General features: G+C 47.1%; 1 protein-coding gene and 1 long non-coding RNA gene across 2 annotated transcripts; one reads left to right on the top strand and one right to left on the bottom strand.

Annotated features, from left to right (window-relative positions):
• The first annotated feature begins 15,264 nt into the window (after positions 1-15,264).
• CAPN9 (calpain 9) lies at positions 15,265-70,130 on the top strand. The gene is made up of 20 exons (XM_058543058.1): positions 15,265-15,477; positions 23,098-23,167; positions 26,147-26,265; positions 28,546-28,679; positions 34,091-34,259; positions 35,144-35,227; positions 37,489-37,574; positions 39,695-39,772; positions 50,004-50,164; positions 51,195-51,352; positions 51,567-51,775; positions 55,407-55,443; positions 56,550-56,630; positions 58,577-58,634; positions 60,179-60,243; positions 60,944-61,012; positions 61,371-61,449; positions 63,436-63,552; positions 66,072-66,130; positions 69,112-70,130. Exons 1-20 carry the CDS (start codon positions 15,265-15,267, stop codon positions 69,136-69,138), a joined length of 2,073 nt encoding a protein of 690 aa, XP_058399041.1. The 3' UTR covers positions 69,139-70,130.
• On the bottom strand, positions 51,890-56,708 carry LOC131407043 (uncharacterized). Its single transcript, XR_009220439.1, has 3 exons — positions 56,242-56,708; positions 55,551-55,727; positions 51,890-52,385 (listed from the first exon to the last, which is right to left on the bottom strand). It is a non-coding gene; the product is annotated as an uncharacterized LOC131407043 (long non-coding RNA).
• Positions 70,131-71,301: the final 1,171 nt, after the last annotated feature.

Genomic DNA, 71,301 nt, shown 5'->3' with positions numbered 1-71,301 from the left:
ATAATTTTTCATTGAGATAACATTTTAAATTTGGAGTCTAAGAATGTCAAGAAGGACCCTGATGAACACAGATGCAAAAATCTTTGACAAAATATTAGCAAACCAAATTCAGCAATACATGAAAAGGATCATATACCATGATCAAGTGGGATTTATTCCAGGGATGCAAGGATGGTTCAACATCTGCAAATCAATCAATGTGATATACCACATTAACAAAATGAAGACAAAAATCATATGATTATCTCAATAGATTCAGAAAAAGCATTTGACAAAGTCCAACATCAATTTATGATAAAAACTCTCAACAAAGTGGGTATACAGGGAACGTACCTCAACATAATAAAAGCCATATATGACAAGCCCACAGCTAACATCATACTCAACAGTGAAAAGCTGAAAGCTTTTCCTCTAAGATCAGAAACAAGACAAGGATGCCCACTCTCGCTACTTTTACTCAACGTAATATTGGAAGTCTTAACCAGAGCAATTAGGCAAGAAAAAAATATAAAAGACATCCAAATCAGAAAAGAAGAAGTAAAACTGTCACTATTTGCAGATGACATGATATTATATACAGAAACCCTAAAGACTCCACCAAAAAACTGTTAAAACTAATAAGCAAATTAAGGAAAGTTTCAGGATAAAAAAATCAATATACAAAAATCTGCTGCATTTCTATACACTAATAACAAACTATCAGAAAGAGAAATTAATAAAACAATTCCATTTATAATTGCATCAAAAAGAATAAAAATACCTAGGAACAAATTCAACCAAGGAGATGAAAGACCCTTACACTGAAAACCATAAGACACTGAAGAAAGCAATTGAAGAAGACACACATAATTAGAAAGATATCTTGTGCTCATGAATTGGAAGAATTAATATTGTTAAAATGTCCATACTACTCAAAGCAATCTACAGATTCAGCGCAATCTCTATCAAAATTCCAATGGCATTTTCCACAGAAATAGAATAAACAATCCTAAAATTTATATGGAACCACAAAAGTCCCTGAATAGCCAAATCAATCTTGAGAAAGAACAAAGTTGGAGACATCATGCTTCCTGGTTTCAAACTATGTTACAAAGCTATAGTAATGAAAACAGCATGGCACTGGCAAGAAAACAGACACGAAGATCAATGGAACAGAATAGAGAGCCCAGAAATAAACCCACACATATGTGGTCAATTAATTTACAACCAAGGAGCCAAGAATATGCAGTGGGGAATGGACAGTCTCTTCAATAATTTGTGTTGGGAAAATTGGATAGCTACATGCAAAAGAATGAAACTCCTATCTTACATGATACACAAAAATGAACTCCAAATGGATTAAAGACTTGAACATAAGAACCGAGACCATAAAACTCCTAGAAGAAAACATAGGTGGTAAGCTCCTTGACATCGATCTTGGAGCTGATTTTTTTAAACTTGCCACCAAACGCAAAGGCAACAAAAGCAAAAATAAACAAGTGTGCCTATTCCAAACTAAAAAGCTTCTGTACAGCAAAGGAAACCATCAACAAAATGAAAAGGCACATACCAAATGGAAGAAAATATTTGCAAAGTACATATCTGTACTTTGGGGATAATATCCAAAATGTATTAAGAACTCATACATAACTCAATAACACAAAAACAAACAATCTGATTAAAAAATGGGCAGAGGATCTGAATAGACATTTTTCCAAAGAACACATACAGATGGCCAACAGATACGTGAAAAGATGCTCAACATCACAACAATCAGGGAAATGCAAATCAAAACCACAATGAGATATCACCTCACACCTGTTAGAATGGCTATTATCAAAAAAGACAAGAAATAACAAGTGTTGGTAGGGATGTGGATAAAAGGGAACCCTTGTGCACTGCTGGTGGGAATGTATATTGGTGCAGCCACTATGGAAAACAGTATGGAGGTTCCTCAAAAAATTAAAAATAGAACTACCATATGATCCAGCAATTCTCCTTCTGGGTATTTATCCAAAGGAAACAAAAACATTAATTCAAAAAGGTATCTGCACCCCTATGTTCACAGCAGCATTATTCACACTAGCCAAGACATGGAAACAACCTAAGTGTCCATCTACAGATGAATGGATAAAGAAAATGTGGTGTATATATATTTTTCTCCCCAGTAGAATATTATTCAGCCATTAAAAAGAAGGAAATCTTGCTATTTACAACAACATGCATGGACTCTGAGGGCACTATGCTAAGTGAAGTAAGTCAGAAAGAGAAAAACAAATACCGCATGATCTCACATATAGGTGGAATCTTAAAAAACAAAAACTGAGCTCATAGATACAGAGAGCATATTGGTGGCTGGCATAGGTGGGGTGAAATAGGTGAAGGGTGTCACAAGGTATATACTAATAAAAAAAAGAATGTCAATAAGGAAATTGGAGAATAAATATGACTTCACTATATAAAGCTTTGCTTCCTATATTTCAAGAACCTTAGTTAATGTGTTCTATTACATTCAACTCTCCTGGCCAACCAGAATTCCTCAATATGATTTGGTAGTATTTTTTGAAATGAGTTATTTATTTAGTAAGTACTTCTTATTGATAAGTACAGAGTGCGCAGATTCCAAGGTGTGTTAGTCTTTAAATTTTTTTACAGCTTTTTGAAGTATAATTATGTAAGAAAAAACTCCATAGATTTAAAGTGTACAATTTCATAAGTCTTGAGATGTGTACACACCCCTAAACCATCACAGTAATTAAGGTAATGTACATGTATCTATCACCCCCAAAATATTTTTCTTGCTTTTTTTGTAATCTGTCATTAGCTTGCTGTATAACTTTTGTTCATCCCTCCCGATTCACTCCTCACTCAGGGAGAAGGTCTTCTATACAATGAAAGAATCGCTTGACTTTGCTGATCTGTACAGGTAGGAGCCCATAATAGAAGTAGATCTACATACAGATTTAAAAATAGTCAGAATAGAAAGCTCCAAGGATTTCCTGGAGGAGATAGGCTCTACGCTGAAAGCTTACAGGACCTTGCCAATCTGTGCTGGCAAAGCCTGGGCAGCGTGAGTGGGAATGAGTTGTAAGAGTGGTGGACCAAAGGGATAAGATAAAGGTCTTGATTGGACTGAATTCCTTGACATGAACGTCCTCACTAAGGATTTGGGATTTAAAGTATTGCCTTGACCACCTGCAAGTGGTGTTGATGTTCTGGACCCTACATTGGGTCCAAATGGTCAAAATGCTGGTGTGTCCTTGGTACACTGTTGAGGAAGGCAGGAAAGAGTCAGGAGGCATCAGGAAATGGGAATGTTGGCATGGATCTATGATATGCAATCTGCTCAGCCATCCAGAATCACACTTGAAGGACAGGAGTTCACTGCCTTCGTCAAAGCATTCAAAAACGCATTGTTACGGGAGGTGCCAGCGTCCTTGAGCTCTGTGGGGGCTGTCCTTCATTGCAGGAGATGATGGTAGGGGACGGTGATGGGTGGAGGAGCAGACAGCTCAACCATCAGAGACAAGGTATGTGCAATTCACACAGTGAGCCACAGGGACAGAATGGTAATTAGAGAATGTGACCCACAGCAATACGTGGTGATGGATAATGATCAGGTGTGCCTAGAAATGAAACTGTTGGGCAGGCTTCAAGGAAAAAAATCCAGATATAGTGGTTGCTACAGTGAGGAGTCGTGGTCTCTTCCCTAGGCACCAGCTCTAATCAGGTGTTGGACTCTGAGCCCCTAGACTGTGGGAGAGACTGAAGCCCTTTGGGGAATGTCCTGCATTATAGTCTGAGGTGTGTGCCATGCTTCTTCTCCCCAACTTTCCCCAATTTCCCCAAAGCAGCAGATATTTACCAGTGTGACTTTACTCTAGAAAAAGGAAAAAAAATGCATTTTCTGGGGGCTTTTATATACTGGTTCTGAACATATGCTGATTCCCAAAGATCAGAATTGCTGTGTGGCCCACTGGTTGGAGTGGGGACTTTTGGAGGTCTGGGGGTAGAAGAATCCTTGGTCCACATTTTAGTTTGTTCACTGGGACCACGGACCCATCCTGTGCTTATTTTCCCGGTTCCAGAATGTATAATGGGAATAGATATATTTAGCAACTGTGGGAATTCCCATTTTGGTTTCCTGAACTTAAGAGTGAAGGTTTTTAGGGGAAAAGGGACCAGATATAAGTCCTTGGACCTGCCCCCTCTCTCAGAGTAAACCATGGGCAATACCATATCCACGGGTGAGACTGGAGAGGTTGGTATCTTGTCAAGGGGCTGGCCCCGTGGCCTAGTGGTTTAAGTTTGGTGTGCGCTCTGCTTCGGCAGCTCAGGTTCAGTTCCCAAGCAAGACCTACATGACTCGGTGGTGGCCACGCTGTTGTCGCAATCCACATGCAAAACAGAGGAAGATTGGCACAGGTGTTAGCTCAGGGCGAATCTTCCTCAAGCAGAAAGAGCAAGGTTGGCAACAGATGTTAGCTCAGGGTGAATCTTCCTCAACAAAAATAAACAAACAAAAAAAAGTAATCTCATCAAACCCTGGAGCGATGCAGGGTTGGGAATTCCTCCCATTGCTCACTTTACTAGCCTCCTTGGCTACTGTAAAAGCCAGATGGGTCATGGAGACTGACAGGTGTTCACAAATTTAATCACGCAGATGGCAATTGCAGGTTTGACTCTGTACGCGGTTTCTCTACTAGACAAATCCATCAGTTACCTGACCACACAGAGCATCAAGTCCACTGCTGGGGGAGGCCAGTGACTTCATCAGTGTTCCCTGTAATTAAAAATAATAATTGCTGGTGCCAGCCCGGTGGTGCAAGCAGTTAAGTGCACCTGCTCCACTGCGGCGGCCCGGGATTCGCCAGTTTGGATCCTGGGTGCCCACGGATGCACTGCTTGTCGAGCCATGCTGTGGAGGCGTCCCATATAAAGTAGAGGAAGATGGGCACAGATGTTAGCTCAGGGCCAATCTTCCTCAGCAAAAAAAAAAAAAAGAGGAGGATTGGTATCAGATGTTAGTTCAGGGCTGATCTTCCTCACAAAAATAATAATAATAATAATAATTGCCCAATCATATGATAATATCATTGATAATAAGATACATGTGAGGAGAAAGTATCTTCTCTTTTCTGATTATCATTTTGTGTGACTGAATCTCAAAAATTACAAAAATGTTAGAACTACTCCAACCACATTGGAGATAAGTGGTTTTTAACTCAAGGGAAAACTAGCTCATTTGGGAATCTGGTAAAAAATGTGGACTCCTTTCCTGGAAAAGTGAGCAGGGACCATGTACAATACTATCAGTATTGCTAGTTAGCCATCCTGATCCAGCTTAACCAGTAGGGTTGCAAGTGACAACCAGAGAATCTTACCTGCAGGGTTCTCACAGAACAGACTTCCTTAAAGTCTGCTCACGGGGAAGAAACAAATCCCGGTGTATGGGACTTTTGGACATTAGTGCCTTGAGGGCAGGCATGCAGACCAGACTGCCTCCAGTGGCTCCTGAGTCTGTCCTTCCTCCTACATAATGGAAGATGCTCCAAGGTATTTCCCACTCTGCATCATTCATGCCCAGAGCCAAGTGACTTGTCAGCAAAGTCCTCTGCCAAAGGGCTTCCTGGAGCCTCAGGTCCCCCTTACTCCAATCTCCCTAGATGTATGAGCCCCAAACAAAATAAGGGTCTTGCTTGATTTTATAGTAAATCTAAGGTCCTCCTCAAAGCTCAGCTGGTCTCTCATTCCAGGACCCTGGGACAGGTTGAGTAATCGTGAAGCCTTCTGGATTTGGGAAGATCCAGGACAGTGAGTGTTCTGCCTGGATGTTCTGAGAATATTCCTTCTGGTGTATCAGAGTGTACTTGACATGGTCCTGCTTGGACTTGGGATGGAATGATCCTTCAGACTCAGAGCAAACCCCCCACAGTATCTCTAGATAGGAAGAAGGGAGTCTCCCAGACCCTTCCCAATCCACGTTTCCTTTGGGTGATCCAGGGGAGAAGCAGGGCTGGACTAACAGCACGGACAGTAGACCTAATGCAGGAATTGGAGTCAGGGCAGCTGATACCCTCACAAAGCCATCAGGATGGAGTCCAGGGTTGTGAGAGCCTCTCCAGCTCTTGCATGCTGCCTTCTCATCAAAGCAAGGAGATCCCAGTGATGCCAGCAACTGCCCCTGCCCTCTGGGGTCTATCTTTGGAATGCTTGTACAACCCTAGGCAGGGGCAGAGCCCTTCCAAAACCTAACCGAACTTAAATTTTTCATCAGTCCTGGAAACTGGCAGGTCGGGCCAAATGTAATTTGATTTAGAAAATGACATGGGGGCCGGCCCCGTGGCTTATCGGTTGAGTGTGCATGCTCCGCTACTGGCGGCCCGGGTTCGGATCCAGGCACACACCGACACACTGCTTCTCTGGCCATGCTGAGGCCACGTCCCACGTACAGCAACTAGAAGGATGTGCAACTATGACATACAGCTATCTACTGGTGCTTTGGGGGAAAAAAAGGAAGAAGATTGGCAATAGATGTTAGCTCAGAGCCGGTCTTCCTCAGGAAAAATAAAAAGAGGAGGATTAGCACGGATGTTAGCTCAGGGCTGATCTTCCTCACAAAAAAAAAAAAAGAAAGAAAGAAAATGACGTGGATCAAGGATATTTTTAGGCACTAAATCCTAAGCCAGTGTATTTTTACACCCAGTCATCCTCAGTTCCTAGCTGTCTCAGGACTACCCCGCCACCACCACTACCTTAATTCCATGACATTTATTGTTTCTTTGGAAGTGCGTCAGTTAGCTTTTGCTACATAACAAACCACCTCCAACTTAAAGGCTCTCAACAACAACAGGTTTCTCTTGCTAGTCTGTGGTTGGCATTTTACGTCAGGCTCAGATGGGCTGTCCTGTTCCAGGTGGGCTGCATTGTTCTGCCTGAGGTCACACAGATGTCTGGGCCTGGGCCGGTTGGCTCCTGACAGCTGAGATGGCCAGAGCCTCTCTCCCTGTGGTCCCTTACCCAGCAGAACACTAGTCAGGGCTTGTGGACCCGGTGCCAGAAGGGTTCTCAGGGCAAGAGCAGAAGTTCTGAGGTGTCCAGAGGCCTGAGCCGGGCACTCACACTATCCCTTCCTCAGCACTGTCCTGATCCAAATAACTCTCAGGCCAGGCCAGACTCAGGGGGGGAAATAGACTCCCCTCTTACTGGAGCAGCTGCAAAGAATTTGATGGCAATCACTTTAGAAGGACAGAACTCAACCAAGGGCTCAGAACTGAGTTTCGAAATAGAGATTTTTAAGTCCACGGTGAGGTAACAGTCTGAAGGTAAGTACACTGAATTAGCTGAGAGAAAAAGAATTTTCTCTAAATTCCCCAAATTGGTATTTTATGTGTCGAGAGCCAAACCTAGCATAATAAGGTCATTGAGTGCCCTCTATAAATCCAAAAGTCAGAGAGAAGGAATGTATGGTGTAAGAAAAGTCCCTACCAGGCCTGGAGACAAAATGGCAAATGCTTGTGGTGATGGGGTGGGGGCGGGGGGAGCTGGGAGAAGCTGAAAACGATGATCAAACTCCCATGTCTGAGGTCATTGCCCCCACTCCGCCCCACACACTCACTCCTCTTGGTCGAACCCGTCGAGGGAGAGCAGCAGGAAAAATCCCGGATGTTTGCAGGAGACACTGATAACAGACTGCCTCATGCTCCAGGTGCTGTTGGCATCTGTGGGGGAGACAGCTTCCCAGGGCAGCCCGTGTCAGGGCAGCGGACCTAGACAGGACACGGCAGCAGGCTGTTCAGGTGGAGGGGGCCCTGTGAGCCCATCCAGGTTCCACAATCCCCAACCCCCACGTATCATGTGGAAATCAACCAAGAGCTCCCACAGGCCCCAGGAGGGGACAGAGCAGCATGCAAGCCAGGATTCCTAGTCACAAACAACAGTTGCTAGTTTAAGCAGAAAAACCATTTATTAAAGGATATTAGGGAGCTGACAGTTCTGAGGGGAGCCAGAGATCCAGGCTCAGAAAGAACAAAGCCAGAAATAATACTTGATCCCATCATGAGGCTGCTTTAGAGAAATATCATTGTCACTGCCACCAGCAAAGACCTTGTTCCTCAGCCAGCATGCTAGAGCTCACATGGGACGCCCATGGGTAGACAGCAGACACTTGCCACGCAGACCACAAGGACCCGGACACCGCCACCACCGCTTCGCACACACGACACACAAGACGAGTTCCTTCTCTCCTGCTTCTCCATGTCACTCACTCTGAATCAGTCTTGCACGAGCGCATCTGAGGAGCAGAGCCTGAGTCATGTAGCCGGGCAGCCAGGAAGACCCGGGAATAAGTTCTGCTTCCATCCCTGGGAAATGGGACTATAAAACGGGAAACTCTCTAGTTGGAAGAGGGTTCAGATGATGCCGGGTGGCCCAAACATGACAATTTCCACTGTCAAGGAGGGTGGGGGCTGAAACTTAAGAGATGCCTTTTCTCCCAGGGCATTGTCCTGAGCAGGCAGGAGATGGCCCAGCGGAGGCTGCAGAGCTGAGAGCCCAGCAGGGGCCGGGCAGGCAACTGAGTGTCAGAGAGACCAGGGGGGAGCATGTTGGACCCATGCTGAGCCCCAGGGGAGTGACAATGCATTGTCCATGATAAGCAATTGAAACACAAATTACACTAGCTGGGACCCTTCGGCAGCGAAAACCATGAGGAAAGAGGTTAATTCCCAGAGACCCCAGAGGGCCTGAGGCCCCCGGCCCGATGCCCTGAACAAGTAAGATTCCTCTAGTCCACGTGCCACTATTGGAAAGAGGAAGGGAAAGGAAGACCACTTGAGTGGGGAGAAATGGACCTTATAGGGTATTTGAACTTTGAAGTGACGGTTAGTTTATCGAAAGAGAGAGAGAGAGAGACTATTTTAAAATGAAAGACTGTGTCATACAGCAAAATTTAAATTAAATTTTTAGTATCGGATGGGAATGGGGGCTCCAGAGCAAGAGGAGATAAAATATATAGTTTTAAAACAGTAAAGGTAGGGGCCAGCCCAGTGGCGTAGTGGTTAAGTGTGCGTGTTCCGCTTCGGCGGCCCGAGGGTTCGCAGGTTTGGATCCCGGGCATGCACCGATGCACCGCTTGTCAAGCCATGCTGTGGCGATGTCCTATATAAAGTAGAGGAGGATGGGCACAGATGTTAGCCCAGGGCCAATCTTCCTCAGCAAAAAGAGGAGGATTGGTATTGGATGTTAGCTCAGAGCTGGTCTTCCTTACAAAAAAAAAAAAAAAACAGTAAAGTTAGAATGTTTGTGCCCTAAACCATGGGGAGTAAATTCCCATTCTTCCACACCCAGGTTCAAGTAGTCCTAGAAAACTCAGTCATCTTGGAATGAGATCAAACTGCAGAGAGCAAAGTGCCAGAGGGGCAGCAGAGGGAAGCCGGGATATATTATCTTTCTTCAACACTGCATTTTTAAGCAGTGAAACTCCTTCTCAGGGATGCAAGGGCAATTTCAACACTGTCACCGTAGGCCAAAAGGGCAGTGGCCTAGAGTTTATTTGGGGAGATTAGGCCTTGGGGGAAACTATATTCCACAGTCGAGACAGGAAAAAAGCCTGCGGCTGAAGGAAGCTGCGGGCAGCTTGAGCAGTCCTGGGAAACCAAAAGGAAACCTCCAGGTAGTCTGTGAGTCTGTGTGTCTCCAAGCTGGAATCTCTCTAGGGTCAGACAACTGAGGCCAAAGACTGGGCAGAGGGCAGGGGGAGATTTGGGCTGGGTGCCTGGACATGACCTCTCACCCCGAGATGCGATGCCTACGCACGGCTCATTTCCACAGAGGAGGAGCTGGGCACCCCGCAGGGAGGAGGAGTGGACAGCGGGATAGTGGAATGAGGGTCCCCCAGGGGAGGACAGGTCCCAGGGGAAGGAAGTGAGATCTCACCTGGTACCCAGGTACCCACAAGAACTTGGGAGGTGGGAGATGGAGCACCAGCTCTCCCCTTCCAGGAAATGGAGTGGCACTCAGGACACCACTCCTGAACCTCCTCTGCAAGGACATAGAATTCCTGGGGGTGAAACACAGGGAGAGGAAGGCAGAGCCCACCCAGAACAAAGACAGCATTGCTCGGCTTTGAGTTTCAAGCTAGACTGTTAAACGTCCACGGTGAGATTTGGGAAGGCTGGACTTTCGAGTGAGAGCACAGAATCTCCTCAGAACCCTCAAAATGGGACTTTTAAATGTCAAGATCAAAGCTCGGAGGAGTAAGTGGAGAATAAATCATAAAGCGAATTAGCAAGAGGACAGCAGTTTATAACACAACGGTCATCACCATCTTAGAGAGAAGGCCCTCTGGGGCCAGAGAGAGGTACCCAGTCCCCCAAAGGCCGGGAGACTTGGGGACCTCTGGTCTGGTCCGCACATCAAGGAAGGCTTGCAGCTGCTGCAGAGACGGGCATGCCGACCAGAGGCCCTTCTCCCCAAGCCCACGTGCTACTGGGGAGAAAGGGGAAGGGGCAGAGACACTGAAGACAGTGTTTACCCCAAGAGGACTCAGCTTTGGCCTTAGGAGTGACCAAGACAGTAATATTCAAAACTGACCGAAAACTTACTGCACTGGACTGAACACCCTGTAAAGGGATAGGATAAGCGTGTGCTCTGGGCAGTTTGAGGGCTCAGGGGCCACAGGGAAGAAGGTACCAGAAGAGAAGGAATTCCATATCTGCACATGTGAGACGTAGTGTGCGAATTTTGAGGACCCCATCCCCACCACTTACTGCAGAGGCTGACATTTCTCACCTCTAAGTGTGGAGAGCCCCTTCCCACACACCATGAGTGACATTTACTGGCACACAGAGGTCAGGTATGAGGGAGGTGGCTAGGAGAGCCAGGAGAGCCATGCTGAGGGAATGCACCATCCCAGGATCCAGAGGGACACAGAACCTCAGAGAGGAGGACAGGGCATCCCTCCAGCCAGGGCCTCCTCTTCTGCGTCTCTGTCCCACTGTCTGACCACACACTTGACATCTCCCTTTCATGGGCATCTCAAACTTAAAAAGACAGTCAATCACATAAGCTTATAGGTTTACAAGGAAGAAAGTATAAAAAGGCATATAGAGATGTCTCCCCAGCACCCCGTTCCCCCGTCTCCTCCGCCCACCCCCAGAAGTCGGAACCCTCTTACTGTGTCTTGTGGAGTTTCCAAGATTCTTATGTAGCTATAAATACAATTCTTTCTTCCCCTTTCTCCACAAACGGTAGCATACTCTGCACAGCATACTACACCTTGACCTTTCAATCAAACTGCATACCCCAGAGAACCCTCGTGTCTGTGTCTAGAGTTTCCTAGTCCTGTTCTGTGTCTGCATGCTATTCCATTTCGTGATTAGCTGTGCCATAATTTTTTGATCATTCTCCCTAATAGCAGGCACTGAGTGCTTTTCATCTTTTTTCCAAAGTAAACAATGCTGCAATGACATGAATAAACTTGTACATCTTCCACTTTTCAGGGGTGCAGGTTTATCTGCAGGCTAAGTTGCTAGAAGGAAATGACTGGGTCAGAGAGTCTGCACTTTTGTAATTTTGATAGATATTAATAAACTGCTCTCCAAAATGTTGATATCAGTTTACCCTCCCACCAGCAATTAGGAGGGCATTTTCATCTCAACATATCCAGTGTTGAACTTTTCTACCAGATCTGCCCCTCACCCGTTCATTTGCTCAGGTCTGAGCAGAAAGCCCCATCCTATCACCCCGACAGGAAGCCCTGGCACTAAGTCCCTTAAGAGCATCTGTCTCCTCTTGCCTTCTTGCCTACCACTCCGGCCCCTCTCACCTGGACACCTGCGCATGCCTCCTGACTCACCTCCCGTCTGGTATCCCCCTCCACTCCTCAATCCTTTCTCCACACAGCAGGCGGTGAGCGCAAACATCACCCATCGCTGCGCATTGAGCAGGCGCATTATCCGCCCTGTGCAGGCGCGGAAACCGGAACCATTCGTGCGTGAGGATTAAGCCTGTTTTGCGTACCTGTCAAAACCTGGTGATGAGTCTGCACTGCCGTAATGTCCGAGCCCACTTGAGTCCTGGGACAAAGTTAGCACACCAGGTGAAGCTTCAGAGCATTTATTCTTGAGATCCACCCAGGCAAGATTCACGCATCTCCCTGCCCAGCCAGGCAAGCACTCCCGGGCTTACCCAGGCCGCTTCCCTAGAGAAAGAGAAACAGTGTCTTCCGTGTGGGTCCAAGGATGCAGAGGAGAGAGAGAGAGAGAAAGGACTGGAAGGCTCCAGAGGCCAGGGTAAGCATCAATTAATTCAGAATTCACTTTAGCGGATTGTTTAGCTTAAAGGGAGGAAATTACAGCTAAAATGATGAATGGTCCCTGTGGGACTCACAAGGCTCAAAGTCACCCATGCGTCTAGGCTGGTGACAAGAAATGCGCACTGTTCCTCTGAGCAAACCCGCGGACCTCGCCCTCTGAGGTGAGGAGTGTCTCCCAGCGTGTGGGTGGGCTGCGTGGAGGAGGTGTGGAGGGCCTGCTGGGCGTCCAAACGGTGTGGCTGAAGTTCCTCTAACCATTTTCCATCCTGAGAAGAAGCGAAGGTTTGGAAAATTAAACTGAGAGGCTCAAGAACGATATCTGCTTTCCCGAGACGTTGGTTCAGTGTTCATCCAGCAAATGTGCGTCCGGCTCCTACTCTGGCGTGGCTGAGCTGGGGGCGGGGTTACAGGCGCTAGCATCAGCCCTGAGTGCGGGGCAAGAAGGTCTGCAGGAAAGGTCAGCACAGAGCGCCCTGGGCGCCTGCGCTGGGGTCATGGCACTTCCCAAGGAACTGGACTTGGGGCGTGCCGCGGCGGGGGCGCGGGGTCGTGAAGGCTGACAGGTGGTGCCACCTGAGCGGAGCATCCTTCCCGCAGACCTTTGCAGGGGCAGGCAGGCACACTCAGGCAGGGCCCAGCAGCAGTCCTGGTCTCCTGCACTGGGACGAGGGTCCCAGAGAGCAGGGTGCAGGATGAACTCCAGTAGGCTGGGGGATCGCTACACAGTGGTAGTGTATTTCCCACTCGGAAACATTTTTGCTTTAGTCACAAATGACAATGCAGCTCTCTGATTACCTAGTAACTAAAATAGGCCTTAAATAAAAAGACTGGTTCTGGGGCCGGCCCGGTGGTGCAAGCAGTTAAGTGTGCGCGCTCTGCTGCGGCGGCCGGGGTTCGCCAGTTCGGTTCCCGGGCGCTCACCGTACGCGCCGCTTGGCAAGCCATGCTTTGGCGGCGTCCCATATAAAGTGGAGGAAGACGGGCATGGATGTTAGCCCAGGGCCAGTCTTCCTCAGCAAAAAAGAGGAGGATTGGCAGATGTTAGCTCAGGGCCGATCTTCCTCACCCTCCCCCCCCCCCAAAAAAAGACTGGTTCTTCCGGTCCAAAGGAGAGACCACGGTATAAGGACAGGACCCCTGCCTGGAGAGGTGTTTGTAATGGGCACGGAATAAGGACAGCACTTCCTGGAGCTTGGAGAGAGTTCAGCATTAAGTAAACCCTTTACACTCTCGACAGTGTAGAATTTCACTTCAAGGTCCTTTCCCCAGTTGCTCTGGCGTTTGAAGGGGAAATTCTCAGAAATCTGGGCTGGTGAGCATTTCCCTGACCGACGTGTCACCAGAGATGGATGACCCTCATGTTGTCGCACCTGTCTCCGTAGCTGTCTGAGGGGGCGGTGGGACACAGGACACTGGCAGCTCCACCTTTTCTAGCAGAGAATCATTCCAGAATCCTGTATTGTGTGGACAGACACAACAAGAGAGCCTTTATAAGTGGCAGCAAATGAGCCTCAGAAGGAGGCCATGTGATCCGGTGTCTGTGGGATGGAGGGCAGGGGACAGACAGGACAGGGATGGGAGGAATCAGAGGTCCTGACTGCACGTGCCAGACTCTACAAGCTGCTTGTTCCCAGAACCCCGTGGCAGCCTCGGAGGCCTTGCTGTCCTGACTCACACTGCAGAAACAGGCTCAGAGGAGCCCTGCCCAGGTCACCCCTGGCAAAACTGGGGATTCAACCAGGTGTCTCCAACTCTGATGTCTGCACATTCCCTGTAAAACAATATGCAGGATCCACTCAACAGAAAGTGTGGAATTAAGTGACCATTCCTGGGAATTGGGAGGTCGTGTAAAAACTCATGTTACAGGCTTTTAACTGCACCCATTAACTCAAGACCCCTTGACTCCAAAAGCCAACCTTGACTAGTTAGAGAATCGCACAGAAATCATTGTAAAGTGCTTAGAAAACCAGGGGCTTCACCAAGTGGCTAATACTTTTGTTAAACTGAGTACTTTTTGTTAAACCACCAAGTGGCTTCTACCTTCTAAACTTCACTTCTTCTCAAATGTGGGACCTTCTTTGCAGAGTTTGACAGGCAAGAAATTTTATTAATATGATGTCTGTTTTTGCAAATGTTTCCCAAGACCAGCTGCCAGGAATGTTGGAGAAGAGAGGCATGTGTGCCCTGGAGAAGAAGCGAATGTTCTCTTTGAGTTCACCTATACCAGGGATCAGAGTCACCAAACTCTAGCCGGACAAAATCCGGCCCCTGCCTGCTTTTGTAAGTATTATTAGCACACAGCCACACTCATTTGTTTACGTAGCATCCATGGCTGCTTTTGCATTACAACCAAAAAGTTGAATAGTTGCAGCACAGGCCATATGGCCCACAAAGCCAAAAATATTTACTATCTGGCTCTTTACAGAAAAAGTTGCTGACCCCTGTTCTAAATCAAAATGAGATAGCCTCTGAGAGAACTGTGTAAATAAGCTCTGTTCATGTAATACGTACTATATGATCCACTAAGCTCCCTTCCAACTACAAAACTCTGCAATTCTCTGATTTAAGATCACACAGTGCACTCTCCCCACAGTAAAACAAGCACAGCCTGCCACCTCCTGGACCAATTCGATATCTTGTTCTCTTTCCCCATAAAGCAATCCTCTCTCTCCCACCGGGCCTCCCCAGTGCATTAAGCAGAGGGTGCTGCCTCTGCCCGGAGTTGGCCCAGCCTCATGGCTCCCTCTGGGTCTGCAGGAGCTCCTGGGAGGGCCGAGGGCTCTCTCTACAATTTGCCATCAGGGCGTGCCCCATTTCAGTCTAAAAGGGAGGTTCCCAGACAAACAGGCAGAGACCAAGGGCCGCTCAGCCCAGGAGCCACTGAGCTGGTTCCTTCTTGAGTGGCAAACACATTTCGCTTTTTCCCACCCATCGCCAACCTGAGCCTGCTGGCCGGCCAGGGAACAGCCATGCCTTACCTCCATCGGGCCCCAGGGCCCCAGGAGCACCCAACTCCCAAGGATGCCCGCATCACTCATTCCTCAGGCCAGAGCTTCGAGCAGCTGAGGCAGGAGAGCTTGCAGAAGGGCATCCTGTTTGAGGATGCAGACTTCCCAGCCAACAGCTCCTCTCTCTTCTACAGCGAGAGGCCCCAGATCCCCTTCATATGGAAACGACCAGGGGTGAGTGCTGCGAGGAGGGGTGGGGGTGGCAGGCAGAGGTGAGGTTCAGCAGTGGGAAGAGACTAGCAAGGAAAGGGGGGTGGGGGAATGGGGTAAGCACAAAGCCAACTTGGGCACAGCCACTGAGTCTACTGCTGAGAAGCTGTGTAGTTTGAAGACAGGAAATGACGCAGGGGACACGTAGCAGCAGGCCTGGGGTGCTGGTGGGGGGCTGCCTAGGGAGTCTGCCTGCACTCTGCCCCCAGTTCTCTGACTCCCACCAAGGCCTTGTCAGTAGACAGTGAGCAAGAGTCAAAGCTTTATCCAGGACAAGCCTCAGGCCACACGTTCCACCGGACACCAAGGGCAAACATGCAGAGATGGGTGGGAGGCAGTCTCCCACCCCCCGGGGGGCTAACACTAAGATGCTGCATGGAAAGTGCTGGTGGCTTCTGACCCAGATCCCAAGGGCTCAGTGTGGGTGGACGCTCCCTCAGCAAGCACTCAGCATTGGTGTGATGGGTAGAATGCACGTGAAGCAGGAGTTCTCTCCCTAAACCTTGCATCTCCTTTCCTGGAGGGGAGCTAGTGTCTGCACCGCCCCACCCCAGCAGTCTGGAGGTGATGGTCCCCAGGGACACCAGCTGGTGCCTGGGACAAGGAGTCAATATTTGCCATGCTGGGCTAATCAGGGCTCCACCTCTGACCGTCCGCTGGCTCTCACTCCCTCTGGGTGGGAACTGGCCTGGGAGCGGCTCCTGTGGGGACAGGTTGCTGTAGGCAAGGAGGAGAGTGCGGAGGGCTGGACCTAAAGGTGGGACTCTGAGTGCTGGTCCCACCCTGCCACTCATTTGTCCCATGACTGTGGCCACGTCACTTAACTTCCCTGAGCCTCAGTCTCCTCAGCTGTAAAGTGGGAACAGTAGTGACCAATGTAGATCCGATGTCTAGCACACAGAAAATTTCAGTAAATGACAGCTATTCTTGGTATTGCTATTACTGGTATCATTATCATCATCATCATCATCATTATTAGCTCTGAATCTCATCTTACTTATGAGCAGCACAGAGGTCACCATATCTTCTTCCTCTCTATCTCCTACATTAAAATAATGCTGATGTTTTAAATACATAACTTGTCTATTTTAAAAAAACAAACACACACACACGAAAACTTCTGGGCTCTTCAGGGCCAGGCCCAGAGTACACATAAGCTGTTATTTCTGCAGTGGAAAGCTCTTTATTGCTATTTCCTGTCAGAGGCCGTGTGTGCGTGTGTGTGCATGTGTGCATGTGCATGAATGCATGTGTGTGTGTGTGCACGCTTGCCTACATGCCATCCTGCCCTGGGTCATGTGTCAGCTGCTTCTGGGTCTCTAGTATTTGCCTAAGTCTGACAAGGTTATCACCAAATGGCTAAGCCTTTCTTCTGAGTAATTCCCATAGCTTCCTTCCCTCCTCACTAGTCTCCCTGCCTCCAGTCTTAGCCCATCACATCCCCCGTCTGCCTCCAGGGGTCATGCTATCCCCTGCTCAGCACCCTCGTGGGCTCAGCATTGCCTAGGAGTGAAGAGGGCTCCCCAGCAGCCTCAACCTATGTGCAGCCTCGCCCTGTGCCCCCTGCTGCCCCCACACCCCGTGCCTCGCTCATGGTCAGATGCTCCCACAGCATCCCCGTCCCCTCCCGCCTGCACGTTCCGTCAGTCTGGGAGGCCCTTCTCTGCTTGGGAAACTTGGACTCATGCTCAGTGGCCTCCCCTGTGAAGCCTTCTTTATTCCACGAGCACACTCGGTGATCTTTATTTCAGCATTTATGCCCTTGTAATACAGTGATCTGTGTAGCTGCCCCTTTCCTCCTTAGAGGCGGAGTCTCCTGGAAGGCAAGCGCTTGTTTACCCCGTACCCTGCTGTGCCCTCAGCCTCATACACCATCTGGCACGTTCAAAACCATGATAACAGCAACAGTCACTATAGCCCGGGCAACATTTGCTGTTGACTGGGATTATCTCACTTAATCCCAAACAACTCTAAGAGATGGGCATTATTATCAGCCCCGTTCTACCGGAGGAGAAAGTGGAGCCTGGAGGTTGACGTCACACGGCTAATACACGGCGGTGCCAGGGTTCTCCCCAGGCCGCTGCCTGCAGAGCACTGGCCACTGCGCTCACCAATAGACTGCTTCCTCATGGAGTGGGGAGCACCCCTCGTGGCTCTGAAAGCCAAGTATGGTTGTTAGCAGAGCCAGGCTATTCTGTGAGCCCACCTTGGCCAGCCCTCTGCCACCCTCTGCCTCTGTTCCTCAGGCAGGAAATGGCACCTCCACCCACCTGAGAGTATGCATGTACAGCTGGCTGACCTTCTCTCTGGGCCCCAGACACAGAGTAGCCTGCAGGACATTTATCAGTTTATCAGGGGTGCTCTTAGGATCTACATTGTGGAAGGGGAGGGAGCAGAACTGGGCAGAAGGGGCCACTGGGTTGAGGTGTGGCCCCATGAAGGCCTCAGCCAAGTGCAGGGGTGCTCTGGCCCTGGATGGTCCCTCAGAGTCGTCCCACGTTGGGGGTGACAGGCCCACCTGTGTCTGTACCCCTCATTGGTCAGCCACTGGATGCAGATACCCACTAGAAGCATGAGCTTGGAAGAGGGAGCTTTGTCACACTCCCAGCAGTGGGAACAAGCCTTCCTCCCTGATGGGGGATCTAAGCAGCGCACCGTGGACCCTTGGTTTTCTCTTCCACGAAACAGGGGTGATAATGCTGCCTCCCTCACAGGGCTGTTTCGAGGATCCACGGTGTTGACACGTATTGAGCACGTAGGAAAGAGCCTGGCCTGTAAATAACAAGTGTTGGTCACTGTGATTTCTACCGGTATTGTTGTAACCAAACATCATCATCTCTGCATTCCCAGAAGGCGCCCCACCCTCGAAGTCTACACTGCCATCCCCTGGCTTAAAGTGTAATTCTGCAGCCTACAACTCACCTTCTTTTTGCCGAAGTTGGAATTTTTCCAAGATAAAAGCTGGAGGCGCACAGGCCAGGGTGGAGAACATCTTTGTTCCCACTCCTGGAGGTCTCCCTCCTGGAACAAGGGCCACCAGGACCCCCGGGGATTCCAGGGTCGCAGATCTCAGCTCTGGGAGATGGTCATCTTCACTCTTGATCCCCTCTCAATGTTGCTCCAAATGATGGGTGAGGCCTCCATCCATGGACCAGGGTCTCTGATATACTCAGGCCACTCTACTCTCTGCCAAGGGCTGAACAATCATTTCTTTATCTTAACTCGGCTCTACTGTGTTGCTGTCCTTCCTGTGGTTTCATTTTTAGAATCTGTCCTGCCTTTTGCTTTGTCTGCAGCTGAGATTGTCCCCTCCATTGTCATTCCCAGAAACACACCTCTGTCTGTTTCCTGTTCAAGGGAGCTGGGGGCTTTGTGTTATATTTTACAGACTTCTGTGAAACCAGGAGCAAGGGGCTGGGGTGTGGATTGAGATTCCTCCTGCAGGACGGAAGTCCAAGGTCCCTGGTTTGTGGGCGGGTGGGGGGCAGCAGGGAAATGGTGAGAGTTGCTGGCATCCCTCCGGAAGCCCTCTGTGGCTCGGGCACTGTTTGCATTTCTGCTCAGACTTAGGTGGTGCATGTTCTGGCATCAAGTGCCGAGCTGCCCGCGGAACGTGGGGCAGGGCGCCCTGCCAGCACCACCTTCTTGTCAAACACAGCTGTGCTTGGGGGCGGGGGAGTGGAGCTCAAGAGCAGCTGGAATCAGAAAAGTGGACAGCAGAGTGGTGGGCAGCCAGCCTTGCCCTCCAGGGAGCCCAGGGCAAGGAGTGCACTGAGGGGGATGACCTGGGGGCCTGGGGTGGGGGTGGGGTGACAGGCTCAACTTGGAGAGAAGGTGAAATCACCCCCAGTGGGCGTGGTCTGCAGCAGGCCTCATGGAAAGGGTTGTGTATCTGAGTGAGGAGGCGCGGGTCTTGGGTGGGGGTCTCCGAGCCTAATGAGAGACAGCCACAGCACAGTCCAGCCAAGGGCCTGCCCTCCTGGGCCTGCAACCTGACTCCCTCAGCTCACAAGTACTTCTTTTTGCCCTCTTTTTTCTCCACAACTCCCTGTCTGCCTGCACCCATCTGCTTTCTTCCATGCAGTTTCCTCCCCTACTTCTCAGCCTAAATCCAGGACACCTCCTCCCTGAAGATGCCCGTACCCTTCTAGCCCCAGCTGATGGCCCCCTGGCAGCCCATGTACACCGTGGCACGTGGCCATGATCTCCCTGCACAATGGGCTCGCAGCTCCCTGTGTGGCTCCACCTGCCCTGCAGAGGCCATCAGCTGTTCTGGAACACCCCTGTGTCCCCACGTGCCTCCACATCCCTGGGCACACAGCAGGGATTGGCACACAGCTGTCAATCATAGGGCCCAGCCTCTCCAACCTTGTTAGAAATGTGGCTTTTCCCTTCTTAAATTAATTACTTAAATCACTTAATTAATTAAAAGCCTGTGTGTTTGGCTGACCCCCTGATGATGTATAACGTGAACAGAACAGGCCGTGGAAGCAAACATCCCAGGATGCTCAGCCCTCAGTCCTCCAGGAAAAGCACCGGTGGTGCCAAGGCCCTCCTCCCTCTGGGGCTCCCTGGGTCCCCAAGCTGCATTCTGGGTTCACTTCAGGTTTGTTCCTGTCACAGGACTATGGTTTCAGATAACCCTCAACCTCAAGCCGCCAAACAGCATTTCACATAAACAAACATACCTCTGGGCCCCGTACACGTAGGCAGGACTCAGGCACAAATATAGTGCACCCAGAGTACACACACAACCGTACACATATGGGACATACACACGGGCACATGTATCCCACATGCCTGCACAAGTCACACACAGTAGGACCCACATCTGTCAGCACGTGCTGCTACATGGCACGGGTGTTTACCCCTCGCCCACAGCACAGCCGCCCTTCAGCGCACACATACACAGAACCCCCTGTGACTGGCACACGTATGCACCGACTCACAGAATCGCTGGACAGATAGAAGTATCAGTCACACATCTGAGGGTCTCACCAGCTTGTACCTGATGGCTAATTTATGTTCACTTGGTGAGAATTTCTGAGTTTTCTCCCTTTGTATTTTTCTCCATCAATCCACAGTTTGATGGAATTTGATGAAATACTCCTGGACAAAAACAACCAATTGCAAGACAGGCGCTGGGAGGCCGTGGCAGCTGCAGGCGCAGCTGGTGCAGTTGGGGGGCCAGGCCTGCAGAAGGCGGGGGAGGGGAGGAAGCCGGGGTGGGAAGGAGGGGCCTCCATGCCCACAGCCCATCCAGGAGGCCTGGCATCTGGCACAGCCTGCTGGGCAGGGATTTGCCAGCCTTCAGAGTCCGTTGTACGTCCGCTTTAGGAATGAGTAACAATGGCAATGGGAGCATTGCTTGTTAGGGCCCTGGAGCAACTCCGCTGATAGGGGCTGGGCCGTGCAGGGGGTGCTGTGGGAACTCCTGGCGGTGCCGTTTGGGGCAGGGGCTCCAGTACACATTCTGCAAGGAGCCCAGAATGTCTGAGCGGTGGTCTGTGCCTCCCTAGACAGGTGAGGACAAAGCCTGAAGAAATTAGATGGCCTGCCCAGAGCCCCTCCTGATGGGTGAGGGCTACTGCTGGGACCACTAACATTTTCCTGGTTTGCACCTTCCCACTGGCCCGGCTCTGAGCCACCTGCAAACACCCTTGGGAGCCAAGGTCAAGGAGGAGAGAGAGCATAGTGGGAGAGGGTCCGCACGGGCAAGCCAGGAAATTAGCAGGAAGGAGCCGCCTCCCTCACCTTCAGCTGCCCTTCCTGCCATATTGGAGGTTAGGGTAATCTAATGACGATAAGATGCCAAAGGCTCCCTGGGGCTGAGGGCAGGAATGTGAGGGGCTGGCATTCAGGACGTCAGTCGAGCCTCTGCCAGGCCTGGGTTTGTGGTGCACCGATGGCACAATGTTCTTCAGAAATTCTCCTGGCTGAGTGTACTGGAATATTTTAAAAACTAATAAATCCACACCAGGCTCTCTGGGCAGATGCTCTGGGTGTCCCTCACCCCACGAGCCTGGCACATCCTGGAGGCTGCAAAGAGAGCACCATCATTTTATGCTTTAGCTCTTAGTCCTGGGAAGTCTCCCTTCCTTCAAAGAAATCGCTATCCTTCCGCTGATTCTTTGAGACACAGAGCAGAGGAGGAGCAGGGTGCTGGGAAGCTTGAGGAAGACATTTCAGGGCAGAGCTCTACCCCTCGGCGTCCTTCCAGGCACTGGAGGGGAGTTTCTGCCTCCAGCTGCTTTCTGGAACCACCTGCTTCAGATCCTGTTAAAATAATCGAGTGTCCGCTGTATACCAGAACTTCCTCTGCGTCTCATGATTTGCTATTTCCTCTCCCTGGACCTTCACATGACTCCCTGCTCAACTGTCTGCTTCCCCGAGAGGCCCTCCTGACCAGTCCAGCTACCGTGGTCCCCGCCCCACACCGTCACTCTCTGTCCTGGCATGCACCATTCCTGAATTTCTGTGTCTGTTCACCTGTTTATGGTCTGTCCCCGAGTCACTCATCAGAGACTTTCTCTTGTTCTTTGCTGCAGTCTATGCAGGAATGGAGCCTGGTGCCTCAAAAAAATGGAAAGAATATGTGAATTTTACATAATTGCTTTCAAACACTTTTTTGTTAATATTTTATACATATCCCTCCCTGTTGTGTATATTAATATATATTAATGATTATATCATATACACATAATATATGTGGTCATGTGTAATATGTAATAAAATATGTATAATGCACTTTGGTAAGATTATATGAGATATATATGCACATATCTCTCACTGTATAGTATAGATATGTGAAAAATTTTTACTTAAATGCATATTTTAAAAAAGAAAGAAATTGAGCCAGCCCTGATGACCTAGTGGTTAAAGTTGGGCGTGCTCTGCTTCTGCAGCCCAGGTTTGCTTCCCAGGCACGAAACCAAACCACTCATCTGTCAGGAGCCATGCTGTGGTGGCAGCTCACATAGAAGAACTAGAAGGACCTACAACTAGAATATACAACTATGTACTGGGGCTTTGGGAAGGGAAAAAAGAAAAAAGAGAGAGAGAGGAAGATTGGCAACGGGTGCTAGCTCAGGGCGACTCTTTCCAAGAAAAAAAAAAGAAAGAAGCTGGGTAGCCCAAGTAGGGATTTGTGTCTCATCCTTGGCACCAGCCTGTGTTGTGTGTATTAGCTCATTTTAAGATGTAGAATTTGTAGTCCACAGAGGCACGATGCTCATAAGTAGGGAGCAGGGATTTGAACCTGCAGCCCCTGACTGCTAGCCTAGGCCCTGAGTGGTGATGGGAATGTTCAGTGCAGACAGGCAAGGTGGGAGTCTGTTTGGCTGGAGGACGGTGCTGAGGGGCTGCCCAGAAGGCAGGACCTCTCCTGAGGGGTGTGATCTCCCAGAGACAGGCCCAGGTTTGTGGGGTAACTTTCACTTCCTCATGTCCCTCCACAGGAACAAAATTAAACACAGGAAAAAAGCCCTCTGCTCCGAGAAAGGAGAGAGTCCCTGAGCCTGCTCCATCGTGCTGGCCCACTACTACGTGGCTGGCCTCACTTTAATAATGTTCTCATTCTTCCAGGAAATAGTGAAAAACCCAGAATTCATCCTTGGAGGGGCCACCAGGACTGATATCTGCCAGGGGGAGCTTGGTAAGTGTGAGTGGATGGAGTAAGGAGAGAGGGGGTTGGACAGACCTCCCATGGGGGCCATCAGGATGGGGCCTCTGAATTGCTGATACAGCAAGAGTAGCGTGGGGTCCCTGGAAACCCACAGGGCACAGGGGTTGGGGGACATCACTGCTACTACCCTCTGCTTCCTCCTTCCCATTCTCTGCCCCAGTCTGCCCATCAGCTCCCCACTGAATGGAGCCCAGTGACTCCAAGCCCCTCGCACTCTCGTTTTCCTGGGGGTGGATGTGCCCGTGGTCCGGGGCTCACAGCCTGGGAGTTTACAGAGAACAGAGATACCCAGCGGCACTGGTCCGGCTCTCCTACACCACGACAGTAGCTGATACTTGCATACGTTAACTCGGTCACCTGCTAGGCACTCTCTTAAGCACACATTGCCTCATTTCATCTCCCCAGCCACCCTCCGGATTTTACAGATGAAAAACCAAAGCAGAGGGAGGCTATAACTTATCCAAAGTCTCGGGAGTGATAGGTAGGCAGAGTCAGGCTCTGAACTTGCTCTTAACTGTTTTGCCACACTGCCTTCCAGGGGCTCATACTTCGGGGGAGCCCCCTAGAGCAACTCAATCTCTTTCCTGCAGGTGGCCTGAGAGTGCTCCCAAGCCAGTTAAATTTGGTCCTGCTTTTCAGGATTTAGTCCCAAATTGGGGGGGGGGGGTTACTTTATTCTATCTATGAAAAAAAAGAGAGACCTAATCTAGAATCAGCCAAAGAGAGCAAACCACTGCAAGCTTGTGAGACCCCAACTTTCTTACAGCTGAGGTTACCATCGTGGTCTAATGGTTAAAGTGGGCCATGCCAGAACCTCCATGCTGAGTGACCGAGCTGCCCTAAACACAGAACCAGAAAGTCACAAACCTAAAGTGATGACAGTTGATAGAGAGAGAAAGAGAGAGATGGAGAGATACATAGATGATAGAATTACATGTTCTAGATATAATTTAGACTTCTCAAAAAAATTGCATTCGGATTGGTCTTCATTTACTGAGGTTAAGTCTCCCCTAGGAGATTCTCCCTGCCCTGTCCTACATCTCCCCTCTCATTTCTCCACCTCACTCTTCCTCTGCCTCCCCTCACCCCGTCCCCCATATCCCTTCATTACTATTCAAGAGAAAATCATTGTATGGGCTTTTTGTTTTTCAGAATTTTGGTTTGTCACATTGGTGTAAACGTATATTTGGAATTACAACCTTACATTTAACCTTAGTTGGTGGTTGATTATAAATGTTATTTTGTAACACTTTTATTGCATCCAAATATTGTACATAACATATGTATATGTTATGAAGAATAACAATAAAATGGACAGCTGTGAGCCTGCCACCCAAAATAAGAGCTAGAACAGCACCAACACTATCGCCTGCCCCTCCCCTTTAGTAACCCCTTGCATGCTACAGTCCATCCAGCTGTCCAACAAACTGACCTTCGGGGTACCCCTCCTGGGCACAGTGCTGGGGTGGCCAATCCCACCCATCGGCACAGGCCCAACAGAGATAAAGCAATCTTGTTTTGTTTTGAGTTTCTTCCTTTGTTTTAAATTGCATAAATAACATTGGTTTCTGAATCTCCCGTTAAAAGTTCGGAGTATTTCTGGCTGAATAGACATAAGGTGTTGCACTCTCAGGCCAGGGAAAGAAGCATATTTTCCTACATTGGGCAAAGTTATAACTTGGAGAAGACAGTGGAGGAGGTCAGCCCACAGCAGGGAGTCACTTCATTAGACTCTGGTCCGCCCTGGCCACCCTCGAGCTAAAAGCAGGGACCACCACCTGAGAGGCACTCGGTCAAGTTTGCTGAAAAAATGGTCCCAAAAGCCTCCAGCCTGTGTCCCTGCCTGTCGGCATCTCCCCAAAGCCAGAACCAAGTCTGCCCAAGACCAGCTGAGGCTTTAGAAACCAGTGGCCTGCACCCTGCTGGCGACACCCTAGGGAAAGACAGAGGCAGAGTGACTCCAAAGTAGCTTTCCTGACACTCGGCCCTCTGTGAGTCTCTCTTGCCTGTGTACAACAGCCAGAAAGGGGTCAGTGACATGACCCAAATCCAGTGGTACATGGTACTTTCCAGAAACATGAACTCTGAGGAAGCCAAGCTGAGCATGATGGGGTCATAAGTTCCAATGACATTGGTGTTATCTACTGAAAACAAATAGATCTGGGATAAAACGGAGAGGTCCTGTGGGTTAGATGGATACTTCCAGATAGCTGCTGTCACATATTTCATAGGCAGCATCTAAAAGGCTGCTAGGCTGTACGAGGTGCTCATTCCCTTTTCAATGGGGGCAAACGAATGTATCTGGGTACGATGCTGATAGCATACTGCTTGGTGTTTGACTTCAGTCTTGAGTTTTCCTCTAGATGTGTGTTAACATGAAGACACAGCTGGGGAAATCAGTAGATTAGCCAACAAGTCTTGAAAATGCAAGCTAATTGAAAGCAAATGCCTGCAGAGCTACCATTATCTATAACTCAACTGAGTCTGGGCAGGGGAGAGGCCTCAGTCCCAGAAATATACTCCCCAGGCACCACAGGGGGCTCTCTCTGAGGCCCCCCAAGTGCTGCAGACCTGCCTGGGCTGCAGCTGTGAAATGTCAGCTCAGCCGGCCCACGCTGACGCTGCCTCATGCAGCTGCCGGCCTCCGGAAGGGAAGTTGCTGGAATTTCACAGAGCTGATGCATAACGGAGCATAGGTCTGAAACCCAAGTACACATATCCTATAACGTTGCCAAGACGACAACAGCTGTTTATGATAAACTGGGCAGGGAAGAGCCAGGAAGGGAGGCAGAGGGAGGACAGAGGTATTTGTTGGTATTCTGTCCATTTTTTTAATGCAGAAAAGATGTGACCACATCTGGAACGCCACACAGCTCCTTCTGGCACAGAGTTGTCCCATTTCCTGTGAAATAGCAATGGAAACTGTGATTCGTGGCTTTCATTTTGCAGGCGACTGCTGGCTATTAGCCGCCATTGCCTCCCTTACGCTGAATGAGAAAGCGCTGGCCAGAGTCGTCCCCCAGGACCAAGGCTTCGGCCCCGGTTACGCTGGCATATTCCATTTCCAGGTAGGAGGGAGCACGGCCAGCGGACCTACCTCTCAGGGGCCCAGTGTGATGCGTGGGCCTCTTCAGCTGCCTGGTGATCCTGGCAGGAATGTGAGCCTGTCTGTGTGAGAGCTGCGCCCCGAACTGCCCACACCTGCTCCATCGTGGGCAACCTCTAAATACGAAGAGGAGCAGTGCGGGCATCTGTGGGGAATCTTTTCAGAAAGTGTACACTGAAACTTAAAGGGCCATTTTGGCAAATCTGGAGGTCCATTTGTTAAGCAGTTTAGTATCTGGAATTTCTTGTGCTTTAAGCATGCATGGCCTAAAACAATTATACCTCTTGGGAACTGGATTATGTCTCATAAACTGAGAGAGTCTCCTTATTGAAGAAATATAGATTTGGAGACATGAGTGAGTTTAAAAAATAAAAACTAAGAGAAACGCAGAGCCATTCTCAGGATCCATTGGGATCCTGTGGAGGACACATGAAGGACTTACAACAGAGCCACGCATGGGGCAGGGCCTGCCTGGGAGCTGCTTTCCCATTTTTCTCCTCTCTCCTTTTGTCCACTCTCTCCACCCCCGGTCCTTGCACAGGGTTGACCAGGTTTGAAATTTGCCCTCCCACTTACTTCAGTGAGTCACTTCAGGCAGTTTTCTTAGTGAAACTGGGCTTTCATATACTCTCTGGAAAAAGGAGAGACTAATATTTACCTTGCGGGGTTCTCATAGAACTACAGGGATCCTACAAAGGAGACGGCACAGTGCAGGCATGCAGCAGATGCTCCCTACCCCACCACTGGCACGGCCATGTTCTCCTCACAGGCCACCACGCTCAGGCCTGCCCTGTCCCTTCCATCCCTGAGTCCTGTGATCTGAGTTCTGACTCCGGTGCTGCTCAGAGTTGCCTCTGACCAGGTGGGGGCTGGCCCTATTGGGGGCCTGTCAGTCACACGCTGACGTCTTGTGACAATCTTCCATCATCTCCCCTCCACAGCCTTGTGGGAAGCAGGGCATTAGAAGTAAGCATCCTCCTCCCAGCTCCTCTGCTGTCCTCAGCCACAGCGCAGGTGTGTGCATGCAGGAGGGCAGCAGAGCCCTCTGGGCTGGTGGAGCCATCTCTCTGCCACCCTGTAAGGCCCTCTGAGCCAGCTTTCCCCTGGAAGGCCAGCCCTGAGCTCCCCACAAGCCTGCCCCTCTTCAGGAAGTTCCTGCCTGGCCATTACCGTTAAACACCAGCCCCAACAGCACCTCTTTGGAACTTGAAGTCACGTTACCCCCAAGAAAGCCTGAGGTGACATGTTGGAAGGGTGAGGCACCCAGGCGAAGCCCCCAAAGAGGAGCCCAGCTGGGGTGGTGGCAGCATCCCCACACTGCACTCTCCTCAACATACCTTAGGGCTCATCATTGAGAGCCCAGGGGAATATTCCTTAAAACATGCACAACTTCGGCCAGGCACCAGGCTGGCCCAGTCTGACTGGGGTGGAATCACTGACATAGAGATGCTCAGGATGTCACAGCAAAGCTGTCAAGAAATGCTCCCGGAGCCACTGTGCCTCCCCTCCTCTTCTGACTTGCTCTTTCTTCTCACCTCTGTATCTCTCTCAGGCCAATGGAATGAGAAGGAACATACACACACACACACATCCATGCAAACACATGCACATGCTCACACATATGCCTGCACGCACACAAACACATGCATACACGTCCCCGACACATGCACACACTTACAGGCAGATACATGTGAGTGTGCACACGTGTGTGTGCACACGCACACTCACCTCACGTCTGCACACCTGGCATGAGTGTCCACCTGTCTCATTACCGCCTCTCTCTGTGTGTGGATGGCCAAAGAGTCAGTCTCAGAGGCTCCACCTCCGGGCAAGGAGGAAACTCAAGGTGAAGGATCATCTGAGACAGAACCTGAAACTGGGTGGTAGAGAAGGAGAAAGCGCAGACCACACCCGCACTACCACCTCTCTCTCGTGAGAGAGAAGAACTAATTCAGAGTGCAGTGGAGTGTCCATGTGGGACCCCTGTCCTGCTTGCCCCTGGCTTTGATGGGCTGACACCAAGTCTTTGAGCCGATGTCAGTGGTGGGGTGGGATGCTCAGCATGTAGCTTAATGGACAGCGTGCCAGTGGCTGAACACATGAAACCCATGTGTCATTTTCCTCAAGGCTGTAAAGGCAGTTTGGTCCAAGGGAGAAAAAGCAAAGTGAGAAGCATTTACAGATGGGGCTGGACCTCCCATGTGACTCACCCCCATAATTTCCGTCTCCACCCCGGCAACAGTTTTGGCAGCACAGTGAATGGCTGGACGTGGTGATCGATGACCGACTGCCCACCTTCAGGGACCGCCTGATCTTCCTCCACTCGGCCGACCACAATGAGTTCTGGAGTGCCCTGCTGGAAAAAGCGTACGCCAAGTGAGTGCCAGCTCCCGGCGCGGGCAGCTCCCTATCTGAGGACACCGGGTCTCCAGTCCCCAGGGCTTTTTCATGGAGCTTCTGTGGAGCAGGAGACAGGCGCAGCACGGTGGGGCCCACCTGCTTGGGGCTCCGTCAGGGTTGGAGATGGAAAAGGAGTGCCCAGAACAGTTTTCCTGTCATGGCCTAGCTATGCCCATCTTCGGGTATTGAGGTCACACGTGTCCCCTTTCCCTCTCTGAGTCTCAAATCTTTGGAAGAGCTGGGAGGGTAAGTGGAGGGAAATTCTGGATGTGTTGACAAGGCTTGGTTCTCCGTACTGCCCGCAAAACATTGTCATGGTTCAAACATCGGGGCTATTAACCACGTGGCTGTCGAGACATCAATTTTTCTCCCTTCATAATGCTCCTTTCTTTCTCTTCTAACAAAATTGTGGTAAAATTTAACATCTTAATCATTTCTAAGCGTACAGTTCAGTGGCATTAACTACATTCACATTGTTGGGCAACCATCACCACCATCCATCTCCAGAACTGTTTCGTCTTGCAAAACTGAAGCTCCACACCCATTAGATGCAAACTCTTCATCCTCCTCTCCCCCAGCTCCTGCCAACCACCATTCTGCTTCCTGTCTCTGTGGATTGGACTGGTCTAGGAACCTCATACAAGTAGAATGGAAACAGTATTTTTGGCCTCAGTTCTCTCCAGTACTCTCAACTCCCAGCCAACCAGCTTGTCCACAAAAGGCCGCAGCAGCCTGAGTTCTGTGTTCAGATGACAGCAGAGCTCCCCTGAAAGCCCCTCTCGTGTCGTCAGAGAGAGGAACCAGGAAGGATGGTCATGCTTTTACCTCCAAGTGGGGTATACAAGTGGCAAAATAAAGTGAAGATAAACCAGGGACAAACTAACCTTGAAATTAGCAGGACAGAATTAAAATCATCAGTGAAGAAGCAAAGGTGCCCCCTCCCCACCTTCCCCACCCAGGTCTGTGCAAATGCCCTCAGTGCCATTGGACAGGCCTGAGATGGGCAAAGGGGCACTCCTTCCAGGCAAGCAGGGGGAACCCAGCCCCGGCTCTGCCCTTCAGTGAGGTTTCTCCCACCAGGGGACCTCAATGGGCACCTCTCCAGGGCCAGCACCTGTGTTCTCCAGGGCTGGGCAGGGCACAGCTTCCTTCTCAGTGAGCCGGGCACAGCTTCATTCTCAGTGAGCCTGGCACAGGGAGACCCTCCCCCTGCAGCTGTGCGAAAGGCTTGGGCCAGGACCTCCAGCTCGTGGGATTCAATGGAACATGAAAAGTAAGGCCTTTTCCTCAGAGAGAAGAGTAAAGAATAGGTTTCCTGAAAAGAAAATCTTTGTTTACTTTTTGGTCATTAAAAGATGCCAAAAATGGTTGCGAGGACACCTCACCAAAATAGATGTACAGATGGCAAATAAGCACGTAGAAAGATGTTCAACATCATTTGTCATTAGGAAATTGTAAATTAAAACAATAATGAAATATCACTACACACACAAGGATATGAAGTAACGGGAACTCTCATTCATTGCCGGTGGGAATGCAAAATGGTTTGGTCATTTTGGAAGACAATTTGGCAGTTTCTTACAAAACTAAACATAGTCTTACCAAATGATCCAGTAATCACACTCCTTGGTAAATGAGTTGGGTAAAAACTCATTTTACCCAAGTGAGTTAGGTAAAAACTTATGTCCACACAAAAACCTGCACACAGATGTTTATGGCACTGTTATTCATAATTGCCAAAACTGGAAGCAACCAAGATGTCCTTCAAAATGAATGAATAAACAAACTGTGGTACATCCAGAAAATGAAATTGTATTCAGTGATAAAAAGAAATGAGTTATTGTTACTGAGCAAGGGCTCTCTCCACCCATGCTCACAGAAACCAATACTGTGGTACACCAGTCTTTGAGGGAAGAAAGTTTATTACACAATCAATTGGTAAGGAGACAGAAGGAAGGCTCTCAACTCTTTCTGCCCAAGCCGAGGTATAGGGTAAAGTTTAAGGGATCAGCAAGGGCAGGCTGGTGTGCAGAAGTGCTGGCAAGATCAGTTTCGATTGGCAGATCAAAATTTTTCCCTTCTGTGCATGCTCCTGGCTGGCTCCCTGCCCCTGAAAAATATCCTTAACATTCTGTTGTTAGGATGAGGTCAGCACAGTAAACAAGGGTAAAGTTCTTATCTAGATTTAAGTCATTGCCTTCTCTATTGATAAGAGTTTCTAGAGATTTGGTCATCCTCTTCTTCCTGGTACTGAGAGGAAGGCACTCTTACAAATGGAGATTTCTCTTGTAAATATAAATTTCCCTAACAAGCGGATAACTTCTACTAGGTTTTCAGAGCTTTCCCTGGGTCTGCTGTTTTTTTAAAAAAATAATGAGCCCAAAATAATTCTTACACCAAAGAGGCATATTTTGGGGTGGCAAATTCTGTTCCTGGTCCTACGGTTACATTATCGAGCCGTGAAAAGACTTGGAGGAATCTTAAATGTATATTGCTAAATGAAAGAAGCCAATCTGAAAAGGCTACATATTTTATGATTCCAATTATATGATATCCTGAATAAGGCAAGACTATGGAGACAGTAAAAAGAACAGTGGTTGCCAAAGGTTCAGTGGGGAGAGAAGAAGGGAGGAAAGGATGAATATGTGGAGCACAGGGAATTTTTCTTAGGGCAGTGAAACTATTCTGTGTGATACTGTAAAGGTGCATACATAAGACCACTCATATGTATTTATCAAACCCATAGAACTTTATAGCGCAAAGAGTGAACCTTAATATACGTGAATTTTAAAAAATCATGTAGGAGGATGGGGGAATCCCAGGATGAAATGCAGACTGTGACAAAAATCTATGAAGCAAAATCACTGAAGGGGTAGGAGAGAAGGGTGCTGACCTAGGTAACTTTGGAAATGAGTGGAGTCTGTAAGATTAAAAGCAAGAGAAAATATACATCAGCATTGTACTCCAGCTGATAAAGTTGTTTCTCATAGGCGTACAGGACAATTCTGATCCCATTATACATATACTGAATCAAACAATTGAGTGAGTAGGTGGCAGATGGTGGAAGCCAGGTTTCTCATTGTTGGAGTGAGAGGTTACAAAGAAGCAAGAAGAGGCTAAATGATGCATGTGGAAATGAATTAGAGTTGGAGACATCAGTACAAATTCATGTTTAGTTTAATAGAAATGGTTACATATAGCTATATTTATAGATGTATGTATATATACATGGGTTAGTATATGCATATGTATTTCCTTGCTTTGTCAGCTGAGAGGGCCTAGAAGCAATGACAACCACATAGCAACAAGCACTCCTACTTCTCAGGTCTTGGTTTCTAAAACCCTTCTCCAGTAAAGTGAACCAGTGCTCCTGGGAGATAAGGCTGATTCTAGGACTGGGGCAGGAAATACATAAGATGAGCTTAGAGCATCTTGTAGTGTCAGAAAGAGAGAACATGCTTTAAACACACATACACACACACACACACACACACACACACTGATGGGGTTATGCAAAGGGACACAGCAGCCAACTGAAGTAGCTGAAAATAGCCAAAGCTGGAACAATTTGAGCAATGAAGTAAGTAAAGTAGTTTGGGATTATAAACCAAAGTATAAAATAAATATCGATGAATGCATACTGATAAAAATAAATGATTGAATAAATAAATAGGGAAGAAGAGACAAGTCTCCCATGTGGAAGAATTCCAAGTAATTTATGTAGACGTTACTGAACCAAAGTGGGTCCGCTTCTTGGTGAGGTGAAATCAGAGGCTTCACCAGAAGTAGTTGTCACACGAAGTAAAATTTATTTGCCACAAATAAGGAGACCACGTGGAATCACTTCCAAAGTCGTGGCTCCCCAAGCATGGGACAGCAGGAGCCTTTTATTTCAGATGGGGAATGAATAGTCAAAAGGGAGAGGTGGGTATTCCCTTATGCAGGCCTAGTTGGAAAACATGCTTCCACATACATCGCATGTTATGGTCATCTGCGCAGGCGCTGCTCTTGCAGTGGGGCTCAGTCTAGTTCATGGTGGTTGGTGATTGCATTTCTTAACATAACAACAAAAAAAGATTTGAAGAAACAGTCAAATACTTCTGAAACCTCCCTTGAGTTCCTCGGGGCAATTAGTTGGTAACACACTCTCCACCCTCAAGAAGGTGGAGCATAACTCCCCACTCCTTAAGTGAGGGCTGCATGTAGTAATGTCCTTCCAAAGAAGACAGTGTGGAAAGGGGAGAGGGAGAGAACTTCACAGTGGAGAAACCTGACAGACACCACCTCAGCCAGGCAGTCAAGGCAACATCAACAGTGATAAGTCATGAAGACAGCATGTACCCCTGATATGATGGGGTGAGAAGGGCACTTCACCTCTGTGGTCTTCCTCCCCAAAACGCATAACCCCAGTCTAATCATGAGGAAAACATCAGACAAATCTCAACTGAGGGACATTCTACAAAACACTTGACAGTATTCCTCAAAACAGTCAAGGTCATCAAAAACAAGGAAAGTCTGCGAAACTGTCATAGCCAAGAGGACCAAAGGAGACATGAGGACTAAACGTGATGTGATACCCTGGATGGGATTTTGGAACAGAAAAAGCATATTAGGTAAAAACTTAAGGAAATATGGAGAAAGTGTGGACTTTAATAATAATAGTGTATTGGTTCAGTCACTGTAACAAATGTGCATAACTAATATAAGATGTTAACAATAAGGGAAACTGGGTCAGGGGTATATGAGAACTCACTGTACTGTTTATGAATTTTTCTATAAATCTAAAACTCTTTTAAATGGAAAAGTTTATTTTAAAATTCAAGCAGAGTGTCTATAAACACAAACACACACTCATATTAATAAAAGAGATGACTATGAGGAAAAATAATTGGGAGCACGTGAGACCAGAAAGGAAGAAAAAGGTCTTCAACTCTGTCTCAATCTTCATACAACTATCACCCTCCTGGTCGGACTCCTGAGAGAAAGAGAGAGAGACTCATGTAAACCTCATGGCAGTCCTAGGAGGGAGCATACGTCCATCACCCTCATTTTGCACGTTAGGCAACTGAAATACTAAGTGAGTTGAGATCACTCAGCTTGTAGGTGGGAGAGCTGGCACTTGAACCTGCAGCCAGTCAGGGACCAGAGCCGGTGCTCTTTACTACCACACCACACTGCCTGTCTCACAGAGAGCTCAGGACCTCTCGTTTCCTCAGAGATCCAAGTAAACCCCATCCGTGCTTCCGGTCTTCCTCCACACCACCCCACCAAGGCAAGCGGTGGGAGATAGGTCTTAAACAAGTTAGAAAAACTCTGGCTGAGGGGCGCCACCTGGTGGCCTTCCTTGTTTCCTGCAGCAGTTTCCATGCTTCTTGCCGCCCTTATAGGCTGAACGGGAGCTATGAGGCTCTGAAGGGGGGCAACGCCATTGAGGCCATGGAAGACTTCACCGGGGGCGTAGCAGAGACCTTCGAAACTAAACAGGCTCCAGAGAACTTCTATGAGATTCTAGAGAAGGCCTTGAAGAGGGGCTCTCTGGTGGGCTGCTCCATTGATGTAAGTCGCTGGCTTGCTCACCTTTCAGGTGCTGTTCCAGGGTATCAACGTTTATTTTAATTAAAACAAAAGTTTTTATTTAATGTTTTCCAATCACAAAGGTAAGCCATACTTACTGTATCAGGTGGAACAATCCTGAGATTATATATAAAGGCAAATTTCTATCTCCCTCCCCCAGTCCCACCCCGTGGCGCCTGGGGTGTGCCCTTCACACCACTCTCCTTGCTCACACAAACAGGCACACACATATATACACAAACACAGGGTGGGGGGGTCGGTTTTACTAAATGGAATCTTCCTATATACTCTTCTGAAACTTGTTTTTTTTACTTCATATATCATGAAAAAATATATCAGTGGGTAGAAATCTAACAGTATTTTTTCTAATTTTTTAATGCATATAAATACATATAATTTTACCTCATTTATTTTTTGAAACCTATTCGAGTTTTCTATTTCTTCTTGGATTAACCTTGGGAATTTATTCTTTGCTACTAAATTATCCATTTCCTTTACATTTCCAAGTTTGTAACATGGAGTTGTATGTAACACTGTTATGTGCTTCTCATCAGTGTATGTGGTTGTACTTCTGTCTCGTGCTGTGCATGATGGGGATGATCAAGTTGTTCTGTCTGGGAGCAAAAGAGTAAACTTTTCGTTGGAGTCCAAGCTGGGAATGAGGGTATCCTCACCTTGGGAAGAGACGGGGAATTGCTGTATGTCACTGCTAACCATCTTGGGGGTGTCTTGTGTACCCATTTTATATGCCTCGGCCCTCACCTGGGGGAGCAGGAGTGGCCAGGCCAGATGCGGAGCTGGGTCTGGCCAGATAGGGAAGGCTTGACTTACAAAATGGGTTCAATGCCGCTCTTTTCATGTTTTAGATCAGAAATGCTGCAGAATCTGAAGCCCGGACACCTTTTGGTCTTATTAAGGGTCATGCCTACACTGTGACAGGAATTGACCAGGTAGGCCACATGAAGCCTCGTTGACAGAGCACAGAGACAGACTTGACGACGCTAGTCCCTTATACTTGTTTAGTGCATCGCAGTGTAAACCAGACTTTCAGACATTTCAGAGAATGTCTCATCTAAAGGAGGCAGGCTGGAATGCAAAACAGCAAAACAGGAGAGAAACGTGTGATTTCACCACAGGACAAAACTTGTTTAGCAGATGTGAGAACCTGGTCTTTGTTTTTTCTTTTCTTTTCTTTTCTTCCCTTATTCCACATCGGTCCTATAATAGTCAGAGTTCCCCAGAGAAACAGAATCAATAGGCCATATCTATATATAAAGAGACTTGTTATGAGGAATTGGGTCACATGATTTTGGAGGCTGAGAAGTCCTCTGACCTGCCATCTGTAAGCTGAAGACCCAGGAAAGCTGATGATGTAATTCTAGTCCAAGTCCCAAGCCTCAGAACCAGGAGAACCAATGGTATAAGTCCCAGTCTGAGAGTAGAAGAGGACCAAAGTCCCAGCTCAGCAGTCAGGCAGAGAGAATTCTCTCTTCCTCAGCCTTTCTGTTCTATTCAGACCTTCAACTGATTAGATGGAGCCCACCTACATGGGGAGGGCCATCTACTTTACTCAGTCTACTGATTCAAATGCTAATTTCATCCAGAAACACCCTCACAGACACACCCAGAATAATGTATAACCAAATATCTGGGCACCTTGTGGCCCAGTCAAGTTGACACATAAAGTTAACCTTCACAAGTCCTATTCTCTGCAGCTATAGTCCAGGGTGGAACTGATCCCTGTGAGCCACCTAGACCCCAGCACTGCTCTGGCTTCTAGTGAGTGCTTGGTTGGGAGGAGAGCTCTTTAAAGGACTTGTGGGAAAGAGAAGGAAAGAGAAGGGAAGAGGATGAGATGAAAGAGGAAGACAAGAAGCTAAGGGTTGCGCCCTCTCAGGTTCAGTCAGTGAAGTCCAAAGGCCTGACTTTGCCCGCTCCATGCCTCTCTTGGACAAGTCTCAAACCCAGTTTGTAGAGGACACAGGCACCTCTGGTGTCCTCCCGTTGCTGCCCACGTTTTGAGTAACACACTCCAAATGAGTGAGGAGTAGAGACACAGAAGGAAGCCATCCTTCCTCCTCAGCCGGGTTTCTGAGCAGAGCATTCAAGGTGGGAGATGCATTTGGATTCTTCAGAACTTTAGCTCTTTCAGTTGGTTCCTCTCCTCCTCCTTCTCTGTCCATTCGTGCCTTGCCAATCACTCACTTGAGTAGGCACGCAATTTTTAATGTTAGATCTTCTAAATATTATTCCAAGTAACAACAGAACCCTTCCATCATTTCTGTTCAATTGCTTTTGCTTTCTCTCCAGCTACAAGGAATTTACCTTCCCTGCACATTTCAATCAATGAACCTCTTAAATGGTGAACTGTAAGCTGCACCTTGACCTCTGGAGAGGATATACTAACTTAAATTATTTTTACACATCAAAAATAAAATTTGTGTCAAATGCATGAGGATAAAGTGTTCTGAGAGCTAAAATTTCTGGTTAGTTGATGACTAGAAGTCTTCTATTTCCACTCTCTTTCCTCCAAAATCTTTCTAAAATGCACTAGTCCTCTTTCTGCTCGGGGGCAGAACATGAAGGGCATGGGTTAATCCTCTGTCTTTACGGACTCACCAGTTCTCAATGTGAACAGCGGAGATTTTCATATGACACCTGAAAGGGGGAGTATATCAGATTTAGAAGACTTCGAAGTGGTTTTTGTTTATTGTCGTTTAAATTCCCAGCATGTGCTTATATTGTTATCATTCTTCTGTGAATAAGATGCTAAGGATGAATAAAGCTCAGTAACGGTTCCATGAGCACTTCCGAGAACTACTCCTCACCGTTCGCTGTGCTGGATGCTGAGGACACACAGATAAATAAGACTTGGCCCCTGCCTCTAGGGAGATCCCAGTCTAGAGAGAAAACTCATGCATTTGAAGATTCATGTGGACTAATTTCACGTTAATTACAGCTCTACTTCCTTCCCCAGATGCAGCATAACCATTCTGGGGGGATTAATATAACATCATTGGTAATGCTAGCCATTATGTTCAATAGGAATTAGAAAATCCCGAGGGCCCATTAAGAGTTGATGAGTTTTGACATGTATTTACCCTGTTGTAGTCGACACTTTCAGTGAAGGCAGCCTTGGCTGGAGAGGAACCACTCTGGAGCTCATGAATGAGTTCGTCATTTCCCATTTCCCGATGCTTTTCTCTTCTAGGTAAACTGCCGAGGCCAGGAAATCGAGCTCATCAGAGTCCGGAACCCTTGGGGCAAGGTTGAGTGGAATGGGTCCTGGAGCGACAGGTCAGTCCCCGCCCCACCTCTCTGACCGGTCCCCTCCTTCTTGCTGCTCATGGGGCTCGTGGGGCCAGGGCTGGCTTGTGCAGGCATGTGAAGGAGGAGCATTTTGTCTACAGTTCTCTCCTGGCTCTTATTCAGGGTCCTGTCCTACGTCTTGGTGGCCTTGCTCCCTCCCCTTTCAGCCCTCAGGCCCACTTTGCAGTCAAACTTGAAGACTCTTATAACTGCTCTTTAACTTTCATATAATTGTATTTATGTCAGTGAATGTATTCCTTCCCATGGGATGTTTCATATCCCCATGTGAAAGGCTTTATCTCTGGTATGAGTAGCTTCAATAAGCAGTGTGCCTGTGTGTGTGTGTGTGTGTGTGTGTGTGTTCAGGGTGGTGGTGAGGGTGGCAGTGAGTATTTTCGGGTGAGAATCCCTGAAATCTTGCCAAACGGGTCACTATAGGGTTCTCTCTAATGGTCTCCGACCATGGGCCAGAGGCCCGGTGGCCCGGTAGAGACATAGAGGAAGTGAAAGAGGAAATTCATCCATGACAGAGCAGTCAACCAGGGTTATTTATTTGGCCCCTAATTATGAAGGAAGGTCTGCCTTTCTGATATGTGTCCCCTCCTCATCCCTTGGGAGGTGGCCCAGGTGACTAGGAGCATGGGATGTTTAGGCATCCACAGGCAGGGCCCACCTGAGCTGTCTCTCCCTCACTGCCTCCTCCCTCAGCCGGGGCCACTGCCTCTTGAGCTCCTGCCCCGCACCCCCGCCCATGCACGGCTCGTGGGGCTGAGGAGCCCTGCAGGAAGTCTAGAACTTGAGTAAAGACTGAGCCAGTGTTTGTCCTCAGCTCAGACAAAGCCACCTGGTCACCAACCATCGGTGTGTCCATGTTTATTAACCAGACTCCAGCCCGAGGGCCCAGCACACACCTCTGGGACTGCTTGTCTCCACATGGCTGCTCTTGTGTCCTGTCGTCCCCGCTTTGGCATCCGCCTCCTCAGAACTGAGGGCTGGTGGCAGAGACTGATTCAGAGCAGACCAACATCAGAGGAGGGAAGAGACCGGCCTCCCTCTCCTTGCGGAAGTGAAAAGAATACAAATATTGAGACCAAAATTAATGGGACTGCTTCATATCGTGAACAGACCTGTGGAGTCCCTTGATTTAGAGAATGCCGTCTATAAAAGGACAAAGGCCACTTTTTCCTCCTCCTGGGAAACACACAGAGGGAAAAATAAAGAAAGTGCATTTTTACGGGAGTCCGGGCTGGAAACAAGCTTGCCTCCACCCCCACTCAGCCTCGGAGTAGAGATTTGGACCCCATCCTGATCCTGACCCTGCCCATTACGAGAACAGGGCTGAAAACACTGCTTAGCCCATCAGGCCCGTTATCGGGATGTGAGCCACTTGGAGGATAATGGCTCAAAAAGAAAATAATGGCTCTTAGTTCTGCTCTTCCTGCCCTGGCACGAGGGACCTGGAGAGATGCTTCTCCTGAGTCCTTCACTTGGATCTCCTGAGTCCTCCCCATGAAGTCGAGATCTACAGGATGTAGATGAGGTGGCCACATCGGTGATAGCACCATAGTGGCGGGAACTCAATTTGAACTATTTGGAGGCGGCTGTGGGCTCATAGAGACGCAGTGGAATTGAAGGCAGGACTCCTGAGTTTGGGGGACAGTGGGTGGCTGCTCACCTGTGCCCTCTTGTCCCTAGGATGGGCACGTGTACCTCACAGAACCCTACCTGGCTTCCTGGTGAGGTCACATAAAGAAGGAACCTGGTACACTAAATGTCAAGCATGGTCGAACATAAGGTATTATCATCATGTTTCAAAGTGTCAGCTTATAAACGAAGAGGAGCAGTCAAGTGAGGGCTCCAGGTCACACGTTTCAAGCACTGTCCCGAGGGCCTTTTTCCATCAGCTGCACTTGGAGATGTGCTTTCCGACCAGCCTCTAGATCCCCTGGCACATTTCTGGGGCCCAACGAGTGGTCACTGACCAGGATCAATTCCTCACATAACCTCAGATCGTGGTTCTAGGGAGGGGCACTCCTCCACCCCCGGGCCAGCTGTTCCGGCTGCTGTTCACGACCCTCTACCTAAATGCGGACTTTGTTCACTCCTAGTTCTTCTGAATGGCGTTTCGTCACCCCAGCTGAGCAAAGGCGCCTGTGTCACACTGCCCTCGACGACGGGGAATTCTGGTACAGTGCTCATCTCTGTTTCCATTTCTGTATTAACTGCATAAGGGGTATGAACGTGCCCCATGCCCTTTGGTTGTAAGGAGCACCATCTTTCTTTCTTTTTATTTTATTTTTTTGGTAAATCAAATACATCTGTCTCAAACCCCTTGTGTTCACCCAGGTCAGCAGAGAATTTAATCTGTCATGTTTGGGGGACTTATCCCATCTCCAGGTTTGTTTAAGAGTCTTAGGGGAGTTAGTGAGATCCAGAAAACATGGCGCAGAGCCTCTGGTCTCCAGCCCAGCATCCCTCCTCTGAGCCATTTGTCATCCAGGTTTTCATGGTGAATTTGAAGACAGGCAGCCTACTGCTCACAGGGTCCACTCCCTCCATGCCCAGATGGATGGCAGGGACCCTTGAAGGCAGTTACCTTGAGAGCATCTAAAAATATAGACCTAAGTTGGAAGGAAACATTCCTATTCTGGACTTTCCACAGGGCTGAATCTCTGTTTAACTGAACATTTTTAATGGGCCTTTGTCTCTAGAAGCTTTTTTCAATCTTATTTCTTCCTGTGGGATCCAGAAACAGTTAGCTCTTCCAACCTGGCAAGACCACAAATTTCTGATTTCTAGCTCTATTCTTTTTCCTGTGCTCAAACCACTCAATTCCTGCCTGAGTTAATCTCTTTGTTATAACACCTTATTTAATACAACAAGCAAAATCCAGCACACGCTAATATTCCAGCTTTTTCCGATCTTTTCCCCTAGAGCACAGCCTCATTAGGCATTTGTTCTGTTTTCCATATTTTTTTTTCACCTCATAATAACCCTGTGAGGGTATACTATTATTATTGTCATTTTACACATGAGAAACCCAAGGTCTAAAGAGATTAAGTTGCCTACTGTCATATAGCTGATAAATTGCAGTGCTTTAATTGTATCTTTTATTTACTACTTACTACATCATTTTTATTTTTATTTATTTATTTTTATTGCAGTAACATTGGTTTATAACATTGTATAAATTTCAGGTGTACATCATTATACTTCTATTTTTGCATAGATTACATCATGTTCACGACCCAAATACTAATTACAACCCATCACCACACACATGTGCCGAATTATCCCTTTCGCCCTCCTCCCTCCCCCCTTCCCCTCTGGTAACCACCAATCCAATCTCTGTCTCTATGTGTTTGTTTGTTGTTGGTATTATCTACTACTTAATGAGGGAGATCATGCAGTATTTGACCTTCTTCCTCTGACTTATTTCCCTTTGCATAATATCCTCAATGTCCATCCATGTTGTCACAAATGGCTGGATTTCATCGTTTCTTATGGCTGAGTAGTATTCCATTGTGTATATATACCATTTCTTCTTTATCCATTCATCCCATCAAGGGCACTTGATGGGCACTTACGTTGCTTCCAAGTCTTGGCTATTGTGAATAACGCTGCAATGAACACAGGGGTGCATGTATCTTTACACATTGGTGTTTTCAAGTTCTTTGGATAAATACCCAGCAGTGGAATAGCAGGATCGTATTGTAGGTTCTATCCTTGATTTTTTGAGGACTCTCCATACTGTTTTCCATAGTGGCTGTACCAGTTTGCACTCCCACCAGCAGTGTATGAGAGTTTCCTTCTCTCCACATCCTCTCCAACACATGTTGTTTCCTGTCTTGTTAATTATAGCCATTCTGACGGGCATGAGGTGATATCTCGTTGTAGTTTTGATTTGCATTTCCCTGATAGCTAATGATGTTGAACATCTTTTCACGTGTCTGTTGGCCATCTGTATATCTTCTTTGGAGAAATGTCTGTTCGGGTCTTTTGCCCATTTTTTAATTGGGTTGTTAGTTTTTTTGTTGTTGAGATGCATGAGTTCTTTATATATGTTGGAGATTAACCCCTTGTCAGATGTATGGTTTGCAAATATCTTCTCCCAATTGTTAGAATGTCTTTTCATTTTGTTGATGGTTTTCTTTGCGCTGCAGAAGATTTTTAGTTTGGTGTAGTCCCATTTGTTTATTTTTTCTATTGTTTCTCTTACCCGGTCAGACATGGTGCTTGAAAATATGTTGCTAAGACCGATGTCGAAGAGCATACTGCCAATGTTTTCTTCTAGAAGTTTCATAGTTTCAGGTCTTACATTCAAGTCTTTAATCCATTTTGAGTTAATTTTTGTGTATGGTGTAATGTAAAGGTCTATTTTCACTTTTTTGCATGTGGCTGTCCAGTTTTCCCAACACCATTTGTTGAAGAGACTTTCTTTTCTCCATTGTATGTTCTTGGCTCCTTTGTCGAAGATTAGCTGTCCATAGATGTGTGGGTTTATTTCTGGGCTTTCGATTCTATTCCATTGATCTGTGTGTCTGTTTTTGTGCCAGTACCATGCTGTTTTGGTTACTATAGCTTTGTAGTATATTTTGAAATCAGGGAATGTGATACCTCCAGCTTTGTTCTTTTTTCTCAGGATTCCTTTAGCTATTCGGGGTCTGTTGTTGTTTCATATAAATTTTAGGATTCTTTGTTCTATTTCTGTGAAAAATGTTGTTGGAACTTTGATAGGGATTGCATTGAATCTATAGATGGCTTTAGGAAGTATGGACATCTTAACTATGTTAATTCTTCCAATCCAAGAGCACGGAATATCCTTCCATTTCTTTGTGTCTTCTTCAATTTCTTTCAGCAACGTTTTATAGTTTTCGGTGTACCGATTTTTCACCTCTTTGGTTAAGTTTATTCCTAGGTATTTTATTCTTTTTGACAATTGTAAATGGGATGGTATTCTTAATTTCTCTTTCCACTACTTCATTGTTAGTGTATAGAAATGCAACTGATTTTTGTATGTTGATTTTGTATCCTGCAACTTTACCATATTCGTTTATTACTTCTAAAAGATTTTGGTGGATTCTTTAGGGTTTTCTATATATAAAATCATGTCATCTGCAAATAGTGAGAGTTTCACTTCTTCCTTTCCAATTTGGATCCCTTTTATTTCTTTTTCTTGCCTGATTGCTCTGGCTAGGACTTCCAGTACTATGTTAAATAGGAGTGGTGAGAGTGGGCATCCTTGTCTGGTTCCTATTCTTAGAGGGATAGCTTTCAGTTTTTCACCATTGAGGATGATATTAGCTGTGGGTTTGTCATATATGGCCTTTATTATGTTGAAGTACTTTCCTTCTATACCCATTTTATTCAGAGTTTTTATCATAAATGGATGCTGTATCTTGTCAAATGCTTTCTCTGCATCTATTGAGATGATCATGTGATTTTTATTCTTCATTTTATTAATGTGGTTTATCGCATTGATTGATTTGCGAATGTTGAACCATCCCTGCATACCTGGAATAAATCCCACTTGATCATGGTGTATAATCTTTTTAATGTATTGTTGTATGCTATTTGCTAGTATTTTGTTGAGGATTTTTGCATCGATGTTCATCAGTGATATTGGCCTGTAATTTTCTTTTTTTGTGTTGTCCTTGTCTGGTTTTGGTATCCTCCTCAATTTTTTGGAACATTTTGAGAAGGATAGATATTAAGTTGTCTTTGAATGTTTGGTAGAATTCACCAGGGAAGCCATCTGGTCCTGGACTTTTATTTTGGGGGATATTTTCGATTACTGTTTCCATCTCCTTAGTAGTGATTGGTCTATTCAAATTCTCTATTTCTTCTTGATCCAGTTTTGGAAGGTTGTATGATTCTAAGAATTTATCCATTTCTTCCAGATTGTCGAATTTGTTGGCATATAGCTTTTCATAGTATTCTCTTATAATCTTTTGTATTTCTGAGGTGTCTGTTGTAATTTCTCCTCTTTCATTTCCGATTTTACTTATTTGAGCCTTCTCTCTTTTTTTCTTGGTGAGTCCAACTAAAGGTTTGTCAATTTTATTTATCTTTTCAAAGAACCAGCTCTTGGTTTTATTAAGTTTTTCTATTTTTTTTCATCTCTATTTCATTTATTTCTGCTCTGATTTTTATTATTTCTCTTCTTCTACTGATTTTGGGCTTTGTTTGTTCTTCTTTTTCCAGTTCCTTTAAGTGCATTGTTAGATTGTTTATTTGATATTTTTCTTGTTTATTGAGATAGGCCTGTGTTGCTATAAATTTCCCTCTTAGAACCACTTTTGCTGTATCCCATAAATTTTGGCACGTCGTATTTTCATTTTCATTTGTCTCCAGGTATTTTTTGATTTCTCCTTTGATTTCTTCATTGACCCAATTGTTATTCAGTAGCATTTTGTTTAATCTCCACGTATTTGTGGCTTTTCTGATTTTCTTCCTATAGTTGATTTCTAGTTTCATACCGTTGTGGTCAGAAAAGACGCATGGTATTATTTCAGTCTTCTTAAATTTATGTAGACTTGTTTTGTGGCCTAATATGTGATCAATCCTGGAGAATGTTCCAGGTGCATTTGAAAAGAACGTGTATTCTTTGGTTTTTGGATGGAATGCTCTGTATATATCTACTAGGTCCATCTGTTCTAGTGTGTCATTTAAGGCCAATATTTCCTTATTTATCTTCTGTTTGGATGATCTATCTGTTGGTGTAAGTGGAGTGTTAAAGTCCCCTACTATTATTGTACTACTGTCTATTTCGCTTTTTATGTCTGTTAATAATTGCTTTATATATTTAGGTGCTCCTACATTGGGTGCGTAGATATTTACAAGTGTTACATCCTCTTGTTGGATTGTTCCCTTGATCATTATGTAATGCCCTTGTCTCTTTTTTTGTCTTAAAGTTTTTGTTTTACAGTCTATTTTGTCTGATATGAGTATTTCTACCCCAGCTTTCTTTTCATTGCCCTTTGCATAGAGTTTCTTTTTCCATCCCTTCACTTTCAATTTGTGAGTGTCTTTAGGTCTGAAGTGTGTGTCTTGTATGCAGTATATATATGGGTCTTGTTTTTTTATCCAATCAGCCACCCTATGCTTTTAATTGGAGCATTTAGTCCATTGACGTTTAAAGTAGCTATTGATAAATATGTACTTACCGCCATTTTTTCACTTTTTTTTTCTCAGTGTTTAGTAGTCTTTCTCTGTTCCTTTCTCCTTCTATACAGAATTGATGGTCTCTTTAGTTTGACCTCTGTCTGAAAGCTCTACTCTTTAACTCCCCTCCTCCCTCATTTTATGTTTTTGATATCATATCTCACCTCTTTTTAGTACATTTGTATCCATTACCCTTTTATCATGGAAATAGATAAATTTTCCTATTTGTGGTCTTCTCTTTTCCCCTTAAATCAGTCCCTTTAACATTTCTTGTAGCACTGGTTTCTTGGTGACAAAATCCTTTAATGCTTGCTTGTTTGGGAAACTTTTGATCTCTCCTTCCATTTTGAATGATAACCTTGCCGGGTAGAGTATTCTTGGCTGTAAGTTTTTTCCTTTTAGCACTTTAAATATATCGTGCCACTCTCTTCTAGCCTGTAAGGTTTCTGCTGAGAAGTCAGCTGATAGCCTTATGGGGTTTCCTTTGTATGTAACTTGTCTTTCTCTTGTGGCTTTTAGGATTCTCTCTTTATCTTTAATTCTGGACATTTTGATTATGATGTGTCTTGGTGTGGGCCTCTTTGAGTTTATCTTGTTTGGGGCTCTCTGTGCTTCCTGTACCTGGATGTCTGTTTCCTTCCTTAGGTTAGGGAAGTTTTCATCTATTATTTCTTCAAATAGATTCTCTGTCCCTTTGTCTTGCTCTTCTCCTTCCCGGACATCTATAACACGGATGTTAGTGCGCTTGATGTTATCCCAGAGGTCCCTTAGACTGTCCTCACTCTTTTTAATTCTTTTTTCTTTTACCTGTTAAGCTTGGGTAATTTCTTCTAGTCTTTCGTCCAGCTCGCAGATCCGTTCTTCTGTATCCTCTACTCTGCTTTTGAGTCCCTCTAGTGAATTTTTCATTTCCAGTATTGTATTCTTCATTTCTGATTGTTTTTTTTAAATATCTTCCATTTCTTTGTTGACATTCTCACTGAGTTCATCTATTCTTCTCCCCACATCAGTGAGCATCCTTAACACTCTTTGTTTGAACTCTCTGTTGGGTAGGTTGCTCATTTCTGTTTCACTTAGTTCCTTTTCTTGGGGTTTGTCCTGTTCCCTTACTTGGACTGTGTTCCTTTGCCTCCTCATTTTGCCTTTTTCCCTGTGCTTGTGTCTATGTATTAGGTAGGTCAGCTACGTCTCCTGCTCTTGGATAGGTGACCTTATATAAGTGATGCCTTAGGAGACCTGCAGTGTGCTTCCCTCAGTTCTCAGTGTTCCAGGGGTGACCCCTATGTGGGCTACATGTGTCCTTCTGTTGTGGCGTGTTTGCTCCCCCTGTAGGCACCCAGAGAGGCTGAGTTATGCTCCTGGCCAGCTGTTGTAATGCTCAGCTGCTTGTAGTTGTTGTGGGCTCTTCAGTCTCTTTATCGGGTGTGGGGAGCCCCAGCACAGTTGGCTGCAAGTTCTAATAGCACATTAGTGTTTCAGTATTTCTTTTAAGTGAGTAGGCCCCCAGCGTGGCAGGTTGTTAGGCTCAGGGGCTTACAAATGCTATAAGCTTCCAGCCTTTAGGTCTCTTGTCAGCTCTCTGAGGATTGCAGCTGTGTGGGGCTGGCCTCAGGCACGGGAGCACCCAATTGCTTCAGGCTTTGGAAGGTGGGGCAAACCCCCTATGTGGGTCTTTGAGAAGCACAAGTCTTCTGCAGCTGACAAGCCCTGCCGCCCACAGGTCCACACACACAGTCAACACAGTCCTGCCCCATGTGCACACCCCAACCTCCTGAAGTGTACCCAGTCTCTCCACCCGCTCCTTGTGCATGCCCTGCCCCACTGGAGTGGGCTCAGTTGCCAGGCTGCAGAGAATCCAGTCACCAATCTATGCAGGCCCTCAAGTTGCCTGAGGGCTTGTTGTTGGGTGGTGCCAGTCTCTAGGGTGGGCTGCCTGCCCTGCCTGAGCTGGATTAAATCAGTGCTCTAGTGGGTGGGGCAGACCCTGGGCTAGCAGGCCCCAGGGAGAACTCCAATGGTGTCTGTGTCAGCACGCCCACACCAGGCCACAACAATGGCTGCTGCCAATGTCCCAGTCCCTGGAGAGGTCTCACCTCTCACTGCAATGCGCTCAGAGCCTATCAGGTGGGTCTCTTTTCACCAAAGCACTGTGCCCCTTTCTTTTTGGTAATTTTAGGTTGCTTTCTGAAACGAGTGAGTTTGTGTGTGGGCCCTTTAAGAGCCGGTTTTAATTTCTCTGTGGACCAGCTTTTCTGGGGGTACTCCCCAATGTTTTAGTAGCAGGCAAAGTCAGATATTATGCCACTTGTCTCGATTGTGTTGGGTCCACAAAATGCCCACAGTGGGAGTGCTCCTCGGCTCAGGGCCCCGCTCCTCCAGGGAGGGCTGCGTATCTTTAGGCGGCTCCTGGTGGCCGTGAAGCTGGCAGCTTGTGAAGGCAGCGTTTTTTCTCTCCAGAAGGGAGTTTCTGCCTCTTCCACCTCAATTAGGATTGTCCTTTGTTGCAGGAGTTCCTCTTATCCAGTTTTCAGTTCTCTCTCAAGGGTAATTTTTCCACGAGTAGTTGTAAATTGGCTGTGTCCACAGGAGGAGGTGAGTTCAGAGTCTGCTTATGCCTCCATCTTGACTTCTCTCTGTTTTCCATATTTTTGCAGACAACACTTTTAGCAAATATTTTGCCATTTGTAACATGGATATCTATTTTCCAGCTCTAATATTGCCTTTCAACCTCCTGCCCAACTGCTAAGCTGATATCACCTATTTTAGAATTCTGTTATGGTGGCCTCATGCTTCAAGGCACCTGACTTAGGATAACACCAGCTGCTGTAACAAGTAGACTCAAAATGTATAAAGACTCAAATGCAATAAAGTTTATTTCTCACTCATTGTAATAGTCCAGGAGGACATTCCTCTTCTGTGGGTGGCTCTCTCCATGCAGTGATTCAAGGACCCAAGCACTTTCCATTGTGTGGCTCCACCAACCCCTGGAGTCACGCAGTCATCTGCAGGAAGTCAGCAGAAGTGGAAGAAAGGAGACTGGAGAAGACATCCCCACTCCTAAGAGCCTTGACCCAGAATTAACACACATCACTGCTTACATGCTGCCCTAGATGGAAGGGGCAGGGTGCAGTCCCTGGTCCGTTCTAGTGGGTCAACTTTGGTGGCCTGCTAGCTATCTCTGCCTCAGGAACCATGAGGTTGTAAGTCAAAGAAATTTGTGGAAAACCTGCAAGGTGTTTGGAGAGATTGACAAGAGATTGAATTGGAAATTAGAGACAAATTTACTTTGAATTTTGTGTACAGAGGCTCTGGGTTAATGAGTTACATAAAAAGAGTAAAACCTGCAGAGGGAAGCTGAGGCCTGGAATTAGTATCTTCCCACAAATTGCCAAATATGAGCAGGAGGTAGGAACCAGAGTTTGAGAGGCTATCTGAAGTTAAGCTAGTGGCAGGAAGGTCTGACACAGAAGGAAAGGGAAATAGAGCAGAGGAAATGAGGAAATGAACAGTGAGAGGCCCACCGAAGTGTGTCCTTGTGGGTGCTCCATTGCCCTGGCCCCCACCACATCTGCCCTTCTTCGAGGAGCGACACCTAACACCTGGGGCTGAAACTGCCCGAGGCAGTGCACGGTATTAAAATCATCAGCACTCTGGGTAAGGAGCCTTTCCTCCAGGGATCTTGACATAAAAGCCCAATCTCTTTCCATTTTCATCTTTCACCCACTCTAGGACATAACTCTTGCAACGCTCATCTCCCCTTATTTATAAATTCTCTCCCTTCTACTGAATCATTTACATTAGCATTCCAATGCTATAGTGTCACCTACTTCAAAGGAAAAAAAGCCTCTCTTGACCCACTCAAGCCACCAACCCATTTCTCTCCTCTTCTCTACGGCAAAACTCACCAGTTCCTCTTTGCCCTCACTCTCTTGACTCCCCTCAACTATGGTGTCTGCCTCACCATCCCACTGAACCTGCCCTTGGCAGGGACACCATGGACTCTCCCTTTGCTAAATCTAATCGTCTTGATCCATCAGCAGCATTTGACACGGCTGCCACTGTGCTCCTTGGATTCCAGGTTCTCCTGTTACCTGGGCTCTTTCTCAGTGTCCTGTCCTGGTCCCTCCTCATCTCCTAACCTCTTAACATTGAAGTCCCCTGGGCTCAGTCCATGGAGCACCCCCCTCACTATCTACTCCCACTCTTTAGGTGATCTCATCCTGTCACATGAGTTTAAAGATGGTTTTTACACTGATAACTCCCAGGTTTATATCTTCAGCTCCTTTTCCCAGAATTCCAGATCCATACTCAACTGCCTTCTCAACAGTCCCTTGAATACGTAATAGACACCCCAAGTTAACATGTCCAAACCTCAGTGTCTGATCTTCTTTCCCAAACTTGCTCCAACACAGCCTTCCCCCCATCTCTATCCTTACACTTGCTCAAACCAAACATCTTGACTGCTTTCATTCTGTCCTTCCCTACATCCAATCCATCAGCAGGTCCTGTAGGATCTACCTTCAGAATATGTCTCAAATCTGACCACTGTTCACCACCTCCCCTCCTACCAGCCTGGACTGAACCACCCTCATCTCTCACCTGGACGATGGGCTAACTTCCTAGCTGGTGGCTCTGTGCCTTCTGAAATCTATTCTCAACACAGCAGCCATGGGTCATGTTACTCCTCTGTTTAACACCTTCCAATGGCTCTTTATCTTCTCAGAGTCAAAGCCAAAACCCTTATGATGGCTCACCTGACCCACTGTTATCTTTGGATCTTATTCCTTGCTGCCACCTCGTGCCACCTCATTGGTATTTCTTGAGCACATCAAGCACTTACCCATCTCAGGACCTTGCTGTCCATCTGTCTGGAACCCTCAGAGAGCCACTTTTCCCTGTCCCCCATGGTTCAGGTCTCCACATTTGATCAGTGAGGCTCTCCTTTACCTCCTTGTTAAAATAGCGCTCACCCCTACATGCTCATCCTTCACCTGACTTCATTTTTCTTTGTGGCACATATATAGTCAACCTAAATTTTTTACCTTTTTTCCCTTTTTAAACCTTTTTTTTAACTTTTCTTTACCTTGTGTATGTGTGTGTGTGTGTATTTTCTGTCTCCCCACACCTGAGGTCTCCCCACTCCTTGAGGACAGGAACAGGCACTGGATAACTGTTTGTTAAATGATTGAATGAATGAATGGATCATGTCATGACCATCACCTCTTTTGCATGTGTCTTTCTACTTTGTTGCAGGATGGCATTTAGGGACTTCAAGGCCCATTTTGACAAAGTAGAGATCTGCAACCTCACTCCTGATGCCCTGGAGGAGGATGCTCTCCACAAATGGGAGGTGACAGTCCATCAAGGAAGCTGGGTGCGGGGCTCCACAGCTGGGGGTTGCCGCAATTTCCTGGGTTTGTAGTCTGCCTGTCATTCTCTCTGTTATTCCCAAGTGTCCAGTCCAACCAGGGGACATGAATGGATGAGGGCCAAGGCTGTAGAGAAAGCCTGAAATGTGGAGTTAGACTGTAGGATTTCAGGGCTGACTGGGAAAAGAACGCTGCAGGGATTTAACAGGAAGTTGGATAAGAATTGCTCAGAGAAACGCCCTTGTTTTACCACTTGGATTATTTTCGTTTACAAGTAATAGAAAACACAACTCACACTAGTTTAGCAATAACAAGGGTTTGTTGTCCTACATAACTGAAAAGTTCAGAGGAGAAGTAGGTGGGCTTCAGACATAGTTCTATCAGCCCATTTGTTTGTTATTCTCTGTTCAGCTCTATTTCCTCTGTTGACTTCTTCCACTGTCTGGATTTCTTTATAGTCAGAGGAGGGCTGCCAGAGCATGCAGGGCTTCCTGAGCCCTCATTCAACATGCTCAGCAACAGCTCCTAAGGGTCATTAAACAAAAGTCCTCAACTTCCCTCTAACTGGGAATTTCTTGAACCAATATTGCCCGGTGAATGCTATGGGCTGATTGGCTTTGTTCCCATTCTCCAAGGCAAGAGGGACTAGCATAGACCAATCCAAGTTCACCCTTGGAGCCAGCAGTAAAGTCAATTCTGCTCAAATTGCACAACCATTGAACGGATGCTGGGAAACAACCACAGTGCACTGCACTCTCCTTGAAATGCCACATGGAAAAAATAAGATGGACCAAACAGTAACTGACTAGACTCGGAAGAATGTCTTTAAAAAGCTGCATGGGAAATGGTTCAAAAGCAGGTGGAAACAAAAGGGAGAACACTTTGCCTTCTCACAGGGGCTTATCAAAAGTAGAGCAAGAGGGCGATGGGGACAAGGAGAGAAGAAATTATTTTCTTAGGTTTGGGAGGATGTGGTGGGAGTGGATAGGGGTATGTGAGAGTGTGTGTGTGTGTGTGTGTGTCCTTTGTGTTTCTTTAAAGGAAGGGGAAATAATCTGCCTCTTTCAAATGGCAGATACCTTTTGGACCAATCCACAAATAAAACTGTCCCTGACTGAGACAGATGAGGGGCAGGAGGAGTGCACTTTCCTTGTAGCCCTGATGCAGAAAGATCGAAGGAAACTCAAGAGGTTTGGTGCCGACGTGCTGACCATCGGCTATGCCATTTACCAGGTGGGTGGGAACAAACTGCTCTTCCATCGGCTATGCCATTTACCAGGTGGGTGGGAACAAACTGCTCTTCCGAGTCCACCATCTGAGTTCTAAATTCTCAGTTCTTCCTTGGCCTCACACCTGAGGCTTAATGCCCAGTCCCCAAACTGTGTCCAAAGAGCCAACACCAACAGTCCTCCCTAGAGAAACCACCCGCTTTGTGTCCCCACTACAGTGCCCCAGCAAAGACGAACACCTGAACAAGGACTTCTTCAGATACCATGCTTCCCAGGCCAGAAGCAAAACCTTCATCAACCTGAGAGAAGTCTCGGACAGGTTCAAGCTGCCCCCTGGGGAATACATCCTGATTCCCAGCACTTTTGAGCCCCATCAGGAAGCCGATTTCTGCCTGAGGATCTTTTCAGAGAAGAAAGCCATTACCCAGTGAGTAACAGGTTCAAGAGTCCCTCTTCATTTAGTGGTTCTGATATCGAACCAAGTGGGCTTGCTTCCTGGTGAGTTAAATAAGACTCTACACCAGTGGAAATTGTCTCACAGAGTAAAGTGTATTTGCAGCAAATAGGAGGCCATGAGGAATCATTTCCAAAGTCACGGAGTCCGAACAAAGGAAAACAGGAACTTTTATTTGGTTGGGGAATGAATATTCAAAAGGGAGAGGTGGGTATTCGCTTGCACAGGCTCAGTTGGAGAACATGCCTCCACATAATGAGGCCTAAGCTCCTCCTGGAGAGATCTTTGCATTAAAAATAAGGCAAAGGTCATGGGCATAGCTCTTGTGGTGAGGCTTAGTCAGTTTCAGGATGGCTGGTGGTTCCATCTCCCTTGAGTGCCTGCCTTGGTAGTTTCAGTATGGCTGCTGGTTATATCTCCTTAACACACAAAAGGAAAAGAAACAACTTGAAAAAATGGTTAATTGCTTCCAAACCCACCTTTGAGTTTCTCAAGGCACCTAGTCAGTGACAGTTCCTTCACAGAGAAGTCACCAGGGGTCTGTTGGAACCATGACGCCATTCTTCCCTTTTCCATGATCGACCTGAAAAACCAGGCAGGAGAGTTTCTTAATCCGTTTGAAAAGCAGGATATATTTCCATTTTAGTTCCACTCCTCCCCTCCCCCAAACATACCATTAAAAAGTTGCTCTCCAACTGCTCCCAGAATCATGCTCACAAGACCCTCTTGGGTGGAGCCCTTTATTTTCCAGACCATATTACCAAGAAGCTTCTGCAGTGGGAGCCACATTTAGGGGATGCTAGACTTATTTCTGTGCACAGTGCAGGGAGTGGCTATTGCAGGTTGCAAAAATGATACGTTCTTTCAGCTCCAATTTAAATAAACGTTGGCAGGGCCGGCCCTGTGGCTTAGCGGTTAAGTGCGTTCGCTCCGCTACTGGCAGCCCAGGTTCGGATCCCGGGAGCGCACCGACGCACTGCTTCTCTGGCCATGCTGAGGCCGCATCCCACATACAGCAACTAGAAGGATGTGCAACTATGGCATACATCTACTGGGGTTTTGGGGAAAAAAAAAGAGGGAGGATTGGCAATAGATGTTAGCTCAGAGCCGGTTTTCCTCAGTAAAAAGAGGAGGATTAGCATGGATGTTAGCTCAGGGCTGATCTTCCTCACAAAAAAAAAAAAAAAACTTTAAATAAACGTTGGCACATTGTTTTGAGTTGGTCTCAGCCTATAGCTAGTGATGCTGGTGGCTAGGAATGCCTGAGGTACTGGTCTGCGCCTGGTGTGGCGAGCCCCGACAGAGATTTCCCCGATGGATCAGAGCCAGTGTTGTGGCTGGACCGGCCCTTGTGGTTCTTATTATGATTTCAAGATGCTCCTCAGCAACAACCATTAGGAAACTTTGAAAAAAGAAGGTTTACTACTCACAAGTGCTGGAGGACACACCGCAAGCCTGGGGCCATGTAGCAATGTCATGGGGAGAGAGAGAGAGCGCGCACCTGGGGTTCTGCTTTTACTGGGGTGGAGGGTGGGGAGCCTAGGGTTTTGTGGGTTCACTCTTTGTTGCTGTGTTTAAAACATAAGAGTGAGAATTAAAGCACCGGAAGGGAAAAGCAAGCCGTCAGTCAAATGGTCAGCTATCCAGGTCACCAGAGCTTTCCCAATAAAAGGGCACTCCCCGGGTGGGGCGGCCTGGCTCTTTATCCAGTGGTGTAGCTGGCAATGTGTTTATTTGAGATGAATGTCTTTGAAGTGGACACCTTGGCAATCAAAAGCTTAATGTCAGGAGCTTACATTATAATCAGAAAAGCTGATTGTCCGGTGCTTACGCTACACAGTCTGCCCACTCTTACATACGTGACGTCCTGCCACTTCTCCTTGGCAATGTCAACAAAGTTATTTTGTATCAGGTACTTCCATGGAAAAAATTTCCCATTACTGCCCATTTGCCATTGGTTGCTCTCTGGCAGAGAAAAAAATGGTTCAAGATACAAGAGTCCATTTCTTTTCCCAGTGGAGACATTCTAGGGATTGCAGAGAATGGCAAATCTGTTAGTTCTGTATTTAAGCTAGATCAACCCCAACAAGGGACTGACCTGAGACAAGTTAGAGACAGCTGGGACCACATGGCCTGCTCTGTTTTTATCTCTTATTTAGTGGGATAGAATTGGATTGGTGGCAGCAGTGAGAAGACTCCCAATTATAAAGTCTGGTTGAGTTTCCCAAGCTGATTACAATAGGCATGGTTCTTTCTCGTCAGCTAATAGAAGCAATCAAGTCTTTAGTTTTAAAAAACTCTGCGGGAGAGTTGTTCTCCAGTCTTTTCCCAGATTAGTACAAGCTGAGGATGAATCTCCCAGTATCTGCCCACACACAGCACCCCACACAAGATCCACGCAGATTGGCAACTCTTGTGGCTACAAGAACGAGAGAGAGAAGCCAGGCTGTGCCAGTCTTACTCTGTGTCTTCTGTCCTGTTGGTGGGTGAGGTCAGAGTCCTCGGCATTTATAGGCAGCTTTTGTGTGGCAAAACTAACTCCATACTCACACTTGCCCTGAACAAGATCCTTTAATCTGCTGTGATATTGAGCCTGAGTCAGCTCTGTAGCTCGGTGACAGAAGAGCCACATTAAGCTCTATTTCCATCGGTTTAGTTCTCATGAGAGGGTCCCAAACAATGATAAAAAAGCTCTACAGCCTTCTGTGTGAGTGCCGGGGTGAGGAGGAAGGGGGGCTACCCTGGTCCCGTCTTACTGTGTGCTGATTTGTATTCCTTTTGAGTTTTTAGCAGTGTTTCTTTGGGAGTGCTTCAGGTTTTAATCTAGAATATTGGATTCTTCCAAATGATTTTAGTATCAACAAAAGCTGAAGCCTGCTCCTCCTCTCTGTATTACTGCTTTCCAAATGCTGTGTGTTCCCCTAATATGTTCCCCTAAATATGCAAAATAAACATATTTCCAGTATTTTTCCTCTTTTTCCCAAACATAAGCACGCAAACACACAGCCCTTAGCCACCGCCCCCCCTCCATGGGCGTAAGGATTTACATCCATGGAGAGGGGCCAGGGAAAAGGACGCAGCTCCAAGGCAGTCTTGTTGTTCTGACTCAACTTGCTCTATAATCTTTTAAAATCCACCCCCCCAAGTGATTAACCCTCCATAGGCTGAATGACTGTCTCCAATGAACTGTTGCTCCTTTGAAGATGTATAGTTTATGCCGAGTGTGTAATGAAACTGCTCGGCTGTGGGTCTGCTCTGCTTTTCTATGTCACGCTTCATAAATATCCCTTGTTAAAACACACCCAGGAAATAGAGAGGGACTGCTGGCTTAGCTTCTTTTCCTTCTAGAAGCCCAGAATTTACAAGTGTTCCTTAAATGATAGCTAAACAGCCTCCCTCTTCTTTTCATGCTGGGCAGGGTCTGAGTGATGTGGAGAGAGAGAGGTCAGTGCAGGGGGTCTGCAGACCCTGTGAAATGTAAACATCAGTGAAAAAGAAGGGCTTCAATGGGACAGAACCTTCCAATACCTCTGGGCCCTTTATGGCTGCAGATTCTAATGAGAAAGGTAATCCACATGAGCCAGTGTGTTTTTTGCCTCCACAGGGACATGGATGGACGTGTCGACATTGACCTTCCTGAGGTGAGCCTTCTCGTGTTACTATGGAGGGTGGGATTCAGTGACTGTCCTGGAACCTGTCCTTCTAACCATAGCGTCATTTAAAACTCTGAAGTTCAGGGAATGGTTACCTGCGATCAGGTAAGCGCCTTGATTCTAATCTCCTGGAGAACAAGACTTGTGCCTTCTAGTCCCTGATGTCCCAGCGGGCTGCAGCACGGGAACCAGGTGGGTGCTCAGTAGAAAGCTCTGTTTGGAGTGATCTTTCTCTCTGCTACCGACTCACTCTGTTCCCTGAGAGGCAGCTGCTGCTTAGGAAAGGGATGGAATGTCCTTAAAATGTATTCAGTTTAAGAAAAATATTCAATAAAAAGAAAACGAGAGAGGCCGGTAGATCTTTCACTGCGGGTTGGAGGGGAACACATTACTTCTTCCCTACGTTGTGTGTTGTAGGGAGGAGCTGGCTGGTTTTATACTTGTCCAAGGGCTGTGAGACTTTCAAGAGGTGCTGAGGTGTAGCCAGCACAGTCTGACACTTCCAAAGTCAGCAGTGATCTGCTTTGGGGGGGAACTTGCTGCTCCTTGCTGCCCTCTCTGGGTTGTGGCTTATTAATGAGGTCAAAAGCAAAACAAGACAGAACACCCAAAACTGAGCTCTTTCCATCCACCAGGCCCGGTGCTCCATGCTAGAAACAGACTCCTGCCCTCAAAGATTTTACCACCTATCACGATAGATGATTAAGCAAGTAACTACAGTCACGGGTGGTGAGTGGTGAGACAGAGGAAGTGCAGGGAGTGGCGCCCCCCTGGCCGGGACCCTACCTCAGGCGGGAGTCTGGCCTCCTTTAGCGTGCTTGGTCCCTTTAGTGGGCCAGGAGGCTCAATGAGTCCCACTAAGAAGTCCTTCCAGACTCTTCTTCTAAAAAGCCTTCACAAGGAGTCGAGACAGCCGTTCGTAATGCTCCAGGCCAGTTCTGAGCTCCAGCAAACAGCTCATAAGGTCCCGGCTTCTCCCACGGGGCAGCACCACCTCCAGCCCAGGCCTCTACTTCTTTGCTATTCCTTTGGGAAAGCAAATGTCAAGTTTCTTCTTTGTGGCTCAAATGTAAGTTCCTCTGGTTAATTTTCAGCCTCCAAAGCCGACTCCACCTGGCCAAGAGACAGAGGAGGAACAGCAGTTCCAGGCCCTGTTTGAGCAAGTGGCTGGTGAGGTATGGCTGCCCTTGATCCCCCGCCGTGCTGAGGGGCATGCTTCCCGCCCAGGGGCGCAGGAAGGTGATCATCAGCGACACTTACCAGAGGGATGGCGCCGAGGAGGCAGGGTGGAGCTAGTCGCAGTGATATCAGCCCCGGTCGTCTGAGAGGCCCTAGAGACTACCTCCTCCACAGCACCTCTCACACCATCTGCCACAGGTGACGGGACAATAGCACCCAAAGGAGCTCAGACCAGCCCAGAAGCTTTTCGTGGGAGGCTAGAGAAGGCCTTAAAGAGGTGGCTTCTTTGAACTCTGCCCAGAAATCGCTGCCTTTAGAATGCTCTCTTTGCATTGCAAACATGTACCAGCACTTTGTCCATTAACACCAGAGGCGTGACCAGGTTTGGCAGCTGCAGGCCGGGGCCAGCCACTGGGGAGGGAGAGTGTCCCCGACTTCCTGCCCTTTGCCCCTCTCTGCCCCATTCCTGCCCTCTCAGTTGCTCAGCTTGTTTCTTGGGGGCTCTGGCCACTCCTGGGGGACCTGGGTCTTCCCTGCCCCTGCCCCAGCCTCTGGCCTCCTAGAAACTGCCCTATCCTGTTCCCTTGAAGGCTCTCAGTTGGTAGCCATAAATAACATTAGCCTGATAAACCAATTCATGGCAAGGTGCTAATGACTCTATTAGCCGCCTTCCCTTGCCTGCTCCTGAATTATAAAAAATGGGTGACACCAAACCTGGGAGAGGAAGCCCTAATGGTGGGATTTAGGCACTGTCAGGGAGGTCAGGGGGACTTGGGGATGATATTCTGGGGTGGAGAAAAGTGGGGACCCATGTGACTTTGTTTAAACCACAGCAGGCAGAGCAGCCATCAGGTCTCCTTCCCAGGGCCAACCATAGCCCGGGGCAGGGTGGAGCACCTGTGAGGCGTGGAAGGGAGCTATAAATTTCCAGCTTCAGGCGCCATCGATTGGAGGAGTGGCCTGGGTGAGCCTCTCCTCCTAGTTGAGGAGGTATGTGAGGAGGGACAGAAGTTGCCAGAAATGGAGATCCAGACTTGGAAGGGAAGCAGCGAATGTTGCAGGAGATTCATTCCACCTTTATTCACAACCAAAAGCACCTCCAGAGTTTAGTTGTTCGGTCCTAGTCCTGCTCTTCTTCCAGCCAGCCTATGACTTGGACTCCATCCTTCTTGCCTCTTCCGCTCAGTGGGGGCTTGAGCTGGATCAGCAACTCTTTGCCGGGGCTGAACATCCCAAACCCCCATTCCCCAGGCCTCAGAAGCTCCAGGGGCGAAGCCTGCGCAGGCACATGTGAAAATAACTCCGCAGGTGATGGTGTTGCACACTCCTAGTTCAAAACCCTGGGCAAAATGAGCCCTAAGTCAGTGCTACTCAAACTGTCCTGTACATAAATATCACCTAGGCATCCTGGAAAGTGCAGATTCCTCGTTAGGAGGTCTGGGGCAGGGCCTGAAACTCTCCATTTCTAACAAGCTTCTAAGTGCTGTAAATGCTGAGATTCAGTAGGATTTAGTGGACAGCCTTAGATCAATGGTTCTGAGATTCACCCCTAGAGGTTTTGAAAATAATCAATGAGCCACACTCCCCGGTATTCGGATTGAAATGGTCCCTGGGGTAAGCCTCGGTGTAGGCATTTTTTAAAGCTCTCCAGGTGATGCTGCTTTGCAGAGGCGTGGAGACTCAGACCCAAAAGTCCTCTAACATACACACCGTCTGGGGAGCTTCAGCTCAGGGGTCGGGAAGCGTGCTTTGCCCAGTTTTCTCGTCCTTTCTGGGACGGGAAATAAGCGGGCTGCAGCCACTGAGGAGATGGGCACATGGATCTGCAGCAGGTCCTGAGGGCCTGGTCTATCATTTGAGCCAAATCAAGCTCAGAACTGAGAGAAACTCTAACAAAGAAGGTGCTAAAGGCCATAAAAAGCAACTGTCTCCACTTTCACAGGACATGGAGGTGACAGCAGAGAAACTTGAATATGTTTTAAATGCTGTGCTGCAAAAGAGTAAGTGCTCAGACCCACCATCCAGCGGGGACCCCAGGGCTCCTATGGAGGGGACTTGTGACATGTGATGGCATGCTGCCTGGGTCCCCTCCAGCTCCCTCAGGCTCCCTGCTCCTCAGAGCCACAGACCTGCTTTCCAGGGCTGACTTTTGGTACACTTTAAAAACAGCTTTCATTGCTTATTTCTTGATTACAAAAATGAGGGGGGTTTACGATAGAAAATTCCAAAAAATGCAGAAAAGCCTAATGACAAAGATGAAAATCATCAATAATCTTACCACCCATAAATAACCGCTGTTATCCTACGTGTGTGTGTCTTCGTGTTTGTATATGTGTATGTGTAGTCTGTGTGTGTCTCTATGTGTCTATGCGTGTGTGTATGTACGCACACATAAGTGGTTTTAAATTATAGATACAATTTTATTTTTTAATATAACAGCTTTGAGATACAGTTCGCCTACTATACAATTCACCCATTTAAAGTATACAATTCAGTGGTTTTTAGTATGTTCACAGAGTTGTACAACCATCACCACAACCAATTTTAGAACATTCCATCACTCCACAAAGAACCCCTATACCCAGTAGCAGTCACTGCCCACTTCCCCCAGCCCCTGGCTATCACTCTACTTCTTGTTTCAATAGATTTGCCTATTTTGGACTTTTCATATAAAAGGAGTCATATAATATGTGGTCCTTTGTGACTGGCTTCTTTCACTTAGCATAATGTTTTCCATGTCCATCCGTGTTGTAGCATGTGCTGGGACTTCTGCATTCCTTTTTACAGCCGGATAACATTCCATTGTATGACTACACCAGGTTTTGTTTATCCATTTATCCACTGATGGACATTTGGGTTGCTGCCACTTTTTAGCTATTACGAATATGCTGCTATGAACATTCATGTACAAGTTTTTTGTGTGGACATGTGTTTTCATTTCTCATGGGTATATAGCTAAGAGAATTGCTGGGTTACATGGTAACTCTATATTTAATGTTATAAGGAATTGCCCAACTATTTTCCAAAGTGATTCTTTTACATCTCCACTAGTCATGTATGAGTGTTCAAATTTCTCCAATAATTTTAAATCATGCCTTTTAAACTCAGTTTTTATAAGCATTTCCCCAGGTCATTAAATATGCTTCAAAAACATGATTCTGAGGTATTGTGTAATATTCCATCATATAGACATCACCTAACTTATTGCCCATACCTTTCCATCGGTCATTTATATCATTTCTAAATTTTTGCCATTATAAATAACCCAGTGATAAAAATCTTAATTTGTAATTCTTTGCTTGGGATTCTTAAAACTAGAATAAATGGGTGGAAGGATATTCCCATTTTTAAGGCTTTTTTCATATTTTGCAAATTTTCTTCCCAAAAGGTCATGTCAGTTTCTACTCTCACCAGCATCCTAGGAGTGACCACGTCTTCACCCTCACCAGCCCCAGATCTAACCACATTGTTAGACTTTCAGCAGACAAGAATAGGTTTATCTTCTCAGGGGTTGACTGAATTCTGCTCTCCTGTGTGCTTTCAGAAAAGGACATCAAATTCAAGAAACTCAGCCTGATTTCCTGTAAAAACATCATTTCTCTAATGGATGTATCCTTCCAAATACAGAGGCAGAAACAGATGTTCAGTGTTTTTCTATAGTGCAGACCTTCCTAGAATGTGGCATCCTTAACCAATAGGATAGTCTTCTTCACAGAGGATAACCAAAGCCTGGGAGACTCCTGGTGCTAGAGGTGGAAAGGAATCAAGGCACAGACTGTCCAGTGGGGGCAATGTTATTGAAGGGATGTGGGGATCTTGTTGTCACTTTGGGGTCCTGTCCAAGGGAATGAAGAGCTTTTTTGAGTGTGCTGTTTCAAAACTTCTGGTGGGGGCCAGCCCCGGTGGCCTAGTGGTTAATTTCAGTGTGCTCTGCTTCAGCGGCCCAGGTTCAGTTCCTGGGTGCCAAGCTACACTACTCATCTGTCAGTGGCCATGCTGTGGTGGTGGCTCACATGCAAAAAGAGGAAGATTGGCAACAGATGTTAGCTCAGGGCGAATCTTCCTCAGCAAAAAAAAAAAACAACAAAACTTCTGGTGCCATCTCCATCTGACCTCTTCCATGTTCCCTCTTCAGAAATTCATGGTTTCATAATTAAAGCACTTCCCTCAGAGCCCTGAATCTGTGTTACCCATGTCACCAATGCTAGCCCATTACCACCCCCCACCAAAGTCCCAGGCCTGAAGTCCCTCGAGGAGCCTTGGGTTGAAAAGCCGCTCACATCTTCCTTCCTTAACACGCTCGGCACAGACCAGTGGCAACGGGAAGCTGGAGTTCAGTGAATTCAAAGTGTTCTGGGACAAACTGAAGAAGTGGACAGTATGTAACCTGGCCAGTGCATGGCCTCTGGGGGATTCTAGAAGCTTAGAGCAGAAGGGGATTTTAAAAGGCCAAGGTGCTGCAGGCTAGAGGATTTTATTCGAAAAGGGCGGAAAGGAAGAAATCATGATAGAAGCCCAATACTTTATTCTGAGACTTAGGGAAATACCGCAGTGCTTCTGCCCAAATGAAAAGGAAAACAAAAGGGACCAACTCCTTCTGGAGGGCCTGACCCAGCCATTGGCTCTTGGGGCCCTTGTGAGGAATCTCTCCTACGCTGGCCATCCCCCAGTTACTTCTATCGATGGTGCCCTCTGGTGCTTTCTCGTTCTCAATGCCTCTGCTCTCCTCCCCTTAGAACCTTTTCCTTCAGTTTGACGCTGACAAATCTGGCACCATGTCCTCCTACGAGCTGCGGACTGCCCTGAGAGCCGCAGGTAAAGAGAAGCCTGGGTGTCAGGTGCAGGCTGACTGCTGCCAGGTACCATCTGTGGGTGGGCACAGCCCTAGGAGGTGGCTGGTCTCTGACCTGAGTTGATGTTTCTTAAGGTCATGGCACTTTTAGTGACAGAGCCAGGCCTCAGAATCAGGACTTGCTCGCTCACTTGAGGGCCCATGTTTTAAACCCTGTGCAATACTGGCAGGAATCTTTAAAATGCACCCACTGAGGATGAACTTTGCCTGACCCCCAAAGGCCTCTCAGCCTCTGATCAAGTTTTCTGGCCAAACAGAGTCCATGTGACCTTTTGGTGCAAGCCACAGTACTTCCAAACCTCTAATTCCTGCTTTCAGCTGGTGACTATCACGGACAAGGCAGGGCATAGGGCATGCTCAATCCCATGGTTTCGGGTCAGGGAGGAGCTCACAGAGCTCATGTATCCTCTGCCACCTATGTCCCTGCAGGCTGAATCCAAACTGGATGATTTGGTCATAGTTTATAACTGACTCCCTGCACAAAGGATGGGTTCTAGGTGGCGTTCCTAACCCTCCGGCCATCACTGCTGTGGCAGCCTGAGTCTCTGGGGCACAGCTGTCCTTTGCATACAGCTTTGATGTCAACATTCACTGCAGCCCACAGCGCCCCGCCAAGCTGCGCAGCATTTCCAGAAAGCATGCTTCATAGATATGCCCTCTGGGCCCTGCCAAAGCTTGTAATCTGGTTCCCTGCTGGGTAAACCAAATATCTGGAAACACTGACAGCTTCATGGTCTGATACAGGAACAGAATGTACAAAATCAGGACCAGCCTGGAACCTATGTGAGGGTGAAGAAAACAAGATTAGTCATACGTGTGGAGAGTACCACAGAGAAGGTCCTGATTTTCTTAGGGGCTGGTGACTCTGTTTCTAGGGCAGGAGGACAGAGCAGGGGACTAAGGGAGCCCTTCAGAGAGGAGAGGTGTGACCAAGTCATTCCTATCCTGACTTGAGGAGGGGGAGGGATTGCTCCCCCTGCTCCTCCAGCCCCATCCAGAGCAGATGTCAGGATTCTGGGCATCACCAGCAGCCAGCACCACTGTGCTGGCTCCAGAAACTGTGCTCTGCATCTGACTGGCCTCCTCCTCTGTCTGGAATTTGGACTGAGGAGGCAGGAAGACCCCATGTGGACTTCTAAGCAATATTTTGAACATTTCCTGGGAAGTGAGCATGTAGGCTGAAATGAAAGAGGGATAAAGTCATCCTAATGATGCTGGTTAGAAATCAAAGCATTAATTATTGGCTCTAAAAGGAACTTTCCCTTGTCTAAACCCCTCATTCAGCCACTGAGGAAACCAAGCCCAGAAAAGTGAAGCATACTGCCCCTGGCCCGAAAAGCACCCAGGCTCAAATCCAGTCCCCGGCTCCCGCCTGGCGTTCTCACTCCATCATGGATGTGCTTGAATTAGCCTCTGCACCGCCTCATTCAGTGTGGGCAGCAGCAGCCCTTCTGACACACATGATTTCTAGAGCCTTCAACACCTTTGGGTTAAAATGCCCTTGAGAAACATCCACCTGTTGCAGGTGTCATGGCTGGAATCCTCCTAGTCCCAGCAGAAGCTGGAAGTGAGTTCAGACCGAGAGGGGAGGCTGGTGCGGGAGTGGGACTCAGCCACCGTCCGGCATTAGGTTCCCCCACGCGAGGCTTCCTGAAAAGTGAGCAAGACACGGTGGGTGATGTGGGCATCGAAACCAAGACCCCAAACTCATTAAACTCAGAAGGTACACCTATGAGTTCACCAGCATCGCCTCAACATAGACACACACTGTCACCCCACATTCACACTGAGGACAGCAGCCCCCGCTGGGTCTGGGAAGCTGCGCTTTACAAGAGGAACTCTGGCTCCCTTTCCTTAGTTCGCCCCTCTGCTGGCAGAGTGCTCCCCGATGCACCCCGTGGGGCTCGGCCAGGCTGTGGCAGGACGGTGTCTCCTCACTCTTCTCACAGGCTTCCAGCTGAGCAGTCACCTCCTGCAGCTGATCGTCCTCAGGTACGCGGACGAGGAGCTCCAACTGGGCTTTGATGACTTCCTCAACTGCGTGGTCCGGCTGGAGAACGCGAGCCGTAAGTGTCCTTGCATTGGGGAGAGTCCACCTCCCCTCAGTCACCTTCCAGGCACATGTGAGAAACAACCTGCCAAAAATTACATCAAGGACCGGCCACAGAGAGCCATCGTCAGATGGTGGTTAGCTGAGGGGAGAGAATGTGTGTCTTCTCTGCAGTGCATTCATTATAATAGTCATATAATAGTCAATATATGAATCCACAGTGTCTTTGCGGGAGGATGATGGGGTGGGGGTGGGGTTCCTGCCTCATATCTGAGGAAAGGTCGATTTCAGATCAAATCCCATCATAGCACATAGGATCAGAAGAGTCTCCCTCACCCCACCCAACCCCCATCCCTCTGTCCCCTTCCCTCTCTCTACCCCCTGCCTTTGTGTTTTGAAGGACTTGGCACTGACCCAGCTATTTCAAACAAGATTTGTTAGCCCAAGAAGAGAAAGATATTATGTAGGTGGTCTTTAGAGTGTGCAGGTTATTGTCATATCGACCCCGCCCCTCACAAGGTGGTCACAAAGTTGAAGCTGAAAGAAGCGCATCCAGGGGCCTGTAACTCAGCACCAGGGCAGCTGCCATGGGGGTGCCATCTGTGCAGGCGCATGAGGCCCACACTGCCAACGACGCCCATGTTTGATTTAACATTCCAGGGTCACCACTTTGAATTTTAATAATTTCTGAACAAGGGGCCCCATCTTTCTATTTTGCACTGGGCCCCACAAATTATGGAGCCAGTCTTGCTTGGCATTTTCTAAAGTATGTTTGATAGGTGACTTCAAAGCACTTGCTAAACCAAGACAGCGTCTGTGCTCCTCAGTTCCATGGTGCTAGAGCTCCTTCTGCTTCTTTTGCGAGGCTTAGAATACATGTCTGTAGTTAGTTGTTTGAAGCCTGTCTCCACTAGACTGTAAGTGCCAGGAGAGCTGTACTTAGGGGACAAGCAGGGCGTACATGGTGACTGATAATGTTGATTTCAGAGAGGTAAGCAGGTCCTGAAGGCCTTGTACGTCAAGCCAGGAGACTGGACTTTCTCTAGGGGGGTTACCAGGAGCTAGTGAGAGGAGCACTTTAGAAAGATCCTCCTGAGAGGTGGTCACTTATTTCTTACAGGGTGGTCAGACTGACCTAGAAATAATGAGATATGATAGCTTCTCTTCTCTCATTGCCCTTTTCCTTTCTAACCCCCCTCAGGCCCAATCCTTTCCATCAGGGGGTTCTCAGCTTGTTCTTATAATTGAGGAGTGGCAGGGAAAAGGCACTTTTGTCTTAACATCATCTACTCTGGGGAAACATTTAAAAATACCAAGGCTGGGGCTTTACCCCAGGATTATTTTAACATTTTTTTGTAGAAATTTTTAATCATGTACTTAAGTATAAAGAATAATAATCAGTCCCCTTGTGTCCTCCACCAGTGCTTCTCAAACGTTGCCACACATTGCAATCCCTGGGAGAGCTTAAAAAAATTTTGATGACCAGGCTGCACAGTAGACCAATTAAATTAGAATCTAGGGGGTGGCACACACCATCAGTATTTATGAACATTCCCCAAGTGGTTCCAGGGCCTCATACCCAGCCTCAACAATTATCATCTTGCTGATCGTTTTCATTTGTTCCCCTAACACATTTTTTTCTGAGTTACTTAATAATGGATCTCAGAAATTCAGTCCTTTTATCTGTAAATATCTCAAAGAGATAGACTTGTTTTTAGCATAATTGTCATGCCATTTGCACACTAACAAAATTCTCAGTAAGTCCTCACGTCGTCTGAGAGCCAGTCCATGCTGAAACTGCCCAGACCATCTTGCACATTTGCCTGCTTGTGTCAGGATGCATCCACTGTGTTTGGCTGTTGGGTTCTGTCTGTTTTGTTCTGTGATGATCCCTTCCCCCTTTTCATTATATTTTTAAAGCTCCCTGGATGAGTCTCAGGTGAAGGAGGGTTGATCAGCTCCATCTCTTCGACTAAGATGGGGAGACTGAGGCCCAGAGAGGAAAGTAACTGTCTCAGGTTATTCGGTGCAGTAGACGTGGCATCCAGCTCAGACTGGCTCTCTCTCCTACCCTGGCTCTTCCCACATGTGGGAGCCCCTACAGTGCTTACCTTCTTATAAGGGACTCAGAGATTGAACAGCTTTCAAGACTCATGCAAAACTTTATATACATGTGCTTTTTTTCTGGGGAGAAGGTCCATGGATTGCAAGGGCTCTGGAGACCCCAAAAGTTAAGTTAGGGGAGATGTTTTGGATCCAGGAGCTGGCTGGCCAACTGGCATATTGTAGATGACAGCACATGCCATCCAATGCTAAGGCCACTGGGTTCTGCCATCACAGGGATTCAAGAGGCTTCCACCAGGTAAGAGAAATCCCCATTCAGTGGCCCTGAGTCTGGCCTGCCACTCTAGAAGATCCTTGCTACCACCAGATGGAGCAGCTCCTCTGCAGAAGGCCCCACAGTGGTGGGGAGATAATTAAGCCTGGTGAAGGACTGTCCCCACAGTGATGCTTTCCTCGTGTCTCTCCTATTAGGGGTGTTCCAGGCCCTCAGCACCAAGAACAAGGAGTTCATTCATCTCAACATAAACGAGGTAGGACCAAGCCACACTTTCCGCTCAGGGACCCTGCCAGAGCTAGGCAGAGCCCACGCTCCATAAACGTTTGCTGAATGCATGATTGTGTGTGAAGGTTAACATTTAGCCGTGGGGGTAATGACAACAATAAAATTGCTAGTGTTTTTGAGGTACTATTCATTTAGCAGTCAATGTAATCATTACTACAGTCCTCTGAGCTAAGGATTAATAGTATCCCCGTTTTGCAGAGGTGGAAACTGAGGCACAGAGAGATTAATCACCTGGAACAGAGTGAGCAAGCAAACCCTGCCTTCTTGTTCTTCTCTTCCTTATGCCCCATGGGCCCCTCGGCCTGCCTGCCTTCTAGCTTCCAATTTGTTAACTCCCCTTGTTCATGTTGTCCTGTGGGTCTCATAGTTCTTGAAGGGTGTGTGTATGCACACACGCACACACCTCACAAACCCTGAGAAGTACACAACTTTTACCAGTTACAGGGGCTTATCACAGCAAAAAATGATGGAGGCGAGAGCGTGGACCAGAGTTTCAGAGGCTTGGAAGAGGCAGCCCAGGTGTGGATAGCCCTCTCCCCACTTCCCAGAGTGTGGTCTGGGAGCGGCACGGGCACCACGTACGGGAGCTTGTTAGAAATGCAGAGTGCCACGTAGTGATGGTCGGCAACAATACTGTGTCATAAACTTCAAAGTTGCTAAGAGACTAGATCTTAATTCTCACCACAAAAAAAAAATTATAATTATGTGACATGAGGAAGGTGTCAGCTAAGGCCACAGTGGTAATCCTATTGCAAAATACGTAGCAAATCAACGCTTAACTTACATCTTACACTTAAACTTACACGATGTTATATGTCAATTATATCTCGATAAAATAAATAAATAAAGTAAAACAAAAAACAAACGCAGAGTCAGGCCCCACCCCAGACCTGCTGAATCAGATCTCGTTTTAACGGGATCCCCAGTGATTCCTAAACGCATTAAAGTTTGAGAATGCTGCTTAGACATTCTCCTGCCCGAAGGCAGAGGGGAAACTCTGGGATGCTTTCCTTCAACGGTTTTTGTTTCCCATTTTTTCCTTTCTTTCCCTATGTCTTTCTGTTTAGCTGTGCTTTCCTTTGGACCTAATAGTCGCAAAGCCGGGCAGCCTGTGTCTCCTTCCCCATCTCTGAGCTCTTTCTCTGCCCACCCATTTCCATACTCACACCACACACATGGGCTCTTTTCCACGGTCAGTAGCGACTTTGGATTTGGGTACTATTTTATTGACTATTCCAAGTTAAAGAGAGATGACAGTGTGTATTAGACAGCAGATGGAACTCTTCCTCTTCCTGTGCTCTGATTTTAATCAATCAACCTGCTCTGTGCCTCAGTTTCCCCATTTGCAGAAAGAGATCTAGGCCTTAATCTTACACCAAAAGTTTGGATTATAATAATATCATATAATTTGGCAATTTATTATGTTGACTTGTCACTGATTTTCTCATGTGCTTACCTCAGATCCCTGGATACATTATAATTTCACTGAGAACAGAAACTGGACATTTTTCTTTTCTAGTATTTTCTTTCATCTTTAGCGTGTACAACACATTCAATAAATATAATTCCTCTGATTGATAACTGTATAAAACACCCCAGGATTCCAAAGAAAGATGTGCATACTCAAACTAGTCCCTTATGAAAATAAGAGGGACTCCTAGACCCCCTCATTTACTTCAAGGTTTTGCCACTAATAAGCACTAAGAAAGTGTGACAGTCGCCACTTGTCCATAGTACAGGGGGAGAGTGGGCAAGTTTGGTATTCAATAGCCTCTTAGCCAGTCAAAGTCCCCAAAATACCAGAAACATGGAGGAAACATTCCATTGCTTCAGGTTCAAGGTATCACTTCCAAACCAAGTGTCCATGGGTTTAAGGGCTGGAATGAGCTCTTTATCCCATCCCCTCTCACCTCAACCGACCCAAGTCATTTGGTGTGAGCTCTTGCCCCCAACCCATAGTTATCCCTCTCTAAGACAATAGGAAAAATCTCTGAGTCCTTTCCTTCTCCCTCTCCCTCTAAACCTGCCATCCTCAACTCTGGCTGCACATTAGCATCACTTGGGGAGATTTTAAAACTCCAATGGCCTGGCCATACCCCAGACCAACTAAATCTAAATCTTTGGGTGTAGGACCCAAGCATTGGTATTTTAAAAATTCCCCTGCTGGGTCCAGTGTGCAGCCAAGTTCAAGGGCCACTGTTTTGAATGCCCCAGGAAACAGAGCCTGTCTCTCCCTGAATTGGCCTCACCTGCAGTTACTTTGCCAAAAAAGCATGTTTATCTTCCTCCAGCCAGCCACCTCCCATAATCCTGGCCTTGGCACCTACCATGTCCAGGAAGGAGGGCACAGAGGAGAGCAAAAACCATCCCACATAATCATGTTCCGCCAAGTCACCATGTTGTGATAAGAAAGCTGATGGGGAGGAAGAAGCAGGATGAACTCAGGATAGAGGAAGTAAGGAGGAACTTCATGCTACTTCCTCACCAGTTCACTTGTAAAGAGCCCCAGACATAGAGCCTGCTTCCCTTTCCTGCAGTCCCTCCATGATAGAAGATCACCTCTCTCTTCAAACTGAAGAGACCCCTCACCAAAGAGGAAAAGGCCCTTTACACTGCCCTGCCCAGGGTGCCTCAGGGAGACTGTCTGCTTAGACAGGGAGAAAGCACATTTCTCTCTCTCTCATACACGCGCACACACACACACACACACCATCTGCCCTTGACCTGAGCTCACTCAGAAGGTGCTCAGGACCTCTGGAAAACATGAAGTGCTGAGAATTAATTAATTTTTTTTTAATGTTTCATGTCAAGGCAGAAGTCCATGTTTGCAGGCAAAACGATCAGATGGAGGAGCTCCTGTGACATAAGCAAACTGGGGCCGTTCCTGAGGCTGGTAGGGAAGTGGAGAGATAACAAGTCCTCTCTCTCTTTCTTTCTTTTTATTTTCAGTTCATCGTCTTGACAATGAACATTTGAGGCTTCCCTGGCAGGGATGTGGCCTGTCCAACTGAGTCTTGACTTTTTGACCATGAACTTCATAATGTCTCCTGGTGTAGAGCCGTCATGCCCAGGGCTCTCTCCCTTTCTGTTGTCCAACCCTCTCCCCACCATACACGCTCCTGATCTTGGAAGAATGAAATGGACTCAGCTATGCTCTTTGATTTTATGCTACTTCTTTATAAAATCACTGCCCTAACATGGCTAATGCCACCACCTGTGCCTTACATCCAGGATCAGGCATCTCGAGCCATTCCTCCCTCTACTCTTCCTACCTCATCCCATTACTAATTATTCAAAGTTCTAGTGCACAGCCCTGGCTTCACTGTAGCCTTAATCATTGTACTCAAACATATCCTACAGAGCAATGTTTTTATAAATGTGTATGTAGCCTGAGATGAGAAGGGAAAGGTATGAGGTCATAATTAAGCAGTTTCTGCATCATAAATATGTTTCCTTATTGGGGCAAACATCAGGGAATTCTGGATGCTTACTGGTAAGACTGGTACAATGTGAAAATCTCTACCTCCTCCTCCAAGAGCTGGTAACTAAGACAGTCTCTGTCCAGTCCAGATATTCTTTGTGTCCAAAGTTTTTGGGTCAGAAAAGCCAAATACAATATTATTTCTTCTCGGGGAGTCCAGATTCAGGTCAGACTTGATCTCATTCATCTCTACCATGATGAGGAATTACAGAGTGGAGAAGTCTTTCTCTAGCTCCTTTGACACTAGACAGGAAAACTCCACTGAACTGGAATCGTGGAAAATAACATGATAAGATATTGGCTCAATAAATGCTAGATTTCATTTTCTTATTAATATACTTGTGACAGATGAGGTGGAATGGAGGGACATGCAGGGAGGGAAGTGGAGGGAATAGTTGAGATGAAGATAGAATTAGAAATGGAGCTTCATATTCCACTGCTGGGTATTTATCCAAAGAACTTGAAAACACCAGTGCGTAAAGATACATGCACCCCTGAGTTCATTGCAGCGTTATTCACAATAGGCAAGACTTGGAAGCAACATAAGTGCCCATCAAGGGACGAATGGATAAAGAAGATGTGGTGTATATATACACAATGGAATACTACTCAGCCATAAGAAATGATGAAATCCAGACATTTGTGACAACATGGATGGACATTGAGGGTATTATGCAAAGTGAAATAAGTCAGAGGGAGAAGGTCAAATACCATATGATTTCCTTCATTAAGTAGTAGATAATAACAACAATAAACAAACACATAGAGACAGAGATTGGATTGGTGGTTACCAGAGGGGAAGGGGGGAGGGAGGAGGGTGAAAGGGATAATTCAGCACATGTGTGTGGTGATGGGTTGTAATTAGTATTTGGGTGGTGAACATGATGTAATCTATGCAGAAATAGAAGTATAATGATGTACACCTGAAATTTATACAATGTTATAAACCAATGTTACTGCAATAAACAAAAAATTAAAAAAAAAAAAAAAGAAATGGAGCTTCATCAAAACCCTATCCCTTGACTCATGGCTAAAGATGCCAGAGCAACATGGTCTCCTCCCTCACTTCCCAACCCTTCCCAAGCTCACCCAGCTTAAGCTTGGGTGAGCAATGAATGCAGGATAGAAGCATAGTGTGATAACCATGTTTTCTAGTTTCTGTATTCGATATTTGACATCTGGGGGCCTTGCTGACTCTGCAGGGACTGCCCCTCCCAAGGCTAGTCAATTCCTAGAGATAACAAACAACTTGCTTGCAAGCATGCCTTTCATATGCAAACCAACCAAACCAGAGCCCACACCCAACCCTCCATCTCCCTTTTAGTCTCTCACACTCTGGGCCACTATCCCCCTGCCCTAATCACCCCAGGGCTAGGTACCAGACAAACAAGGAGAGCCCTTATGTCCCAGAGCCCTGAAATTATTCTAACTAGCCAATCCCCAGCCTGCTTCCCCTGCTTCACTCATTTCTTCCCACAGAAACCACAATAAAGGCTCTTGCCCAGGGTTCCTCCCCTCCCTCTGCCTTCTGACCAACCCTGGTGTTTCCCCTTGTGGCCCTGCATAGCGTGGTATGCCCCCTCCCCTTGGAATCTATGAGTACAAGAAGTTATCTTTTCAATGGCCATTGTCTCCTAAACTGTTGGCCTCAACATACT

Source organism: Diceros bicornis, chromosome 6 (assembly GCF_020826845.1).
Source record: "Diceros bicornis minor isolate mBicDic1 chromosome 6, mDicBic1.mat.cur, whole genome shotgun sequence".
Classification (NCBI taxonomy): domain Eukaryota; kingdom Metazoa; phylum Chordata; class Mammalia; order Perissodactyla; family Rhinocerotidae; genus Diceros; species Diceros bicornis.
This window is presented reverse-complemented; position numbering and strand designations above follow the sequence as displayed.

Coding starts and splice junctions, on each gene's coding strand:
- CAPN9 (XM_058543058.1), top strand. CDS start 15,265: ATGCCTTACCTCCATCGGGCCCCAGGGCCCCAGGAGCACCCAACTCCC. Junction 34,260..35,143: donor TGGTGGGCTGCTCCATTGAT/GTAAGTCGCTGG, acceptor TTCATGTTTTAG/ATCAGAAATGCTGCAGAATC. Junction 50,165..51,194: donor GGGTTGCCGCAATTTCCTGG/GTTTGTAGTCTG, acceptor TTCAAATGGCAG/ATACCTTTTGGACCAATCCA.